The 60,948-nt window shown below is 38.3% G+C and overlaps 2 protein-coding genes, 1 long non-coding RNA gene and 3 pseudogenes across 9 annotated transcripts; 1 reads left to right on the plus strand and 5 right to left on the minus strand.

Moving 5' to 3' along the window:
* Positions 1-9,882: 9,882 nt before the first annotated feature.
* Positions 9,883-10,426, minus strand: LOC112176127. Its single transcript, XR_002926811.2, has 3 exons — positions 10,371-10,426; positions 10,053-10,121; positions 9,883-9,955 (listed from the first exon to the last, which is right to left on the minus strand). It is a non-coding gene; the product is annotated as an uncharacterized LOC112176127 (long non-coding RNA).
* Positions 10,427-15,653: 5,227 nt separating this feature from the next.
* Positions 15,654-18,699, plus strand: LOC112180102 (annotated as a pseudogene).
* Positions 18,700-28,508: 9,809 nt separating this feature from the next.
* LOC112179351 lies at positions 28,509-31,264 on the minus strand (annotated as a pseudogene).
* Positions 31,265-32,920: 1,656 nt separating this feature from the next.
* Positions 32,921-42,426, minus strand: LOC112180545. Of its 6 annotated transcripts, none has more exons than XM_040510188.1 (14): positions 42,139-42,426; positions 40,319-40,443; positions 38,260-38,720; positions 37,526-38,158; positions 37,153-37,437; positions 36,369-37,068; positions 36,209-36,278; positions 35,676-36,124; positions 35,376-35,591; positions 35,185-35,277; positions 34,990-35,103; positions 34,337-34,633; positions 33,712-34,233; positions 32,921-33,218 (listed from the first exon to the last, which is right to left on the minus strand). In XM_040510188.1, exons 8-13 carry the CDS (start codon positions 36,096-36,098, stop codon positions 33,973-33,975), a joined length of 1,404 nt encoding a protein of 467 aa, XP_040366122.1. In that variant the 5' UTR covers positions 36,099-36,124; positions 36,209-36,278; positions 36,369-37,068; positions 37,153-37,437; positions 37,526-38,158; positions 38,260-38,720; positions 40,319-40,443; positions 42,139-42,426; the 3' UTR covers positions 32,921-33,218; positions 33,712-33,972. The 6 variants fall into 6 exon arrangements, with proteins under 6 accessions (XP_040366122.1, XP_024174869.1, XP_040366124.1 ...); XM_024319101.2 differs by having other exon boundaries at positions 33,712-34,230; positions 38,260-39,929; XM_040510190.1 differs by having other exon boundaries at positions 32,921-33,125; positions 38,260-39,929.
* Positions 42,427-50,265: 7,839 nt separating this feature from the next.
* LOC112179112 lies at positions 50,266-53,145 on the minus strand (annotated as a pseudogene).
* Positions 53,146-54,630: 1,485 nt separating this feature from the next.
* On the minus strand, positions 54,631-60,695 carry LOC112175801 (flavonoid 3'-monooxygenase CYP75B137). 2 transcript variants are annotated; one of them, XM_040510390.1, is made up of 3 exons: positions 59,426-60,695; positions 56,873-57,501; positions 54,631-55,345 (listed from the first exon to the last, which is right to left on the minus strand). In XM_040510390.1, exons 1-2 carry the CDS (start codon positions 60,344-60,346, stop codon positions 56,881-56,883), a joined length of 1,542 nt encoding a protein of 513 aa, XP_040366324.1. In that variant the 5' UTR covers positions 60,347-60,695; the 3' UTR covers positions 54,631-55,345; positions 56,873-56,880. The 2 variants fall into 2 exon arrangements, with proteins under 2 accessions (XP_040366324.1, XP_024169319.1); XM_024313551.2 differs by lacking the exon at positions 54,631-55,345 and having other exon boundaries at positions 56,652-57,501.
* Positions 60,696-60,948: the final 253 nt, after the last annotated feature.

Below are 60,948 nucleotides of genomic sequence, written 5' to 3' on the forward strand. Positions count from 1 at the left end.
AGATACTAAATCTTAGCCAACTCTTCAATTAAGCATAAACAGAACAAACTCAGAATCAAAACTCTGAAATTACATAATCAAATTCAATCACCCAAAAAAACCCCAATTCAGTAACCCTAACCGTAAAAGCTAATCAAACTCAACACAATAAAACTCAATTCTCAATTTCCGAAACCCAGAGTCAATAACATGAATCAAAAGAGAAAACAAAAACCCCAACAAAAACGAAAAAAACATAGAAATCTGGGAAACAATACCTTCGATACAAAACGCTTTCTCTCCACTGAATATCAGATAAGTGGACAAGAATAAAGTTGGAGGAAACTTCATTGGTGTTTTTAATTCTTTCACGTCACTGCTCCTAGTTACCATTCTCTCCTCCCTCTGAAAATTTGATTCCCAATTAAGGCACACAATAGTCCTCAAACTATATTCCAAATCATAGTGCGTATGAACGAATATCATATACAAGCCGGAAATATATGTGAGTAGTAAAATCATTATAACATTCCAATACAGTCTAAGTTGATCGATATTAACATCTGCAAAGGTATGATTACCATATGCTGTAGCTCCTTGCGGCATTGCTCCAGCTCATTCTTTTTCATATCAATCTGATTCTCCAATTCAATGTTCTTTAGTGGAAGCTGATGCTTTTCTCTCTGCCATAGCTAGTCAATCATGAAAAATACAAATTAATCTTAAAGTTTCATGTACACATGTGATTGCTCCAACCAACCAAATTACCAAGTAAAAGAAAACAAAGTACAGCAAACCTTTCTTTCTTCTGCCAACATTAGCTCTGGTTCATAAGTGTCCTTCTTTCCCTCTGTGCTAGTTGTCTCATTCTGAAAGAGAGGCTACATTAGCTCCTAGCATGTCAACAAAACAAGTTCTGAACACTAGAGAAATAAACAACCAAAAAGTTATTCTGCAAAGGCAGAGATGCTAATTAATCAAGACAAGTATCAGAACCAAGGAGCAAATAGTAACGACTCCGACGAATGCCTATGCACCCAATGATCAAGACAGTGTTTTCTGAAGCTCAACCTCTTTCTCAAGATACTTCTTTTCAGGTTCAGATTTCAAAAAGCCTTATTGTATCCCAGGAATGCTTGTCAAAGTAGCCATGTACATTATTGCAAAACTTCCTATTTAAACAACACATAGCATGAAAAGATAAAACATTTCCAATTTCACAACTTCATGACCCAGAAATTTTTACCCTTTCTTCAGGAACAGAATCAGAAATATCAACCTTAAAAAATAGAGACTCACCCATATTAAAAACACCAATGAAGTTTCCTCTAACTGTTTCCTACAACCGCAACGGTCGCAAAAGAGATACAAAACAGATACATAACTAAAGATACAATCTTCAAAATCTACGATATGGGATCCAAAACCAATACATCAAACAATTCAATACTTTACCAAAACAGATACAAGTCTACAAATGCAACTCAATTTCAAATTTTCAAGTCCAAAGTCAAAATAGAAAGGCAAAAAGTGACTGATGCAATTCGAACCCAGAAATCCAAAAGGACAAAACAGATCACATATCCAATTTTCATCTCATATCAGTCATATGTATAGTGTATAGCAAAAGAAACAGATCAATTCAAACCCAGAAATCGAAGCAAGAAAGATGGCAGCAACTTACCAAGCTTGAAGTTTCCAAAATCGAGTCGAAAACTGAAATTGAAGCTGCTTCACCTAGTAGAGTTCGAGCCAAACCCAGACTTGAAGATTGAAAATTGAATACCCAGAAGCAGAAATTAAGAGGAAGCCATAAATCGATTAAAGAGTAAAGACCCAGAAGCAGAAATTAAGAGAAACAGAAACCCAGACTCACCGCGCACCGTCAGTCGATCACGGCGTCACCGTCGAAGAAAGAAAAGGCGTCGTGTGGCCGTGCCGGAGAGAGACACAGAGAGAGAGAGAGAGAGGAGAGCGGGGCTGCGGGAGAGAGAGAGGCGAGCTTTAGAACCATGCTGGCACTTGGTGCTCGAAGTCGCACCAATCGAGGAGGATAAACTCCTTGGAGGCAGGTTGGACAAGTCGGGGTTCGGGCCTCGAAGCAATGATGTGGTGGAGTTGGAAGAGAAGCACCGGCAGAGGCGATGGCGCCGGTGAGGGGACGGAGGCAGTAGTTCAATGAGGGAGAGACAGTAGCCATGGAAAGAGAGCAGGAGAGGGAGGAGAGCACTAGGGTTTCAGAGAAGAGCGAGAGAGAAAGAGCTGAACGCAGAGAACGAGCTCAGGTTGGAGAATGAGCTCAGGTCGTGGACGCAAAAGAGGCAGTCAGAGACTTAGAGTGAGAGTCTATCGATTAGGGTTCGAAAGTTTTTAGATAAAGTGACTAAGTGTTGGGGGGAATTAAAATTTTAGACCCCGCGTTTCTCAAACTTTTAAACTTAGTCCCTCCTCGTTTTTGTAAATTTTTCGTACGAAACTTTTCTCATCGGTTTCTTTGGTGACTGATGTCCATAATAACAATAGAAATCGGTTTCTTCACAAACTGATGTTAACATGATTTTTAACATCAGGTGTAATCCTGACCGATTTAATAGTGGTGATGTCTAATGACATTGTTCTAGTAGTGAGAGTAGTGTACGAAGTTCTGGTAGAGATGTAGATGATTCCTTAGTACGAATGATCAATCTGATAGTTGCATATTCAACAGGTAGCCCATTTAAGATCAAACTCACTATTTCATCATCGGGAATAAGAATTCCAGCTATAAAGAGTTGGTCCCGAACAGTTTTAAAGCGTTCCATATACTTGTCAATACTATCATTACCTTTTTAGATTTTCTGCATGGAGGTCTTTAGCCCAAAAGCTTTGAACTTTGAAAGTTTAGCATATCTATCTTCAAGGGAATACCAAACTTCGTTTGAGGATTTACTCCCATCAATGAATGAAAGAGCTGAAGATGACAAAGTACCAGCTAGTAGAGCCATTAGAGCAGAGTCATGCTTCCTCCAGTCCTTATACTCTTGTGTAAGCTCAGGGGTAATTCCAGCCTCTTGTGCAACTTTGTATCGTGAAGGACAAGGGATAGACCCATCAATATGTCCTATTAGATCACACCCTACCAACATTGACTCGAGCATAAATCGCCAAGGTACGTAATTAATGTCATCTAGCTGAAAAGTGATGATATTGGAGAAGTTGGAAAGGAGATAACTGTCTAACTGATTGCTATTCATGATCCTTGTAGTACCAGATTCTTCTTCACAAGAAACCAAATGTAGAATCACCTAACTACTTCTGAACCTAACTGTACCAGACACTTTAGCTCTTCCAATACAATAGCAAAAATCACCCAAATATTACTGAACCTAGTGACACCAAACACTATCCATTCTGCAGAGTCTTCTCCTAGCAACAACAACTAATTCTTTACCAACTTTCAATTTTGGACAATAACCATTCGAAATAGTAGAAATGGCAAAGAATTGAATTCCATATAGTAGAAAGAACTCCAACCACCCATTGAAAACAATATTGCCAACGGAATAGCTTCATGACTTTCACTTACGTTCAAATGTAGTCAAAAGTTCAACTATACTGTAATTATTTGTCCAAGAAATCACTATTCAGAGAACAAGGCTTCACAACACTTGTGTAGAACATATGCTTTAAACTACCAACAAATTCAGACCACCATTTCATCACTCTTCTTGAATACAGTACTTTACCAATATACTTCTATCAAATTTCTTTGTCAACAATCAATCAAGCATAGACATCATACTTCGATCAACAACCAATTCGAGAACCCCCAAATCACAATAGTAAGAAGCTCTAAACTAAAATCCCTAAATGATTAGGATTTGTAAACATATCAAGATTTCAACTTATCACTAAGGGAAAATTTTGGTAAGTGAACCTGAACTATGGACCACTACGAATTTTAGTACATAAAATTCTAAAACATAAACTTTGGTACATCAAATTAAAAGCCCGACTCAATATACATACACGACGTCATTGACGGCGTTAGTTTGTCATATTTTGAGGGGTAAAACGGTCTCTCTGTCTCTCTCTTCCCCTTCCTCACTTTACTTTGTCATTTTGCCTCTTAAACCCAAGCCCCTCTGCTCATAACCGCAGCCGCCGTCGCCGACGCCTCTGCCCCAACCTCACCACCGGTCTCGACCACACCGACTTTGGCCTCTTCTTCCTGACCTGGTCTCGCCCCTTTCTCGTCCTCCCTCTGTCTCCTCTATCCTTCTCTCTCTCTCTCCTCTCTTCAGAACTCCATCGGCAGGCCCTCCCCTCTCTATTCGGATCGATTCCCACCAAAACAAACATGGTTCTCTTTCCCGAGACAAATCGAGACAACACAATGGGACTCTTACCAATAACTTATCCATCACCAACAATCAATTTCATTCAATATCCCATTCAACACTACTTGAACAATTTCTCAAGCTAGACACAAAACAAGAAACAATTCCTTCTAGAACTTTGAATTTACCTTCAACAAGTCAGATTTGCAGTCTAGGTTTGGACTCCCTCGAAGCAGTTTTCTGAAAACTAGAAGGAGAACTCGGTGATGAACTGGTATCTAAGCCTCACTGTGCACAACCTAGAAATCTTCAAAGTTTAACTTCCACTCAAGGTCAGGCATCGTCCAGGGAATCAGTCGAACCAGAAACTAAGCCCAGACTCGTCGGAGAAGTCGCCAACGTAGAAACAGCATCGAACCCGAGCTAACCCAGAAACCAAGTCGACAAAACTCCATCAATTTTGAAAACCAATTAGCCTAACACGTAGAGAATGGCATGAAGATGAGTTTCCATACCAGATGCAGCTTAATCGGCCGCCGGAAATTGCAGAGGTTGCCGGTGAAGCTTCGGGCTCCTCGTCGTCGGGTTTCCTTTTCCGTTCAATGCATGGACGATCCAAGGATAGTAGGCTATTGGCGACGGCGAGACGAAGAAGATGGTGGTCGTCCATCGTTTATTGGTAGTCGGATGGTGGCGCGCCGGCCGGGTTGGGTCTCGGAGGCGTCTCGAGTCACAGGCCATGGAGGGTGAGAAAAGAAGGAGGGCTTGAATTGAGGCCGGGCTGGACTCAGTGAGAGCCTGGGCACAGTGAAGATCGGCCCTCGAGTCGGCTGAAGCGGTTGTGGATGTTGAGGTGAGGGGCTGTAATCGGAGGTGGTGAAAGGCGGTGTAGAAGCCATTTCGAGAGAGAGAGAAAGAGAGAGAGAGAGAGAGAGAGAGTCAGAGAGGAAACCATTGACAAATGAAAAATCTATTCTGCCCTTCATTATATGTGTAATGGCACGACGTCTGACGGAGTCATTGACGTCGTGTACGTATATTGGGTCGGGCTTCATATTTGATGTACCAAAGTTTATGTTTTGGAAATTTATGTACTGAAATTCGTAGTGGGCCTTACTTCGGGTACTATTCATGATTTTTTCCCTATCACTAATGCAACTACTTTGAGCTTCAGAAATTGATTACGAACACAATTCATATAAATAAATCCAAAGCTTCGATGAAGGAAAACAACCTTGAATTTCAACAATTTGAACTTGAATCAACTTGATGAAGATTTCACTTATTTGAACCCAATGGCTTGAACACTGCAACTTGACGAAGAAGGATGCTGAAGAACTAAGCTAGAAAACGCTTCAATTCTTGAGAGAAACTAGGTCACCGATCGACCTAGCTCTTGATACCACGATAGAATTGTAAGGAAGATTGAAGAAGATGATGAAAAACCTAGAAAAGATAGAGAGCTTCCTATATTGATACAGAAAAATAGAACCTTGCACACGATATATCAGACTTGTTTTTCTACTTTATACTTCTACATTTACTTAATACTAGTAACTTTACCTTTTTACCCTTAACAGTATATATTCTCAACACGCCCCCGCACGTGTGGCGAATTTTCAAGCCATACACGTGGACAACTTTGGGTGACGTGGAGCCCGTGTGGCTAGGGCTGGGTTAGGTTCGGTACCGGAGCCACAAGCCCAAAACCACTTACCGTATCGGACTAGTTTGGTACATAAAATGGACAACCATCATGGGCCACAGAAGTCGGTATACCGAGGGACTCCGTTGGCATCGGTTGGTTGGGCTTCCAACCGAGTTTATGTTTGGGCCAGAATCTCCTATGACCAAACTATAATTTTAAAAGGCCCAAACCTGCTTTGTACCTGAAAAACATGAAAGTCAACAAGATCATCCTCTACCACACAAAGCTTCAATTTCAAGCTATAGCTTTCATTTGATACCAAAACCACTTTTAAAGCAACAACAATTTAACACTCACCACATCAACATCAAAACCTCATTCTTTCTCCCCTTTCTCCCATTTCTTCTTATCAACCAAATTGAATTAACACCAAATCAGATAGCACACAGTTCAACAACAAAAACCAAAAATGAACGCACTAGAATCAAACATAGAAACAAAAAATTCTCCAAAAACCCAATAGACCCAGATCTACGAATCACACAAACCAAACAAAAGCATTGAAATTGGAAGCAAAACAAAATAAGCAAACAGCAGCGCACCCATAAAATGGGGGTCGTACTCACCAGCAATAGGAAATCTGAGAATGAATCGAATGGATTTGATATGAAATGAAATCGAATAGTTCGATTGAAGGAGACGCTGTCCAGGTTTTAGCTCAGGCGATGCAGCGATGCGCTCGAACTCCTCGAGGAGAGGATGAGAGAGTTTGAGAGAGGGTCAGAGCCTTAGATGGTTGGGCTCGGTTCGACAAAGAGAGAGAGACTAAGGGATTCTAATCCCTTTAGGATTTGTAAAGTTTAAGTTTAATATAACGGTTGTTATTTAATATCAAATAAATTATTGAAAATCAACGGCTCTGATTGATAAATATAAATAAAATTTAAAATAAATAAATATTATATCATATATTGGTACGGTACGGTATACCGTATTTCTCTAAAAATCAGTACCAATACCATACCATTTACTCCCTCTCGGTTCAGTAATACCGTACCAATACTTCGGCTACTGAAATTGTCGGTCACCGATCGATTTGGTTCGGGACTGATGCGGTTGGTTGGTTTGTCTCGGCTGAAATTGTCAGCCCTACATGTGGCCGTGAAGCATGCACACGTGGATACCCCGTTCTGATACCATGATAAAGTAATCTGATCATGGTAAAACCAAAAACGAACAGAGAAAGAAGAAGAAGAACAGAGGAAGAAGACGAAGAAGATGAAGCAGAAAACAAAGAGATCAGTAGATATTTCTCTGCTTTGTTACAGAGGCTAAAATGCTAAACACCTTATGGTAACACTGATCCTATTTATACTGACTTAGAGCTAATTGTAATCGTGACCATCAGCATTTGACTTATGCTCTCTCAACAGTCACCACCAAGCATGTGATTTCTAATATATTTTTCTTCCAGGCTTCTAGCAGGTATTTAAATATCAATATGAACGTAACCAACCCGTCATCCAAATCATACAATACAATATTCAAATAGAAAATAAGTCCAATTAGACATTTTTTTTGTTTAAATATTCATCGCATTGTTATTAGACAACTAAAACTCTGTTGGATGAGATTGGTATGATTCGATTACCACGTGAATGATTATTTGTAAAATAATTGATGCTTAATGATGACCTAAAATATGGATAGCTAACTTACAAGCGGGGAGTAACAGCATCTTTCATTCATTAAACTGAGCATATATATGTTCGCTCTTGATGAAGCTCACTCTCCATTTATATATGGCGTTCTATTAGATCCATTATTAGTATCCACCAACACACAGAATTACAGAGATGGCAACACGATGTCCTATTCTATCTTATAAAGTTAATGTTCTAAAGATTGTTGGACCGTGGCAGGTGTCTTACCATATTCTTATTTTAATTTAATTTTATTATATAAGTGATACAACAAGTGTCTAATTAAAATAAAAAATATACTGCCGGTGAGTTGTGACATGTTGGTAAATTATAATTTCAACATTATAAAAGTCATGGTTTAATTTTCACTAACATATGTAAAGGTGGGGTGGGCTAAAAGTTTTTTTTAATAAAAAAATATATATACTTAGTAGTATAATCAAATGTTAAATATGGGAAAAAAGTTAAACATATAATGTACTTGTAAATAAATAAAAAGATGTTTCTTAAGTATTTGACCGCAAAATATATGTATTATGAGTTTATATATATATATATATATATATATATATATATATATATATATATATCCGCCTCTATAAGCCGTTGACCATAGCCTCTAGCTTAGGCAGCCGCCAAGGTAAATTTTTAGAACATTGTATAATTCCTTTTTTTATAAAGATGATCAAAGGATTTCACTTCTACTCCCATGGTGACTCGAACTAAGGACTTTGTATAATTTATTAGCTCTATACCTATTTTCCGGGATATTTAACATTGTCCAATATAGTTAATAACAAATTATATAGTTAATCTACACTCCTATCTAACCCAAAGCACAAGCTAGTATTCCATAAACACTACACCAATTTTTCAATCAGACGACAGTTTTTCACTGTCGTCTGATTATAGACTTTGATGTTGTCTATCTCAATGCCGTCTGATACATGGATCAGACAATACCAAAAAACTGTCGTCTGATAAAGTTTACTACAACAGCGACTACTATGCTGTCTGTTGTCTGAACACCAAGAAAAACAACAGCGGCTTATATACTTACTGTTGTCTGAATGTTGTGCCACACAACAGGGGCTTATATGCTTGCTGTTGTCTGAAGGCTATGCCAGACAACAGGGGCTTATATGCTTTCTGTTGTCTGAAGGCTATGCCAGACAACAGGGGCTTATATGCTTGCTGTTGTCTGAAGGCTTAATCAGACAATATGTACTTGCAAATCCCATTGTCCATCCATTACTGATACTATAGATTTCTCCAAAAAACTGTTGTTTGTTGTTTTGCTGGACAATGACTTTCTCATTCTTTTAGTCCTTATCGTATTATAGTTAGATGGCTCATACAACAGTTTTTGTTAGGCATTTTGTGATGATCAATTATTAGACAATAGTTTTTAGCTGGATTGAACGGTATGATAGACATTCAAAATGACATCACATCCAAAACACATTCATTTATGTTAAAATCCAATACATTCATCCATATATCCTACAAAGTCATTACATCAACTGAACTAGTTTTCTAACAAAATTTAGTAAAATGTTGAAACCAACCAAGTCTTGAAGAACACACTTTATGATGACAATGAAGATGCTAGCAGAAGTTGCATCAACAACAACCTTTACTTTCGCTGTTGAGTGAGCTTAGTAGAGAATCCACTGGCACAAAGTCTTGTAACTGCTAATATGATATACTACCAGGTTCACACTACATTACTACATTCAGAAAATAGATTTCTATTACACCAGATGCAAAACTAATTAAGCACATTCCGAACCAATTGGGACTTGAAGAGTTTATATTCCGAGTTTATGTTGTTCTTTCAAAGCTACCACCAACCTGCATATGCAGCCATTCGGCTTGCGAGCCCTGCACATACTCCCTTGGTGTGTGTGGTCCAAATAACAACGCAGCTACATCAAATTGCTGTGCACCAGGAAAAACACCTTTAAGGTAAGAAAATTTTACAGCATATAGAACGTAAAAATATTCACAGTAACAAGATTACTCAACATGTCACGTCCACCAAATAAGACTAGAAGGTTCGAGCATATAGAGATGGGTAAATGCCAAGGTGTTAATAGAAAGGAAAGCATTTTTGAGAATTATAGTGCGAACCAACATGGTCATGATCTAGATTTCCAGACAGAAAATGGTTTCAAACTTCACAAGTCAGTGGCCTCTATGTAAGTATTAAGGTGCAGTAAACTTACATCTTCTGAAGGAAACACTTCAATGGCGGGATTCATGTTCACCCTTGAATTGACTGCTTCAAGGTTCAACGAAAGGAACTAAAGAATCCAAATTAACAGAGAGATTCAGGTTTAACAGTTTAAAGCAAAACCATGTACCAGTTAGCAATAGACAGAGCCTGATGGGGATAGATACCTCGACTTGGCGCTGCAGTGACTGGATGTAATTAATAATCTCATCAACAACAAGTGCTTTCCCAATAACCTTCTCAGAAAAAAAAAGTACACTAGGATATGTAAGGAAACATACTAAGTGAAACAAAATTAAACTCAGAATACAGAGCCCTAGATAATTTACTGAGATGTTTTTAGAGTTGTCTAGTAATCAGAAGTAGTACCAAAGATACCAAATTCATCTTCAATTCCCTATACTTCATTCTGTAGGAAATACTACCTACATGTGCTAAGTAATTTGACTGACCTAAAACCAAGTAGAGGTAACGTACATAAATACCTTATTACATCCAGGAACCAAATCCTGAAGAATTTTCATCCTCTGGCTGATCTTTTCTGATAATAAAAAGTCAAAGCATGCCATCATCTTCAATAAAACATAGTGCCCAAGAGAAAAATTCAGTCAAACACACCATCACTTCAGTCAAACATAATAACCAAAAGAAACAAACCATGCATTCCCATTTAAGGCGTATAATGTGATCTCATGTTGAACTTCATTAAAGTTCTTTCAAACTGATCTCATTTCATTGGAAACTAAATTTCAAATATAGTGGTCCAAGTTCTAGCTAACAGATAGTTTATGCAGCTTCTTGATTTACTGTATATCAATTCCATAATATGAAGTGATCGACAATTGCAAACCTGAGATAGTTGGGCTTATACTCCCAACTATCTCAGGTTTGCATAAGCAATTCCAGAAAGACTAAAAGCCAATTAAAATGCATATCCACACATACTGATATAGATTTTTTTTTTTTTTTTTTTTTATCAATTCAAAGTTCTTGTTCTGCACAAATCAAATAGTTTAGTTTGGACTTGGCTAGAGAATAAAGTAAAAAAACTATTAATGTGAGGTCTAGTCCTCAACTACGACCACGAAACCGACATGTATAACCTTCATCAACACCAGAAAGCAAATCAAAAGTATAAATCAAACATACCTCTCAGTAAAACTCGTGGTCTTTAACTCTATGGTGTGGAAAACTGGAATATAAATTTGAGGTGGGTAATCTGTCCGGATTAAGTAAATGCAATTACACAAAAGTAACAGTATGGCTTAAAGCATTTGCAAAAGACATACAAGATTTTAGCTTGACAAAAACAGTATTCATTGTAGGAACTATACTAGTATAGTACCACCAAAAACAGTATTCCATTTTCAGTATTCCATTGTTACTGAAATGCATGCCATCTGCTAAGAATTACTATTTGAGGTTTGCAGCTGGCAAGTACGAATTGTCTTCAAACTGTCAAAGAACATGCACTTATTAGGATCCATGAAACAGATTGAGAATCTGTGATCACCGAATAAAGAATTTGAGTTAAGAGCCTTTATGTACAACAACATAATATGAAGCCAGAGCACAAATAAGTGAACTCACAAGCTTTGAGGAGTTCCGCAATACAGTTGCAAGCTAGGAATGACTACTTACGAGGGCCTTAATCTTCTTGAAAGATGCAACAACAGATATTGGCACTATATCAGAATGAATAATAAACAGTTAATAGTGATGAAAACTCAACCCACTGAATTCCAATGCAAAATCAATATACATCCTTGCATATAAAACTGGTTTGCAGCACCACAAACAAATTAGGTATTTCTGCAGGGGCAAATCTTGCCCTTTAACTTGAAAGGTAAGCATCATATTAAGTATATTACAGAGCCCACAAACACTGAATCTAACTCTCTCACACACATTTAAAACCATAACAGTTCTCAAAGGAAAGAAACAATACAAACAGATTAGTAATTACCAAATCCTTCAGGGTCTTTGTTTATGAACCTCATAAGATGATCAGTAGTAGCTAAGTTCAGATCACTGAAATAATACTCCACCTGCAAATGTTAGGAGAACAAAAAGAATATCAGGTAAGGTAAAGAGTAGGGAAAGTTGAGATTACAACTATTATATTAGATACTAGTATAGTACCACCAAAAACAGTATTCCATTTTTAGATTTTCTCAAACACATTATAGGAGTCAAACCCTGCATACATTCTGGAACACATGTTATCGAATTCCATATGGACCAACTTCATCCCCATTTCAATTCATCCAATGTCAAATTAAGTTTGTAGCCAACTTACTTTTAGACACATATATGAACACTATAACATAGCATATAATCTGCTATAATAGAAAAATCAAGTAGGGTATACCTTTAGAAGTAGGGAGCTCCTTGCCTTCTTTAGTAAAAAACTCCATCAACGACACCAATGGTTTCCCCTTGAACTCCTGAACTGTCACCTTCCTCTTATGCGAAAGCTGCCCCATCCATACACACACAGTACAAGAATGCTTACTGATTAATGCAAAACAGGGATTCGTGCATTAGTTCATTATTGAAGCAAAATTATTGATTTAATTACAATCATATGACCTATTACTGCAGACACTAGGGGATTATTCCAGCTCAATGAATGTACCACTTGAACAAGCACCATACCACTTGAATGTACCACCAAATAAGATTGAGTTAAAAAAAAAAACATGATGCTTAACCTTTCGAACTTGAAAGAATTTTTTTTTCTTAGAGAGGTAGAGTGATTATGCTCTATGCCCCAAACTTCAAAGTGTCTTTGGGTAAATTTCCAAACTCGAAAACAACCAGTTGGAATTACAGAAGCCTTAATGGCACTCAACAACAAAAACTTAAACGAAAAACGAATTTCAATTCAAACCAAGACCCCATAACATGCAATGAAAGAGATCCCAGTCCCCAGATATTACCACATACAAAGTTCAAAACTAAGCAAATCCTGTCACGAAAAAAAAAATCACCAAAAATTACAGAAATTACTACAAACAATATATATTTGCCTCAGTTAACAATAATTCCAATACATAGTCCAGTACAGATCATAAAAAAAGGCAACTTCAACCAGAAAATATGGATTTCCTTGCGACCAATTTTACTTCACAAACATATAAACAGAGCAAAGAGGATTAATTTATCTAGTTGATAAAACCATTCCACTCAAATACCTATATCTCTAACCCCAGCACAAACAAAACTAAAAGAAGAAGAACACAACACCAAAAAACACAAATTTCCGAACCTGCAATCCCTACTCTCCAAACCAAACTCATATCTATTACTCCTCTTCTTCCTCTACCATTTGAACACACCACTGAACCACATTTGGAAAAAAAAAATTATATTGCTATTACAATACTTAAAGGCCTCGACAGATAGCCAACTCTTCAATTAAGCATAAACAGAACAAACTCAGAATCAAAACTCTGAAATTACAGAATCAAATTCAATCACCCAAAAAAAACCCCAATTCAGTGACCCTAACCGTAAAAGCTAATCAAACTCAACACAATAAAACTCAATTCCCAATTTCCGAAACCCAGAGTCAATAACATGAATCAAAAGAGAAAACAAAAACCCCAACAAAAACGAAAAAAACATAGAAATCTGGGAAACAATACCTTCATCAATAGGTCCGTAATAAATATGCAAAATCTGAAAGAAAAAAAAAAAGGGGGTGGGGTGGGGGTAAGATAGCTCTTCTGCTTCAGATGGACTCAACTTCATCAATAGGCTAAAAAGGCTAATTACACCTACTGTTATAAAACAGATATGTAAATGTTAATGATACAGCAGCCAAAATTTCATTCTTTCTTTAATATATCAAATGGGTTTATCAAAAGCTAAGCATATAACTAAAAAATATGCAAAATTTGAATGACAGCAACCAAAGTTTCAATCTTTCTTCTAAAGTTTATCAAAAGCTTCAGACTTTAATAACACAAATGGATATTCAGCAATACCCAGAGAGTAAAATCAAACAAAGTTGAGTACCTAAAGTTCAGAGGGAGCAGGGTGAATGAGTCGGAGCAGATCGAGCTTGGGCAACCCAAAAAAAAAACACATCTAACACTTCGCACTTCAAGCCTATTTGCCTGAAATCTCTTAACAACCTACTGGGACATGATAGCGAACAAGATTTCAGGATTCACACTAATGTTTCTTCTCTTTTCTCATGGTTTCCCCATCATCTATACAATCCCTGACGAACTCCGGCGGGTTCCAGACCATGAAGCTGTTGTTGATGGAGGTTAAGTTTGAGAGGATCTGCCTTCAAACTGCTTAGTAGAGACGAGTTCGTGGTCTGAGAGCGGGCTGAGGGTGGGGCTGATCGAGAGAGACGGGTTCGTGGTCTGAGAGCGGGCTGAGGACGGGGCTGAGAGAGAAGGGTTCGTAGTCTGAGAGTGGGCTGAGGGAGGGGCTGAGGGCTGGGCTGAGAGCGGGACTGAGGGATGACAGTGAGAGAGAGTGATTTTCAGCTGGAGGCGGATTGGGTGTTTTGCTCGATGGAATGGAGAGGGAACGAGTTGAAAGAGTGGGATGACAGTGAGAGAGAGTGATTTTCAGCTGGAGGCGGACTGGGTCTTTTGCTCGATGGAATGGAGAGGGAACGAGTTGAAAGAGTATAAGTGTTAAAAGTATAAGTCAAACCCTAACTAAAGTAAGCTATTCATTGTATCCAAAAAAAAAAAAATCTAAAACTCAGACGACATCAAATAAAGTGCATTGTCTGAAACTCATGTAACAACAGACAAATTAAAAACCATTGTCTGAACCACTTAAATCAAACAACATCTTTCAGTAGTCATTGACTTACAAGATATCAGACAACAGACACCTAATAACAGTTGTGTGACTGAAAATAATCAGACAACAGCAAAAATCAACCATTGTATAAATGAACCTTGGACAACATCACATAATAACTGTTGTCTGAATTAATTCATTCAGACAACATCAAAAAAATAAACCATTGTCTGAAATGCTATTGCACAAGAGCCAAGAAAAAACTGTTGTCTAATTCGAAAGCTCAGACGACACAATATTTCTTGCTGTCGTCTGATTAAATCAGACGACAGTTAAAATGTTTGCTGTCGTCTGATATGTGTTGTCTGATTCCGAAATTGGTGTAGTGAAAGTAATAAAGCTTATTTTAATTTTTGAATATTGGTTAGTTGAAGTGTTTTGAGACTCAAGTTTGGTTGCTTTTTGTTTGATCGAGGTGATAGTCTGTAGCATTGAGCCCGGTCTATCCAAGCCCTGCCTAAACTAACTAGGCAAATTGAGCATCGCCCTCCTAGCTAGGCAGCCTCAAAGGGAAATACCGGAAATTTTAGAACAATGTATGTAGTTTTAAGTGTATTTAGCTCTATACATATTTTCTGGGATAGTTAACATTCTCCAATATGATTAATCTACACTATTAGGCTATGATACTATGTTAGAATTTAGCTCATCGGTCTATACTCACACAATAAAATACAATCACTGCAGTGATAGCTGTGGTAATAGCAAATGAAGAGATGCAAAGAGAATAAAGGAGTCGTGCTCACACTCTAGCAACGACATATTTTCCTAAATCCCTTGACAACTAATTTGTGAAACGTAGGACATCTCCTTAAGCCAACAATAAAAATAGTCAGAGCCATACATATAGCATATAATCTGACCATATAAAATCTACTATAGTAGAACATTGCAACTACAATGAAACAGTCAGTTTTTGGAGGCGACTACAATCAAAGTTAAGAGTGTAATTTTATCCGTATATATAAACCCAGTGCGCATTGCCACGAAAAGTATCTGATTTTTCCCCATCCTCAATTCAAATCACAAGCACCATTCTCTCGCCATGGAATCAAAATCCTCTCACGCTTCCTTGTTCTCATTAGAAACCAGTACCGGAAACATATTGCCCAAAATAAAAGAAACCAATACCGGAAACAACGAAACTTGGCGAGTGTTCTTCACTCTCTGCCCTATTTTCGCTTTCCTCTGGTTCGCATGGCTGTACATCCAGAAATCGCGGATCGGCAGCGGAAGCTCGCCCCCTCTGCCGCCGGGTCCACGTGGCCTCCCACTCGTCGGAAACCTTCTCTCCCTCGACCCAGATCTCCACTCCTACTTCACCAGCCTGGCCCACAAATACGGCCCAATCTACAAGCTCCGGCTTGGCACCAAGCTCTGCATCGTAGTCACCTCCCCTTCCGCCGCTCGCGTGGTGCTCAAAGACCTTGACGTCACCTTCGCCAACCGCGACGTTGGGGCCGCATTGTACGGCGGGTCCGACATAGTCTGCTCCTCGTACGGGCCGGAGCTGCGGATGTTGAGAAAAGTGTGCGTGCAAAATTTGTTTACCAAGACCAAGTTGGATTCGGTCCGCGAGCTCCGTGGGAAGCAGGTCCGAAAATCCGTGGGTCAATTACACAGTCGGATCGGGTCGCCGGTCAACCTGGGTGAGCAAATGTTTTCGACCATGCTCGACGTGAGCACTAATGTGCTATGGGGCGGCACGGTAGAGGAGGGGGCCGGATTTGGGACTGCGTTTCGGAAAGTGATGTCGGAGTTGTGGGAGCTTTTAGCAAGGTTAAATATTTCGGACCTTTATCCGGGTTTGGCCCGGTTCGATTTGCAAGGTGTGGCAAAGAAGATGAAGGGTTTGGAGGTGAAGTTTGATGGGATCTTTGAGGCAGTGATTGATCAACGGCTGAGGATGGAGAAACAGGGAGCGAAAGAGGAGAGTAACGATTTTTTGACTTTTCTGTTACGGGTGAAGGATGATGGAGATGCCGAGACACCTTTTACCATGACCAACCTCAAAGCCTTACTCATGGTAAGTAACCTTATAAATCTTCAGAACATGATTTTCTACTTTTGTGTTTCTTGAGTATATCTCATTTCAATTTGTTGTTTATGGTACGGTTAAAAACACTTAGTATACTACTTACTTGTTAGAACAAAGGCCACACTAAGCTCTTTACGTTCAAGAGTTCTAGGTTGACCAATATAATAATGCATGTGGTCCGTTAATTTTTCGATCTCCTAGATTTAATGAGGTTTATTTGCACATGCATGGTTTCATGAATGGATCTATCCCATGCTCCTACTATTTCGATTGATTTCAAAAGAGGCTAAATAAAATATGCTCCTGTTCTACATATGTTCAGAGGGCATTTTCCTAAATTTCAATTTTTGAAAAATACGAGGATAGGATATCAACGAAAACAAAGTAACAGACGTAAGAAATCAATAATGATAGATCAAATTTAGAGCAATGTACACTTTGTTAAGACGATTTGCAAATGTACCTCATTGACTAGCTAATGACGTAGGTGATGGATTTCTTTGTATGTAATCGTACTATAAAGGAAGTTATCAGTCGAGTTTATTGTCTATATTCAGTTCAGCTACTTTGAGTTAGAGATTGGTCAATACCAATCTGAAGCTCCCACAAGGCCTAAGCTGCGTCACATGTGGAGGTACTAGACGACAGAGCTAGCTAATGATGTATTTTGCCTAATAAATACATAAATATCCCCACTCACCGTTTAGAAATGTAGCTCATTAACTAGCCAAGTGCTGTCCTCAAATTTATGATGCTTTTGAAAATGATGTTTGAATTTTCTTCATCGTTCAGTTCAATGAAAAGCAAATCCCATATTGAAACGATATTGGCACCATGTACGTAGTACGTATAACTTCTAACAAATGAGAAATTTAATTTGCTGTTCATCTTTTTCTTGTGTTTTCGATACAAATGCTGATTCCTCAATCAACATGGATCGGATATTTTCTAGATGAAGGTCACGGAAATGTCTGTTTGCTATGAAGCTCAAGCATTAACTCCCTTTTATTTATTTATTTTTTCTGTTAACCAATTGGCTGATACGTTAATGTGTTATTGTGTAATCTTACTGTGGACAGAATATGATTGTGGCTGGGACAGACACATCCTCCAACACAATTGAGTTTGCAATGGCTGAAATTATGAACAAACCTGGAGTGTTAGAAAAAGCACAGCAAGAACTGGAAGCTGTAGTTGGTAAACACAGAATCGTTGAGGAGTCTCATATTCACAAACTGCCGTACTTGACTGCAGTGATGAAAGAGACTCTGCGCTTGCACCCGGTCGTGCCTCTATTATTCCCACACTGCCCAGGTGAGACATGCACTGTGGGAGGCTATACCATTCCAAAAGGGTCTAGGATTTTTATTAATGTTTGGGCTATACATAGAGACCCTTCTAGTTGGGAAAACCCATTGGAGTTTGATCCAACTAGATTCTTGGATAGTAAATGGGATTACAGTGGGAGTGACTTCCAGTACTTTCCTTTTGGTTCTGGGAGAAGAATATGTATAGGAATACCAATAGCTGAGAGGATGGTGATGCACCTGCTAGCTACACTGCTGCGCGCATTCTTTTGATTGGAAACTGCCACAGGGAGAGAGGTTGGATCTTTCGGAGAAGTTTGGTATTGTACTGAAGAAGAAGATACCTTTGGTTGCCATCCCAACTCCAAGGTTATTGGATCCAGCACTTTACGAATCGCCGACAAGGTAGTTATCAAGCGGAGGTTCTTCAGCCCACCCAAGGGGATGCTGATCACCTGCCTTCAGTTAACAGCACGTGAATCGCGCGCTAATAGATTGGGGTCAAACTAAAAAACACAGGGGAATGATACTGTTGTATAAGAGAACTTCTATATATATCCATGTGTATTTCCACTACAAGAAAAAATGCATTTTGCAAGCAATTTATTCCTTATAAAAAATAAAAAAACTAGAAATTCATTGCATTAATCCGAATGCAAAGAATATTTCTTGCAAAGATGCCCTTGCAAAAGAGTAAATACAAAGACCTAAAAGTTCCTTGCATTTGAGTTCACAAATGATCACAAATGCAAGGAATTCAGCAACCAAGGTTAACTATATTGTCCTTGTACATTATTCCTTGCATATAGTATTAAAAAATAATACTAAAAAATAAAGGCTGAATAATATCATTCCAAACTTTCTTTTTTTATTCCTTGATTGCATGAATTAAAAACAGTTAGTTCAAGTGTACATCAAAATTTGAGGCTACACTAATATAGAACTAGATTAGCAAAATTAAGATACACAAGCACATATACAGACAATAGACCAAAAATCTGCATTTGCTAACTGGATCCCAACTATCTGCTCCTAAGATCCTCTCAAAAATCTTTCTATTTGAGCCTTCAAGTGGCTATTTCCTTGCTTCAATCTGACAGTATTGGAAGAAACCCAGTTCATTAGAGTTTGGAGCTTACGTACCTTAGAATTGCTAACTATATTAAAACAATGCAAGCCGTAAAGCATATACTCCAACTTGATGATCACATAATCTAATTAAGAAAGATTGTTAGTCACATGAAAGGAGTCAATTGCACCTAAACTAACAAATCATCAAACACTGAAATCCAATCATGTAAATCAAGTTAAGTGGCTTCTTGAAGGAATATCTATAGAGGTACTTTATAGATATATTCAAGCCAAAATATGAAATACAATTACAATGTTTCATTAATTTATGCACAGCCAGAGTACCTTGGTATACAATTTAAGGAACCAACACATCATCCTACCATATATACCATAGCAAACTCAATTAATTACAATACAACAACTAATCTCAAAACAATTAATGTAAAAGTGCATCAATAGCAACCGCAGATTTATGTAAAGTAGAGAACCAAGTTAATCTATCTATTGTCCAATAATATGTTCTATCAATTCAATTAAGGCTTATGTCATATTTGTGACCATAGTTCATTGATGGGCATGTCCAAATTATCAAGGGAACTAGTAGTCGAATCCTACCTATGTTTATACACACCTATGTACAGATTGGCTTTGGGATGCACCAAGTTGGATACCCAATGTGACATAAATCATGTTCATTTTGTAACAGCCATACGATAAACAAAAGATAACTTCACTGTGCAAATTTTCTTTTCTTTTTTACAGGGTGTTCTGGAATTAGTGCTAGATAACTGCCTTGCACTAGCAAAAGACAAATTTGGGTGCTGCTTAGTGCAAAGCAGTGTGTATTACATACATATACCTATGACTTAAGTTTGATTGCTTACCTAACTACATCAGACGATATAGTCCAACACGCACATATATAGCAGCAGCTGCGGTGGATAATTTGTTCATTATGCAAAGATTGAACCCTGAAAATGTTGGATATTAGTGGAAGTGTAAATATGAAAAACTAGTTTTGGGTAGGGAGATATGATGCATGAATGATACTCAATATCGGAGGTGTACAGCATAAGGGCATGTACAGAGCTCCTAGAGAGAGATATGTAGGAGACTCTCAAAATACCTGATAAAGGAATTCACTCTTATGTTACTTCTATAAGATAATCTTCTACACACATTACTCAACTAGACTAGCCTACTTATAGAGGTCTACACTAGACAATTCCATAAGTATGACAATTAATTAATACAACGGATATAAGTATTAGACGTTACAATAACCTTAAACCTTCCTAGCTCCCATGACCTATGAAGTCTATCACTAACTCTCACCATTATTCTCATCATAATTCTCACCATTATTTTCAACATAATTCTAAATTAATATTATTTCCAACAGAAAATGACAAGTAAGAAGAGAAAATATTCAAAGTTGATGATGAAGGTGACAAGCTTGCAGTCTGGACTAAGAGTAATCTACTTATATAAGATTCAAAATACTGTGTGTGTTTTCCTGATGTCATCTTAAGCAAAAAAAAAAAAAACAATTATACGAAGTCTCAACAAAAATAGAAAGTCTGGTAACCTGTAAAAACAGAGGAAGAGAAAATCAGATACCAGTCAACCAAATGTACTCCAAACCAACACTTCTCAACAAAGACACAATTCAAAAAAAATTAAGAACTAAATTTAGTGTAAAAAAGAAACTGAATCCTAAAAAAGGCGATACCTTTCCAAAATGAGGCAATGTAAAATGGCAAGAATGAGAGATGTTTCAGAGTCAATCTCAGATTGGGATTTGCAACCCAAAATTTCTACCACATATTTGGTATCTTTCATGAACCAAAAACTAACTCAAACCCCATAAAATGAACTCAATCTTTAATTAAAAGTTAGTAGCAAAATGCTGGCTAGTGTAATATTTAAGTTCAAATGCAAAACTAGGAAGAGAGAGACACTTTCTAATACACCATACCATAACTCATATAGGTGGCCTAGGTCACTGGAGTGAACTATCATGTCAATATAGTGATCATGATTGAACAAGAATAGAAAAGAATCGGTGTACTGCCAAAACCATAACCCTTAGATCAGCCAATGCTCTTATCAGTAATAACAAAGGCCTCAAGAATTTGGTTAAGCAATCGCATATACAAGCATTTGCTTCAAGAGGAAACAAAAGTTGCAGATAAGTGGTATAGCTAGGCTTAATAGTTGGAACTCTGCCAACAAGAAATCAAAGAAACACATATAACCCTAAAATCAAATGTCATAAACTGATAGACTTAACTTGGAAGAACAAGGGAAATTAACAATGAAAACTTAAAGAAACTGCATAATACTTCATTAGTTCCCAAAAGAGGATAACAATACAAAATATATAGTAGGATTACAAGATCAGCTCATGATCTGGATGGCTATTGCCAGCTGTCACGAATAGTTGCTGGATCTTGTAATGGGCTATTCCACTATTACAAAGTATTGGGCCAAAATAGTAAAGATTAGAAAGCAATTGAGGATGGAACCTATCAAGTCCCTCCCCCTTGAGAACAGGCCTGACCTCAAGCACTAAATTCTAGGAAACGATGTTTGATGGTCTAAGCGTCCTCCCATGTGGCGTCTTTAGCCAGTAGACGTATCAATTTCATCAACCGTTGTGTGATGTTACGTTTGTTCTTGAGCATGACAGCCATATCAAGGATTGATTTAGGGCGCCATAGCAACTCATTATGTTCATCAAAGTCAGGGAGAGAAGTAGTGAGGTGGGTACCTTCACCTAGGTGCTGCTTTAGGAGGGATACATGAAAAATAGGATGGATGCGGCATAGAGGGGGTAGCTCGAGTTTACCTTGCCAATGCCAGCCTTAATCAAAAAAGGTCCATAGGAGCAAGGAGAGAGCTTGTGGGAGGGCCGTTTCACCAAGGACTGCTGCCGGTATGGGTGTAACTTTAAAAACACCAAATCACCAACATTGAATTCTCATTCAGTATGGTGAATATCAGTAGCCTGTTTCATTATATTTTGTGCGACCAACATGTGAGTTTTGAGCAATTGAATGAGAGTATCTCTGCCTTGTAGAGCTCAATCTAAAGTAATTTTGGCAAGATCCCTCTAGGGGGTTAAGCATAGCGGGCCAATACTTGCGACCCAAAATTAAGTCTACTTGGATTTAGGTCATAGCTTCGACCATTCCGAAATCCATGAGGAAAACGAGCCCTTATTGGAATCAAGTAGCGGAGATTGAATAGGAAACTTCAATCAATAATCCTTCTATCGCAAGGAACAGTAGAAACCCTAGGTATAAATGTCAGGTTTCAAGGACGAAAAACAACAACAACTCAATCAACTAATCGCACAGATTATCAAAGTCTCTCCGGAGCAAACCTACCTTCAATCTAGTTGAAAACCAGTGAAGCAAGGGTAACGCCCTCGCAACCCAGCAAAGCTAAAGATATGCTTTAGCAAACCCGTGCTTTCTCCTACTTCCCAGTGATTGCTCTGCTCAATCTACAATATTGAGTATCGACTCGGTGATGCAAGGGATCACAACAAAAGCCCTTATCCTTAAGGCAAGAAGTCCTTTTCCGAAAGGCATAGAAAAGAAACTGGTGACGAGGTTAGTGCTCTCCTCGTCCACATCGTTTGAGAAGAAGTTAAGTCAAGGGACTTCCCGACGACTGCACCCTACGGTGCTAGCACTTCTACGCACGCTCAAAAGAGACTGTTTGCAACCAGACTGGTTTTGGAGGCAAACAAAAGCATCAACGATTGTAAAAGAGGTGGCCATGGAGGTTGAAGTGATTGTGGGAGGAACTCATCAATAGAATTTGAGGGAAGCTTGGGAACACACATGAGCTCAAGTCTTGGAGCTAGAATAATGGGAAGAACGAGCTTAGAGGGTAAAGAAGGGAAAAATTTGCAAATTTGGTGCTCCATGGATGCTTGAAAATTTGGTGCATCAACTACCATAGTGGTGAATTCATCAAGAGCATCAGATGTATGAGTTCTCACTTCTTTTTCAAAAATAATTTCATCCTTTAGTTCTTCATTATCTTGCTTGTCAGCGCACAACTCCATAGGAACTTTAGCAGAACAAGGAAGGTCGGTGCTCTTAGTAACTTTATGATCGATAGTTTGGTTGGCTCAAAATATTCATCTTCCTCATTGAGCTAAAAATCAAATCTTTCTTCAGGTTTAGTAGGAAGCATTATGTCCTCTTCCTCCCAATCATTACCAAGCCGAAAAGTTTGAAGTTCAATTTCCAATAACATATGTGCAAGATTTGAATGCCTTTCTTCAAGCTTTGATTGATCATGTTTAAGCATTTCAACCTCTTGATCAAATTTTTCCAATCTCTTCAATAGTTCAACCACCGGGATCTTCTTGCATATAGATTGGAGCTTAATAGGATGATGGGAAATTGCCAAATGGATACAACCACTGTGCAGTTTCATAATATGAATTTTTAGACCATGAGTAGTTAGAATGATCTCCCCATCCTAGGTTGCAATTATATGGTTCTTGTTTTAGCCATGAAGGAATATCCCATGAATAAGAATTGTTTTCTGGCATTGAATATGTGTTGCAGTGGTACACTTGCTCGGAATAAAACCCAGATAAGTCCATGAAAATGTACTTTTGTAGCTTGCATGAAAACTGTTATGTTTGTTTAGCAGATTGAGCATTGTTCGGTATTTCTCAAGTATCTTTTAGCTCATAGCTCAGAATGATGAACTACTTACTGTGTTGGAAACTAGACTTGCGTAGCTTTCTGATGATATGCAATAAGGTTGTTAAAACTTCCAGAAAGATGTCCAGAATCTACATCAAAAGACAAGTATAGAACATGAAAAGATAAAAAAGAAATTTACGTCAGCAAATTCAAAATTGAAAATCACAAAAAATAGAGAAACAAAATAACAAATAAAAATAAATGTTAATCAAGTTAGAATCAAAATAAATCGTCGATCCCTGGCAACGGCGCCAAAAAATTGTGAAATTTTAATTAAAACTCGCAAGCGCACGAATCGTCGTTATTAAAGTGTGCAAGTATGGGATCGTTCCAACTGAGGATTGATAACCAATTTAAATCCTAACCTAATTAATCCAAACACAAAAACACATAAACAATCAAACTAAAGAAGATATGGTTTTGAGGTTTTGGACTAAACAGATAATGTGAAAATTAAAGAAAGAAACAAACAAAGTTTTTAACTTGAAAAGAAAAGATGATAAAACCTAGGGTTTCAAAATTAACCACTAACAATCCTATTTATGATTCAATGCAATTAACAGATTCTTTTGTTTCTCTAGATGATATTTCCCATACCTAGCTAAGTCCTTCTCAGACGCTCTAGACCGTAGTTTTCCTTACGTGCATGATGTTCTCCTTCTTGGGTAAAGATCTTATACCCTAGCTATGTAGTCTATTCTTCTCAAGTATAAATTTAACATGCAAGGATTCATTATGCTTTAGAAAACAAGGGAACCAAGCAAACCATTAGTCTTTCTCAAGTAATAATGTAATTTTCCACACTTAGTCACAAGAAGCTAATCAAATTATATTGCATCTCTACATCAAATTTGTCTTCCAATTACTAAATGCAAAGCCCTAAAGTGATCAATCAAAGAACTTAAACATAAAGCATAAATTCAAATAGTGACTAAGAATTCATCATAAAGAAACTATAAATCCATCAATATAATATCAAAATACATAAACAATCATGCTAAGGCATCATATTAACCCTAGAAAAGGTTTAGCAAAATATATTAAAACAAAACATAGCAAAAACATAAAAAGAATGGGAAGAGAAAAGAAAGGGGAGATGGATGAGTCGTCTCCGCTCCTTAGACGTCTTCAATGTGCTCCCGGGACGTCCTTTCATGTGAAATTTGTTCTCCCTTTTATAGGGAAGATTTCTGCTAATCTTTGGCTTCAAGTTTCCTTGTTAGACTTGGGATCAGATTCCTTTCTTTATTTGGAATGGGAAAGCTGTTACGTCCCGGATCTCAAGTTACCGTTTTACTAGTCTTTCGGACGGTAAACAAGAGTTATTTTTATTTTCAGCTCCGTTTCAACCGTTTAGGTGGCCCTAAAAGTTGACCTTTTGTTCAGATCAAAATTTGAGAAAAATTTCTTTATGAAGGTCGTAGAGGATGTTAAACTGAACGTGTGCATATACGGTTCGTAAAAACCAGAGTTCGTATGCGAAAGTTATAAACAAAATAATAAAGTTACTATTAGAGGTAAGTGGTATAAAATTTGAAAAGTTACTATAGGTATACGATAGCTTTCCATTTCTCTCTCTCTCTCTCTCTCTCTCTCTCTCTCTCTCTCTCTCTCTCTCTCTCTCTCTCTCTCTCTCTCTCTCCGGCATATCTCCGCCACCAGGCCACCTGGGAGCAAGCTGCGACCACCGTTCAACTCCTCCCTCTATCCTCGACTCTTCTGTGGTGGTAAAGCACGGTGTTGTGGCCGGAAAACGACGAACCAAGCTGTGGAAATTACTGTCGCCGAGAGAGGTCAACGCTGGTTTCTCTCATTTCCGACCACTACAGACGACCAAACCACATCCATTAGAAGTGCCTTGAGCCACTCTTCATGCTCTCTAAACCTCTTGCAGCGATTTGCAGCGTGGAGGAATAAAACATAATTGGAAAATTTCACTATACTTCCGGTTGCTTAATTGTTTGGCCACTTAGAGGTATTTTCTGACTTTGCTTCAGTTGAGAAAGTTGTTGGAAATGTTGAAACGATGTAGTACATGAAATTTGGTAACCATTGGTGGTGGTGGCTGGCGGCGCGTGAACCCCACATGCCGCCACTGTGGACGGCGCGTAGGACGGTGATTTAGCTTCCATTATTATCTAGTTAAATCCTATAATTGTTGTGGAGCTTGTATATGTGATTTTGGTGAAAATTTGGAGAAGTTTTGGTTTGATTATGAATTTTCTGAAATCTAGAATTTTGGTTATCGATTTACGTGAATCCGACCGTCAGATTTCTCTCGAATTTGCCTTAGAATTTGCAAATCAATGTATAGATGTTATTGGTGAAGTTTGGATGAAACCCAATGTGGATTGAAGAAGTTGAGTTCAAATGAGACGTTTAGAATTTTGATTTCTATTTATCATAAATTAAGTCTCGGTTCTTGAGAAACAATTATTTATTATATTGATTGTTCAGGACAACGGATATGCGAGTTTGAGGAAGGAATAGTTGGACGACTGTCGTAGCCGCAAACTGTGAGTGGACATTTATTTTAAATTAATTGTGCATGCGGTAGATTATTATTATTTTCCGATTGAGATTTAATTTATGATTTGAATTATTGAGTTTTTATGATTTTATGAGCATTATTTCTTGAGATTTATTTATACTCTATAAATTACGAGATTATTAGTGGATTTCCTTCCTGAGGGCTTTCAGTAGATTTTCAAGCTATTTATTTTGGAGTTATGAGAAGTATTGAGAAGTGATTTTCGGAAATTGATTGATTGAGAAAATATTATGAAAATTAAGAATTTTCGAGTATTTGAGTATGAGTGATTTATCGAGATTTCTTGATTTATTTAATTAATATCAAGTTTCTTTCCGAAAGCAATTATTTGAAAGAGGTTGATTCCAGTTAATTGAGGAGGTAAATAAGTTAGCGCATGCATGCATTACCTGGTCGGCAATCCCCTCCAGGTAATAGTTTGGTCGGCTGTCCCCTCCAGACAATATTCTGGTCGGCAGTCCCCTCCAGAATATTCTGATCGGCAGTCCATTCCGATGAGTCATCTAGTCGGCAGTTCTCTCTAGGTGGCATGAGATAGTTAGTCGGCAATTCCCTCTAAGTTCTCTAACTATAAATGGTTAGTCTATAGTCCCCTCTAACCATTACCTTCTCGTCCGGTCGGCAGTCCCCTCTGATGCATCCTTGGTCGGCAGTCCCCTCCAGGTGGCATAAGATGACTAGTCGACAGTTCCCTCTAGTCATCACCTATTTTTGAGATATGAGGTTTTAAAGAAACTTTGAGACGGCTTTTGAAAGGTTTTATAACACGTGTTTGAGATTTCAGTAAAGAGAATGATTAAGAGTATTTTTAAGATTTTACTACATACGAGGTTTTTAAGAGAATAAATTGGAAAAGCATTAAGTTTCACTTGTTCATTTGAAATTACTTATTTTTCTGTCCACTCACTCTTAACGGTTTTTAAATGCTTTTCCCCTGGGCCCTTCAGTTTCAAATGCCCTGTTTGCAGGCTAGGTTAGCTCGAGGTCGGGCGTACAGGGAGCTAAGGCATAGCTGTCATTGCTTCCTTCTTGTAGAATGTATCGATCATTTATGTCTCTATAACATCTTCTAGTATACCTTATGCATTAGATTGCTCTGATAATCATGCGATTAATATTCTTAAGTGGAGATTGTTTGTAAAATGGGAGATGTTGTGATTTAGGGAGTACAGTGCCTCCAAAAGAATAAGGGTGGTTTATTTTAGATGTGTAAATGTCTTTCTACAGGTTTTGGGTAGTCTACTTTTAGAGGAAGTTCTCCCAAATTTTTTGTAGAATTTCTTCTAAGGTGGGCCCCGCAGGACCACTTCGGATTTCATGGTGAAATTTGGAGCGGGTCCTGTCAAAAACCTTGAAATATCTTCAGTAAAAGTATGAATAAGTTCATCGTTGAATCCTCATCTGAATTAACTTGAAACATTAGGATTGATGATCTTGTGCCACGGAACTCGCGTTCTCCATGAATGGTTGTAAATTCCCGAGCAGATTTTCTGTGCTAACCTATCTTCACTCAAATAATCATAAATGACTCTAGAAGTATTGAAATCGAGATCCGTAAAATTCTACAGAAAGTAGACATTTGTAGCTTTCTAAGATTAAGGTACATTATCTTATTCGATCTGGTACTTTATTAGTAATTCAGAGAATTTCTATATTCTGCACAGGCAGATTCCCAATCTCAGATTGCACATTGCCTTTTAATCCTACTTAGCTCATTTTGGCTTCTTTTCTTTTTTGGGCGGATTCCCAGTCTCAGATTTCACATTGCCTTTTAATCCAGAATAACGGTGCCAAATTTGTTGCAGTGTTCTCTTGTTCTCTTGCTGTGGAAGAAAACTTAGTTTCTTTTGTTATCTTGGCACTGTTATTCTGGACTATGTTGTTAGATTTATAGTTCGACCAACAAAACTCATTGGATATATATGGCAAAAGTATACTAGGTAAGAATAATACTTATTGAGCTTGAATTAGACATAGCAAACTCCCAGCAAAGGAGGAAGTGGTTTGCAATCACACACATCTTTTAATCTTATTCACAATCTTTATAATGGATCTCAACTCCTAAAAGAAGACTACAATGCAGCATAAATTATGATTAATTTGACTGTCCTCAAGGATAAACACGAGTATCTCATCGAACCTTTGTGTAACTAACAGAGACTTTGATATCACAAAGCACCTTGTCGGCTATCATAGAGTGCTGGATCTGATAACCTTGGAGTTGGGATGGCAACCAAAGATATCTTCTTCTTCAATACAATACCAAACTTCTCCGAAAGATCCAACTTCTCTCCCCGTGGCAGTTTCCAATCAAAAGAATGCAGCACTGTAGCAAGCGAATGCATCACCATTCTGTCAGCCAATGCTATACCTGCACATATTCTTCTCCCAGACCCAAAAGGAAAATACTTGAAGTCACTCCCATTGTAATCCCATTTACTATCCAAGAATCTAGTTGGATCAAACTCCAATGGGTTTTCCCAACTAGAAGGGTCTCTATGTATAGCCCAAACATTAAAAAAAAAACCCTAGACCCTTGTGGAATGGTATAACCTCCAACAGTGCATGTCTCACTTGGGCAATGTGGGACTAATAGAGGCAGGGCTGGGTGCAAACGCAGTGTTTCTTTCATCACAGCATATAAGTACGGTAGCTTGTGAATGTGAGACTCTTCTACAATGCTGTTTTTGCCAACTACAGCATCTAATTCTTGCTGGACTTTTTGTAACACTTCTGGTTTGTTCATAACTTCCGACATTGCAAATTCAATTGTGTTGGAGGATGTGTACGTCCCGCCCACAACCATATCCTGCACACAACTAGATTGAAACAACAATGTTAAAGCGGCTAATTGTATCATATGAAATCAGATGCAATCATGCAAAAAGAAAAAGAGATGCTTGAGGCCACTGAAACACAGGGCAGCCATGGTTAGGTTAATTTGTTGTTAGGTACTTTGGTTATCAGTTACAAGCATGAGCATTAACAATTAGTTTTCTCAGCTCATTCCTAAAATGCAACCCCACCATATGCAAGTTTTAATGGAAACCTTCAGAAAGATTGTATGTTCATTTACATTACGAACCATTCTTCCAAATCACAAATACATAACCACGGCTGGAAGAGGGGACGAGGGGTAACATCATATTGAAGATTAGTCTCCAACAACCATGCCATGAAGAAACATGAGAACAATATGTACCAGTATATTGCTCCCGGAATATAATTGCATACTTACTTTTGTACAACAGTTATTCTAAACACCAATTTATATTGATTTTGCGGCTTTAGAGTAGGGCCGGTTTCAGAATCTCAACCCTATGCCCAAGCCGAAAGGGCAACATTAGTAGTCTCATCACTTATTTTTGATTTCTTACTTCCTTTTTTGAGATATTATGAGGATGATCATTTGGAAGAATTCACGAGTGCAAAATTAGGTTTTTCATAGACAATTAGTATTTGGCTTTTTGTGTCTCGTGATAATTTGAATTTTTTTATATTAAAAAAATTCTGAATCATGCATCATGTGCTATAAATCCAAAAAAAATTGATTTATTTATTTTTGGTACAAACAAAATCTTGGAGAAGCATGGACCTCCATATCTCTTGCGCAGAATATGTTGAAAGCAATCAAGAATCATCAACAACTCCACATAATCTCCCAAAAATAGAAAAACAAAAAAGTTACTATTTTAAGGTGAAAGTTAAAAACGGCGTACCATAAACAAGGCTTTGAGGTGAGTCATAGTAAACGGCGTCTTGGAATCTCCCTCCTCTTTTAACCGCAGTAAAAAAGTCAAAAAATCTTTACTCTCCTCTTTCGCGCCTTCCTTCTCCATCCTCAGCCGTTGATCTATCACTCTCTCGAATATCGCATCAATCCTCTTCCCTAAACCCTCCATCTGCTTGAACACCCCTTGCAAGTCAAACCGGGCCAAACCCGGATAGAAGTCCGAAACGTTCGGCTTCGCCAGTAGCTCCGTCCCCTCCGATACCACTTGCCGGAACTCCGCCCCGAGACCGGAGGCCTCGTCCTGCACCGTCCCGCCCCACAGCATGTTTGTGATCACGTTCAGCACGTTCAGGAACATCTGCTCGCCTACGTCCACCGGAGACCCGACCCGACTGTAGAATAACCCGACCGTTGGCCTGACCTGGTTCCCCCGCAGCTCGTGAACCGAGTCGAGCGTGGTGTTGCTGAGCATCTTGAGCACGCAGACCTTCCGCAGCATCCGCCACTCCGGGCCGTACGGGGTCCACACGATGTCGGATCCGCCGTACGAGGAGGCCAGGCCCGCGGCGGGGACGTCGCGGTTGGCGAAGATGACGTCATGGTCCTTGAGGACCTCGCGGGCGACGGAGGGGGAGGTGATGACGATGCCGAGCTTGGAGCCGAGGCGGAGCTTGTAGATTGGGCCGTAAGCGTGGGCCAGGCCCGCGAAGTAAGAGTGGAGCTCCGGGTCCAGAGAGAAAAGGTTCCCGACCAATGGGAGCCCGCGTGGACCTGGCGGCAGCCGCGCGTTAGAGTCTGATCTCTTGCAGTAGAGCCACGAGCACCAAAGGATAACGAGGGAGAGCGCGAGGACCACGCTCCAAGGTCCGCTCACTCCGCTGCTTCCGGCATCGGATTCCGATGAGGATAAGGAAGCGTAATAGGAATCGGATTCCATGACTAGATCGAAAGTGCTGGACGATTAGGACTGGAGTAGACAATTTAAGCTAATGTGAGAGTCAGTGAGAGGGCCTCGATCACATTAATTTTATTAGCATTAATGTGAGCAGTCATCTTAGATTCTTTGTGGCTATGGGATCAATATAGTTGTGTTAAGTATGGCGCTTAGCAGAAGACGATAGTAAATTGGATCCTGTTGTTTCTTAAGGGATGAATTTTATACCAGACGTCAAGGATCTAACTTGGAAGAATGATCACTTAGGATAGCAATTAATGCAGGCAGCATATTGTGGCAACGAGGTAGTGCATCGGGTCTCATTTTTTCTCGCGGACTTAGAAATGATATATTGTAGAACGATGTATCTTGTTGGTTATTTAGAATAAGGACATCTCCATGTTGAGCAGGCAAGGAAAAAATTGTCATTTCAACATAAAAATAAAAAATGGTTAAATATTGTTTACTTCTTGAACTTTCAGGGAAAAAACAGTTCAGTCCTTCTCTTTTTAATTTCACACGTTTACTCACTCATCTCTCAATTTTGGACCAATAGGTCCATTCCATTACTCTCCGTTCAAAAACTCCATTAAATTGTTGACGTGGCAGTCATTCTGCAGCAAAATATCTATTATACCCTCACTTCCTTTTTTTTTTTCCTTAATTTATTAATTTTTCTCTTTTTTCTTTAATTTTTAATTGTTCTCTTTTTTATTTTCTTTTCTCTCTTTTTTATCTTCTGCTTACCCATTTCCCTTCCTTCATTCTCTCTCTTCTCATCCACCTCCATCTTCATCATGAGCTCCATTGTTCAAAGCCTCCAGAAGAGAATGCTCGCAAACCAGGGCGCCCTACCCGTCTCCCAGGGCTCCGGCCTCGACCAGGCTTCGGCTCTCCGACGAAGGCTCTCGTCCCTCTCCCTCAAGTTCCAGCCCATCTCCTCCCCGGACACCACCTAGGCCCTGTAACGGTCCAAGTCGGTCTCCGCCATGGGCGAGTACGCCGCCATTAAGAGATGGTGGGACTGGGGCTGAACTTGGGTCATCTCCAGAAAGCCCATCTTCGCTCAGGATCTGGAGATGAACGAAGAGGTGACAAGATTCTCGATTCCGACAACATAGGCAGCTGGCGATAAGTCTTCTTCAAGGTCTAGGCCGAGCTTCGGAAGATCATGAGCTCCGACAACCTCACCACTCCTCCTCAAACTTATAGGCTGCTGACGAAAAGGATTCGGAAGCCCAAAACACCACAGCCTCCGTAATTCCAATTTGGAATTGGAATCATACAAATAGGTCCTCTGAATCTTCACCCGAAAATCCATTTCTTGATCTAAATCGTTGTTTCACTACACCAAAACTGGTCTTTTACGGCCCACCATGTGCGCCGTAAAAGCCTATTTTCGGCGCACAAAAGCACGCTGTAAAAGCTCGCGCCGTAAAAGACATATCACATTTACAGCACGCATTTGTGCGCCATAAATGTTCATCGAAGCACGCCATAAAAGTGTTCCAAGCGATTCTTTGATCTCAAATCTGACATATAGATGTGCCGTAAATGCTCAACAAAGCGCGCCGTAAAAGACTTTATGTAGAACTCATTTACGGCACACATGGTATGCCATAAAAGAATGCCCATAGAGTTATTTACGATGCGTATGGCACGCCGTGAAAGACTCTGCACTCCATTGTTGACATTTCTTGTTTGCAGGAAATTTTATATTGCTGCTTATTTGCCAAATATGGCAGTATATTCAATGTAGCTACTCAACTAACAATAATTCACTTCAAAACCATATGAAAGATAGAGATTGTCAGAGATCAAGCAAATATGAATTAACTTATATGATATATCAAATATATATTCCATCAATTGAAATAGGGTGTCTGTACAAACTTGGCTCCATGCCATATGCAACTAAACTACAAAACAATTGCATTTGCATGTCCCTACAAACTTGAGTTTAAAAGTAACATATTACAGTTCAAAAATATATTGCAGGGTAATTGCAAGCTTTCAAGCACCATTAGCCAACTGCAAAAATGCATGTCCCAATCAGTTCAACCAAGTTACCAACAATAGCAACATAAGGCAATAATCCGCATACACCTCAAAATTTGGCAGTACCTGCTAGTGAAGCAATTAGGAGAATATATATGTTACACATTGGTTGCATGATTTTCTTCTTCTTTAAACTAGAGTTAAATAAGATACTAGCAAAGGATCAAAACAAATTCTAAATCACTAAAAGCATAGTACAATACTGGAAATAAGAAATAAGAAATAAGATGAGTTCATGTAGTTCTCTAAATCTGTCCAACAATTGGTATTCAAAAGAAATTCCTATCTTCATGAACTACTTGAACTAAAGTTTTTGAAAATATTTATAATTTGAACTTGGAACCAATGAAAGTGCTATTTAGTATTCACCCTACTATAATGGGATAGTCCTCATAAAACAACCTTAATTCTACAACTATAACTAAATTATAAGCAAATCCAGATAGTTGCAATATAAGAACAAACCAGAATAGAGAATCTAGGTGGATGTTATTTAATCACCAAAAACAAATAACACTACTCAAAACAATAAGAGGTGATTAGTGTTAGAATATGTTACCTAAAAGTTTATAAACTAAACTTGTTTGATGTACTTGATAGGCCATGCAACTGTACTTCCTTGAGCCATACTCAGTGTTCCAAACTCCCAAGTTGGTCGATATAAAGCTATATCCTCAAAAACATCAAGCACCCAAACTTTCCAGCATTCATGACCAAGGGGCACATGATGGACTTTTACATTTGGATCTTTTGACTCTAGTTTTGCAATTGCAACAACTTGTTCTTCCATCTCAAACCAACTTAACAATTCGATTCTATTCTAATCATCCTTTGTAACTTTGGTCCTTTTACCTTCCTTGTCTTTGCTTTGCGACCCATCACCAGCAGAATGTTGAATACTTGAAGTTTTCTTTTGGTTGCTCTGCTTGCTTTGTGGCCTCCCACTTTCATAACCTCGAACACTAGTAATATTGTGTTTGCTTTGTATTCCAACACTGCTATGATGTTGAACACTTGGATTTTCATTTTGCGTTCGTAGTGCAAACTTATTAGCAGAATGCTGAACACTGTTACTAACCTGCTATTATAACAGCAAAGAAATCAATAACTTGGTTGACTTATTGACCCAAAGTAAATAATTACAAATAAATAAAAAAGTTCATATATGTATTTTAAAGACTTACATGGTTATTCCTTTCTTTCTCTGATCTTGCTAAAAGAGTGGCAACCACTTCTTTCAATCGTTCAATCTCTTGTGATTGAGAAAGCATATTTTGTGCTTGATTGAACACTTGTTTCTCTAAGTTAGCAACTTTGCTTCCAACTTTGGTTTGATATTCTAACTTTGAAGGGACTGCTCCAAATCTTAAACCTCTTACCCGTCCTCGTGGATCAGGACCTAGAACTTGTGCTACAGCATCATCTTTCAAAGAAGGTGTTTGTGAGGGTTCTTGCTCTACCCTTTTCTGCTTCACTTGTTTCTGTAGATATCATATGTCAACTAGATTGTCAAGTAGCTAGTTTTGTGGCATAGATATATATTTCTTATTGAAGTATTTGGTTAAAGAAATAAAAATATCATTGGCATTCCATTAAAAAAATAATCCAAACTAGCAAAGCAAGCAAATTGAAAACATACACAGAATGGAACCAAATTTACTTCTAGTCAGAGAATTAATGGAGATGAAGATATTATTCTTGCAAGAATGATAATTACAAGTCAAAGCAGACTTACACCAACCCTTCTGGTAGCTCTTCACCAAAATCCAAACTAAATCCATAACTCATTATGAAAAAAAAGTACCAAAAGAGGAGCCATAAAGAAGAGTATATTGACCACTATTTCCGGATCCTCAACTACTTCCTCTGAACCCTTCTTCTTCTTTGCTTCATAAGCATGTATCCATATATCAGACCTTGATATCGCATCGGGATTTTCACTTTGTTCCCTCTACAAATCAACAAGTAAAAATGATCTTTATGTTATCAAATGAACAAAATCATATGTCATTAATAACCACATTATTCTTACCAATTCTTCTTCAAGCCGCGCGAAACTTTTCCTACTTGTTCTGTGTGGTAAAGTTCTTCTTGCCCGCATTCTCTTGAATTTTTCACACTTCTCCTATGATAAACATGTGGTCAAAACATTTTCTGAAATCTGATATATTGCAAGACAAATTTAGACTTGTATATATATTATAAAATATGTCTAAAACATACCTTAAATCCTGCACTAGTTCTGTTTTTAATAAAAGCTAACCACTCATCCATGGATTCTATGTTGTTAGGCTTGAGAAGGGCAGCAGCACGTTGTAAACCAACAACTTTGGCTTGCTCTTCCACTTGTTTTATCACTAACGATCTATGATCTCGCCAAAGCTTCATCATTTTTCGAAAAATATGCTTCTTGTAGAATTCATCAACAATGAAACTTGTCTACAAAAGCAAATAAGTGAATACAAAGGTGAACATAAAAAGCTCGTTGCAACATGTTCCTATATATGAGTTTAGAAAACTTACTGTGATGTCTATCCAAATCTGATCTTTGAAAGTAGCAGATAGATCTTTCCAAGTTGCAGCAGTCATTGGTATTAGCTCTCTTGCTGAGGCTCCAATGAAAGAGGAGAAGAGAGCTGCATTTTGTCTAATAGGCTGGCCTCTTTCATTGAATTCAACTAGAATAGGACTTTTTTTTTTTTTTTTTTTGCCAATATCCAATAATTTGGCTTTACCCCGAGGTGGAATTTTTTTCTTTTCTGGGTTTGATGTAGCTTGGCCTTCTAGAATATCATCTTCTGCAGGGGTTGAATTTGAACTTCCATTAGAGATTCTCAAAGATTCATTCCTTTCTTCCCTGGCTGCAACAACAGCAGCTGCTCTTGCAGCTTTTTCCTGCTTTTTGGCTCTCTTTCCACCTAGTTTTGAAGTCTCTCCTCCATCCATACTTTATAAGATCAGCAGAATATGTTCTATGAAACACAAAAAAAACCATGATAAATGTACTAACATGTAAACCAATCTTATCCAAAACCAGAAACCAAACTAGATCTTACCCTTAGATTGCTGTGCTGATAGATTATATCAATGCTTCAGTTGAATTTGAGTTATTCAGTCACCGTCACTCTGTTCAGCCAACAAACAAGCAATTAAAACTATAACTATAATTAATAGTACACACACACGTATATTATTGTATGCAATTCCTACAATTACCGAATTGATTTCCTCATTATTATATCTATCACATTCTTCATCCTCAACGTCAAGGTATAGCTGTGATACATCTACTGGCATGTAAGCACTTTCATCAACACTATCATTCTCAAAAAAGCCTCTTGGCGGTGCTCTGAGTACAACATGCCAATTCGATGTGTCACTCTATCTTGAATAAAAAACCTGTTTCGCTTGGGAAGCAAAAATAAATGGATCTCTATCAAACTGATGCTGCCCCTTGTGGAAGTTCACTAATGTAAAACCATCTTCCAATTTGATACTGGTCCCTATGTTAGCCCAATAACAATCAAATAAGGGGACCTGAAATTGACGATAGTCTAGCAGAACTATATCTCTTATAACACCATAGTAGGAGACTCTGTCCATCTTTTGTAAATTATCATTTGCACTTGCTCGACACATAGTGTCTGCTTCAACAAAAACACCACTATTTTGTGTGCTCTTCTCACTGTCCTCAGTCTGAAATCAATTTCCATTGATAATGAAGCTTGTATGTGATACCACATCTGCTTTTGGCCGACAAGCAATCCATTTCACCGTTTCTGACATATCTCTAGAATCACCAAATTTAACCTTATCAGCTAACCATTCACTAAAAGTACTAAGATGTCTCTGTTCAAGAAGGTTTTCATCTTGTTCAAGACGTGTATCAGAACACTTTAGTTCTTCCCTGTGTAGTCTGATAGGAAATAAATGTATAAGAAAACTGGACAAGTACAATCTAAAGTAAACTAGAACAAATAAATTTAGTAATCAAACTTACTCTCTCCATGGATCAACTTCTGAACTATTTGTCCACACAAATCGATGAGCAATCTCTAGCATGGAAGAACTGAACACTTTTAGCTTCCCCTCACCAAGTGGTCGCCCTTCTAGTATTGTTTCATGCTCAAAATCCTCATTGCGTCTAGTTTGAACACCTATTTCAGCTGCTCCTTTAATGTATCCACTACAAAAACGTGTCATCTCTTCAGCCAAATACTTTTCTGCAATGCATCCTTCAGGGTTTAATCGATTTTTGACATATCCTTTTAGGTCCTTCATAAACCTAAAAGGGAAAAAAAAATCTGCATTAGTATTGATACTTTACAGGAGAGATAACCAATTGTAGTTAATGAAATGCAATGTAAGCTCACCTTTCGAAGGGGTACATCCAACGATAATGTACAGGGCCACCAATTATAGCTTCTTGTGCAAGGTGAATCGGTAGGTGAACCATAATGTCAAATAAAGATGGAGGAAAAAACCTTTCAAACATACACATAGTTTCTGCAATTTCTTCATCAAGAACACCTATAGTTTTCTTCTCAATCTCTCTCTGACACAACTGATGGAAAAAAGAACACATGCGAAAAATTGCAATTCTTAGTCCTTTAGGCAGAAGTCCTTTTAAAGCTACTGCAAGAATCTGTTGTATCAAAACGTGGCAATCGTGTGACTTCAAACCCATGATCTTGTTGTCTTGTAAAGAGACACGATTTGCAAGATTGGAACAATACCCATCTGGCAATCTTAACTTGGCTAACCTCTTACAAAATATCTTCTTCTCCTTCTTTGAAAGCACGTAAGGTGCTGCATCACTTTTAGTGTTGCTGGAACCATTTTCTTTTGGGTGCAATTTCTTTTTAATACCCATCACTTTTAAATCTTTCCGACAATTCAAGTTATCCTTTGTCTTTCCCTTCATGTTAAGTAAAGTGCCAATGATGCTCTCACATATATTTTTTTTCAATGTGCATCACATCTAAATTGTGTAGCAATAACAAAGTCTGCAACATAGAGAATGTATATATTAAATTACTGCAATCAATGTTACAAGGTTTCAGCAAACTCTAATGAAACTAAATAATAATAAATAAATAAAACGTACCTCCCAATATGGTAACTCAAAAAACACTGATTTCTTCTTCCATCTCTTCGAAGGCTTTAAAGGATCCTCACTGTCATCATCACCATCATCATCTGAATTATCGTAGGAATCATCCTCCATTTGATTGACTGAACTTTTTATACCTTCAGTTCTTCTCCTTTTTCTATTGTTACTGCTGCCAACCTTTTTTTTCTTTTTTCTTGTGCAACACTCAGCCTCCTTACCCTAATTATTGTTAATATTCTTCACCACTTGAAATACCTCTGAACCAGTTAGTTTTCTAGGCCTCACTCTATGTTCCTCAGTTCCATTAAACCAAGTTTTGTTATGCCGATATGGATGATCATGTGCAAGAAATCTCCTATGGCACATATGTGCATGCTTTCTTCCATTTGGCAGCCATTGAGAGGATGTTTGAACACCACATACTGGACACACTTTCTTTCCCTTTGTGGAATATCCTGACAAATTCCCGTAAGCAGGAAAATCGTTTATTGTCCACATCATTATAGCTTTCAAGTTGAAGGTAGACTTGGTGAATGCATCATATGCAGTAACCCCATTGACCCATAACTCTTTTAAATCTTCGATAAGGGGTTCCAAGTACACATCAATGTCATTTCCCGGTTGCTTAGGACCGGGGATTAGTAATGTCAACATTAAATGTTCCTTGGACATTCATAACGATTGAGGGAGGTTATATGCAACCAAGATCACAGGCCAACAACTATATCGGGAACTAAGATCACCAAACAGATTAAATCCGTTGGATGAAAGACCAAGTCTAAGATTACTAGGATCTTCTGCAAATGAAGGCCACTTGCTATCAATCTGCTTCCATGCAAGTGAGTCAACTAGATGACGCATCTTGCCATCTTGACTTTTATGAGTGTGATGCCATGTAAGCTGTTCTGCCTTTTCAGAATCCTTAAACATTCTCCTAAATCTAGGGAATATAGGAAAATATCTCAAGACCTTTGCAGGGACTCCTTTCTCAATCTTTTGGGTGCGCTTATTTACTTTCCACCGAGAGGCACCACATTTAGGACAAGTCTCTGTGTGCTCTAGACTCTTTCTAAATAAACAACAATCATTAACACACGCATGAATCTTCTCATACCCTAGATCAAATGCTTTGAGTAATTTTTTTTGTTGAATATAGAGAACTAGGAAGTATGTTATCTGGAGGTAGAAGACTACGAACCATCTCTAGAAGTTCATCGTAGCCACTATCAGATAAACTATTCCTTGCCTTAAACTTGTAAAACATTATTGTTGCTGACATCTTTGAGGAATGATAACCTGTGTATAAAGGAAGTTCTGCTTCGGAAACTAAATTTGCAACATTAGGCTCTATTGGTTCAGGGGCAGGTTCCATAAATTCATCATCTAAATATGCATCTCTGTACATTCTATATGTCTCTAAATTCTCCATGTTATCCACCATTTCTTGTTGTACAGAAGTGTTCGGCTCATCCCTATGAAAAGTACAGTTACTATAACTTTCATATAACCCATTTGAGACCAAGTGATCTAAAACTTCATTAGGTGGATGGGACCAGATATTTATATAGCCACTACAAGGGCATTGGATCCTCTTCGGGTACCCCTTACTTGCATGAATACTAGTAACAAACTTTCGCGCTCCATCATAAAAGGCCCTAGGATTGCTAAGACAAAAAAATAATCAAATGTTTATCAGATGGAATTTCGGTTTATATCATTAGAATATAAGGGTTCCTGGTTTAGATATAACCTATTTTTACAGTGTGCCCATTCTGTATCCATTATGTTTCACCTTCGTTTTCCTTGGGCTACGTTCTAACTTGTATTCAGACAGCAAAATTTTTACAATTTAAACACTATAACTGTACTTATCGAGATACTACTAACCATTAAAAGTAATAAAAAAAACAGAAATAAAAACAAAATAACCAACTAAACACAGAGCTTCACATATGCATTTCTTTATATTTCATTGTTTCAATATGTGCTTGCCTTAGTTAAAGGAACTTTGAAATCAAATGACAAGGACGAGGGGGAGAGAGAGAGATCTTACTGCTAAATGCATTTCATGAAAAGCAGATCATTTAATACTTCATTGCATACAAAGCTGCTCTGCTACCAACTCTAGCTAGTACTGAACTGTCAATGTTGATATCTCCAAGGGTTGAAAAAGTGTAGCTGGATAATATGAAAACTATATCAGAAATCATATAAAAATGCAGCAATTATGAAAAAAAAAAGGCTAGATAGAAGTAATACAACAGAGACATCCAGAAGGCAACATATAACAAATTTTCATAAAAATAATAACTCGTCGGATCAAATTTGCAAGCTTTCAATTGTAAAAGTATACTAATAGCTAGGTTTCAAGATTCAATTCTTTTTTCACCTAGTCCCATTATAGTTAAAAAGGAGAGAAATAAAAAAGACAGAGTGTAAGAAGTAGAAACTGGACATAACGCATAGCTGATTGAGATTCCAGATATAGCGCATCATTAGACTATCAATTTAATTTCTTATACACAATGAAAAGAAACCTACAATCATGGAGTTCTTGGTTAGAGTTTGACCTGCCCAAAATTACCAAGTGAATAGGAATGATCACTATGTTGATCATGAGAAGTACTATTGAATGACTATGAATATGCCAAATTGGGACCAAGCAACAGATGTTGACCACGTGCTAATGATTAGTTATCATAATTGAACCATATATATATATATATATATATATATATATATATATGATGTACTCGTTTCCAGTTTGAACCATATACATCCATGATGACAATATTAGATTAAACGTAACAACCTTGACCAAATCATTATTTTGCTAAATGTTTAACAATGTAGCAATTAAAAAAAAAAGTGGCTACAAAGAAGTAATACTGCATATACGTCTAGAGGACAAACATATAACAAATTTTCAGGGAGAAATATCCAACTCGAGCTAACACCCACACTCCTATAACACTCAGCTGAATTAGATACAATTAGCCACTGCTTTTCAGTGAGATAAATCCAAATGAAGAAACTTCTACTCTAAAATCCCAGAAGAGTTTCACCTCAAAACCAGCAACTTGTTGCTTGAAATCAAGCAAATATTGAAATTTGAAATCCAGTTGGAATCAGATCCTTAGACCACATATATGGAAGCAAAGAAACTCAATTCAATCTCAAATTGTTACCCAAAAGCAGAAATTTAAATTTAAATGCACACAGGCCACATCCCAAAGCACCTAAAAAACTACAGAAAGAGCTAACTAACTAGCAACAACCTGCAAGTGAAGCAATTAGCGCTGACCTTTTTAAAAAGTGGAGCAATAATCAACACCAGTCTCTGCCTCAACTCAAAACCCCTTGACCAAAACCCCTAAGTTGCTCAACAACCATAGTCCTTTATACCCACATCTCAAAAACATCACAGAACACCAACCATCAACACACATCATAAGAAAGAAGAAAAGGCCCCAGAGTAAATTTGAAAAAGGTTCAAGGTTTCACAAGCATTGCCATCACTTAGCAGATAAAGCAAAGTCCCTTTATACATTGCCTAACTTCTACCAATGAGAAAGCACTTTTTCACAAAATGGGTCATCCCCCATTTTCAAAATCCATAGGCCTCTCTCTCTCCCCATAATTTTTCAAAGCAAATCCAATTCCAACGACCAAATGAACTCAGAAACTAATTCAATACACTGATCAATCAAACCAAAAGTTTCAGATTTTACAAATCAATCAAACACCTATCTTAGATTATGAAATACCCAACTATAAATCCAACACTTTAGACACACCCAGTTCAATTTTGATATAAAAACCCAAGCAAATATACCAAAATCTATATGAATCCACAATATCACATGGCCATACCTGAATATATGATTAGAAATCACAATCTAAGACACCCATCTTTGTCCTCGACCAAACACACAACGCCAGGTCACGAAATCTAACCGGTTGCCCAAGAGCAGAACTCGGGGAAGAGTTCAGATTTTTGCAGCAGCTTGAGAACTGGGTGATTAGACGATGTTTAAGATTTTTGCCATTAGGTAAGTGATTAGAAGAGGTTTGAGGCTCTGCGAACTGAGTAAGGCTTTCTTAGAAGAGAAAACTGAGGAAAGAAAGAAAATTTTGGGAAAGTCGAGAAATGAGGAAAGAGAAAATTGAGAGGGAAGTCAGAATTTTTAGGGAAAATTTCACGCCTTAAGAATCCTTTTTTACGGCATGCTTCTTGTACGAGCCGTAAATGACTTTTTTGATAGCAATTTTTACGGCATGCACAATATGTGTGCCGTAAAAGCATGATACAATTATGGCGTGCGCCTTCCGCGGGCCATAAAAGACTAATTGATAAAGACTTTAATGGCGCTCCTATAAAGCACGCCATAAAAGACTAAACGAGAAAGGTTATTTACGGCACGCAAAATATGCACGCCATAAAAGAGAAAAAATTACAGCGTGCAATAATGCACGCCATAAATTTTACGCCGTAAATGCCTGGAATTCTTGTAGTAATTTGATTCTTTTGTGGTTGATTTGGGGATTTAGGGTTTCAATTCTGGTTCTTTTGGATTGGGTCTCGATTTGAGTTTGGGGTAATGGTGTTTCTCGGAGAGCCTGCAGCACTAGTGGAGGAGAAATTGGTCTGCAGAAGTGGAAATCAAAAGCGCTACTGTTGAAGCCAAAGTTTCTAGCTCTCTTGCTGAGGAATAGAAGAAAGGAGAGAAGGGGAAAAAAAAGATGAAGAGAGAGCTGGAAGATTGGGCGATCTGATATTCTGAGGAAGATTGAGAAACAGAAAGATGGAGAAAGAGCTGGAAGAAGAAGAAGAAAAGGTAAACAACACCAAAAAAAAAAAAAGGTATGAGAGGGTATAATAGACATTTTGTTGTGAAAGAGATGCCACGTCAGCCACTTAACGACAATTTAACCTGCAAGTTAACATACTGGACTTATTGGTCCAAAATTGAGAGATGAGGGAGTAAACGTGTGAAATTAGAAAGGGAGGGACTGAACTGTTTTTTTCCTGAAAGTTCAGGGAGTAAACAGTATTTAACCCAATAAAAAATGAAGGAATATAACTTGAGAAATAAGTTGGGTAAAATTCAAAAGTGTGGTTTTTCATAGCTAATAAGTTAGCTTAATCAGTAAAAAATAAAAAATTATTAAAAATAAAAACACCAAGTTTAATCAAAAGTCTAATGTGTCTACACTAATTTTCATGTTGAAATGATTTTCAAACGCATAGATGTCATTTTCGTTGAGCATTTTAGAGTTAGTGACAGTGTCACTGATTGAATCATTGCTTAGGTACTGATAGATGACGGAGTTTCAAGTTAGGAATGAGCAGTACTCTTTTCTCGCATAAGTTTGTTTCATAGAGTTTAAAGGATGAAGGTTGGCTTCTTGTTTAGGGTGTAATCTATTTTGAAGTTTTAATAATGAAATAATATGGACTAAATAGTACTTGTTACTCCTCATATTTTTCTCTTAAAAACAGTTTAGTCCAAATTTTTAAAATTAAACAGTTTAGTCCTTATTCTCTCTAATTCTCACACAGCATGTCCTAAAATGACTATTATACCCTCACTTTATTTATTTTTTTTTCTCTCTTTTTTATTTTTAAATTTTCTGCCTCTCTCTCTCTCTCTCAAATCTCGAAATACAAAGGGTTCAGTTTTCTTCCAAATCAAGATCAAGAACCAGAGAGCTTTACATACACAAACTCAATACAAAAATCCAAAGCGGAGAACCAAAAACCCATCAATCATTGTCCAAAATTTCTCATACCCAGTAAACGAAAATGAGTGTTCTTGAATACCTAGGTGGCATTAACGTCCCGGAGCTTCAGGTCTAGAACAACGCCGCGTCACCTTTGACGACAATGAAGGCTCTAAATTCTCCAATGTCTCCGTTAAACCCTCCTGGTCTTTGGAATCCAATTGCAGCAAAGAGAATCTGAGCCCCGTTATGAAAACCTCTCTTTTCACGGTGTCTACGATGTCGTTTAAGCCACTGAACGAAAATTCACTGCGGCTATCGGTGGCGCCGAAGAAGATGGGGTTTGAGGTTGCAGAAGAGAAAGGTCGAGACCTGGGGAAGATCGATTCGGAGATTGAGGAAATCAAGAAGGAGATAAGCCGATTGAATTCGAGGCTGGAATTGCAGGAACTAGAAAAGGCTCAGAAGAGAAGCGCGGTAGAGTTGTGGAGGCAAATTTCATGGAGCTTTCATAGCAAAGTGTGAAGAATTCTGATGGGTTGAGAAAGATTGAGGAGTCTTTGAATTTGAGCGCCAAGCCGAAGGTTAATCGGAGAGGTATAAGTTTGGGGCCGTCGGAGATTATCGCTAGTGCCGGGTTCTGGTGACCAAGCAAGCTTGAGATAACCCTTGTTCAGAAAATACAGGATCGCCGGAAATCTTGCTTGTTGAAGCTTCAGAACGTTGATGGACTGAGGGTTACTAAAGACCCTGGAAAAAGCACGAGTCTTAGCCTAAAATCGAGGAAGACCGCGTCGAGAGAGAGAGAACCATAAAAAAAAAAAACAAAAGCAAAACAAAAAGGAAGTGAGGGGTATAATAGTCATTTTAGGACCTGTTGTGTGAGAATTAGAGAGAATAAAGACTAAATTGTTTAATTTTAAAAATTTGAACTAAACTGTTTTTAATGGAAAACTATGAGGAGTAACAAGTATTTAGTCCAAATAATATTAATAACAATAAAAAAGGTCATTGAATTTTTCCAGCTCTATCCTGTTGTGTTCCTTTGTATATATGCTCTCAAAGGTGCTCCAGTTCCAACAGCACCAACGGGAACTACAAGGCTGCAGGCTAAATATCCTTAGTGCATAACTGCATATCTGATATCTCAGGAGTATGGGGATTTCGTAACATATCCTTCCCACCAGTCGCTTACAAATGAAATGAAATGATCAATATCATCTTAGACAAGAACACAATGTCATAATGCTCATACATACCAACATAATAAACTGGAGATGCTGTCCTAAGAAACCATATATATGCTTGTAGTGCAAAGCCAAATTCGTAGTCTTTCTTTAAGGACGAATGATGACATTCAATATTGGTGCTTCTGTATTTTAGCTTGAATACTATTACAGCACTTTAGAAACATTGGCATGCATGCATATGCCAGCGATATAAGATAATTGGGATTCCATTGGCAACTGCAATCATACACCAATTATTAATATTAGAAACTTGATTATTGAAAATTGCCTAGCTGATGAAATCTGACATTGGCATGCATGCATATGCCAGCGATATAAGATAATTGGGATTCCATTGGCAACTGCAATCATACACCAGTTATTAATATTTTACTAGCAAATCTTTATTAATAATTGAATGTTCTTTATACTTCACTACTGCCTGTGCATAAGATTCGTGCATTGATCGAATGGCATTACTTCTGTGTAAGACTACCCACCAAATATGCCACCAGACACGCACAGATAAAAACTAAAAAATTATTTCTTAATTAATGTAGTTGAAAGAAAAAAAATTGTATTATGTTGAAGGATGTCGACATAATGTGTGGCTGTGTGTCTATACAAACTAGGGTTTAGAGTTGTAATAGGAAAGTGTTGTAGGTATTCAATTGTATTCGGATTCTATTACCTATTGTGTACCTTGTAACTCCCTATATAAAGGGCTCATATTATCAATAATAAACACAATTACAATTCTCCTACAACACGTTATCAGCACGAGTTCTAACCCTAGCCCAAAAGAAAAAAAGAAAAACCCTAAAATTGCTGCAGCCCCTAACCCTAGCCGAAAACACCAAAAACTACCTCCTGCCGCAGCCTCCAACCTCCCTACAGCCCTCCCTACTGCAACCTACTGCTGCCCTTGCCGCGCACCAGCCCACCGGCCTACCTACAAGCCCGAGCTGCCCAGCTTGCCTGCAGCCCTAGCCGCAAGCTCTCCAGCCTCCCTACAGCCCCACCGCGCAACTGCCCCCTGCAGCCCGCGCATCAGCCCGCCAAGCTACAGCAGCCCGCGCACTACCTCGCCTACGCTGCCTGTAACCCGCGCCCCCCTGCAACCCACGCTGCCATTGCTCCCCGCGATGCAGTCTACAGCCCGTGCTAGCCTCCTACGCTCCTGCTGCTGCCCGTTGCTGCCTACCAGCTTTCCTGCGTGCTGCTGCCTACATACCTGCTTCTCTGCACGCTGCCTCCCGGTGCCACCTCTTGCTGCTGCTGCCCCGCGTGCCTGCTGCTACTGCCACTTGTTGTTGCTGCCCCAAAACACGCCTGCTCCAACACGCGCGTGTCCTCAAGCCAAGAACCATCACGTAAGATTTTGTGAATTAAAGTTGCTGCTTTCATGTATTTTAAATTTCTTTTATTTCCTACAGAATTTTTGAAATATATGAATATATGAACATGTGTGGTTTTTAGTATTTAACAAAGCGGAATTGTGGGCATTCACTCTTAACGAACTAAGAGTGTCCGTATGAACTAAGAGTATTCATAATTAAACAAACTAAGAGCGTTCGTATGAACTAAGAGTGTTCATAATGCTTGGACTAAGAGCGTCCACAAGCATCAAATTGTGACCATATTAAAACATCATTGTTTGGTCTAATCCAAAAGAGATTCTTGGAAATTGATTTCTTGGTAGCATAGCTCAGAAATCTTATTGTTTTAGTTTTCGTGGAAGTTTAACTCCGAAACTAATATATCTTCTCTTCTTATTTTCAAGATGTCGAATGAACCTAGACTCTATTTTCCCATGCTTGACTCAACAGGCTTGGATTACCACAGTTGGGTAACCGATGTTGAGAACCATCAAAGGGAATATTACCCATAATCCAGGCACCTAACCCGGATCTTGTGTTCGTGTGAACATCTACAAAGCATGCTCAAGCAGTTATCTTGATGCGACGCCATATGAACAAGGCACTCAGATTGGAGTATATGTCGATCAAGGATGCAAGAGAGCTATGGGTAGCGCTACAAGAGCGTTTTGGCAATGTCCAAGATTCCCTCCTCCCTGACTTGAAGGTTCAATGAAACAATCTGCGCTCTGCTGATTTCAAGTCTGTTGCTGAATATAATTCAGAAGCTCTTCGCATACAATCCATGTTAAGGTTTTGTGGACAACCTGTCACAGAGCAAGAGCTAATTGAGAAAACTCTCTCCACCTTCCCCGTTTCAGCCATTGTGGTATCAAAGTAATACCGTACTGAAGTCAATGCTGGACGGATCACATGGTTTCATCAGCTTATCAATGTTATATCTGTAGCTGAGAAACATGATAACATACTCATGAGGAATTATAATTCAGGGCCCATTGGAACTAAGAGCGTTCATGAGGTGAATTATAATGCACCCAAAGGAAGGCGCAAGGAGCCGTACCCTAAGAAAGGGGGACATGAGGGACGTATAGGCCCATATAACTGCCCTAACCAGGAAGGAAACCGCAAGTTTGGTGTGGAAACATGTGGTGGTAATGTCACACGTAGGAGAGGGGGTCGTGGTATCCCTAGCCGTAATGGTGGCGTCATGGGTCGTGGTGGTGGCACCAACCCTCCTAGGGAACGCCCACAACATGCACCTCAATTAAAGGGAGGCAACAACAATGATGTGTGTCATCGATGTGGATCAATTAAGCATTGGTTCAAGCAATGCAAGGCAAGCGAGCAACTAGCTGCAAGATAAAGGGCATACAAGGACCTGAGGGAGCAAGAAGTGTACCTTGCAGAAGAAGAAGAAGATGGTGGAGATGTCAATCTCACCATAGAGGACTTCAAAGCTGAAGATGAAGTGCACAAGGATGCAACAGACTTTGATTAGATTAGTTCTTTTATTTTTCCAAGAACTTTTGTAATGGCAATATGCCTTAGTCAATAAATGACAATTGTATTAACTCTTTCTTATGTGGCGGACCCAATAAAATGTGATGTCTAGGAAAGTCATTGAGGTTATTGGTACTTAAGAGAGCCTCGCTCCAACAACATCTCTCTCTACTTTCCTGGTCATATTTGATTGGAGTTACCAAACGGATAGAGTGACTACAATATGTCTTAGTTTGATTTTATTTTGGATTAGATTTTGGAAACTTTGATGTAATCATTGGCTATTAATAAAGTAATTCTTTTACTTAATGTCTTGGACATACCTTAATTCAAACTTTTTTTTATAAGAGCCAATGGTTTTCATGTGGAAACACATTATGAGAATGGATAGAGTTCATTTGCATCACCTCTAATAACTACGGACATAAACGAGTATTAGATAAACTTATGTGTCGCTCTAGTGGGTTGTATGCAACCACTATTAGAGTTATTGAATCCAACCATGTCGTGAGAGACGACTTATGGGATTCTGACACATATAGGATTTGGCATGATGATCCGTGTATTAAAGACTTTACACGGACATCCATTTTCAAAACGAAGAAAAGTAAGAACCAAGAATTCGTTCGAGGAGCTGCACATGTGCCTCATGGCGCCATGATTGTGCAAAGACCAGCCACACATGGCCTGCGCCGCCTACCCCATGCGGCAAATACATGGCATTGACGCCATAAACCCTTATTCAACTCCTCTTTTTACTTCTCAAGTCCGTTGTGACATTGTGGCTTAACCAAAACCTTCATTGGTTGATTTTAAGGCCCATGTTTCGTTTTGTAAAGCCTGTTATTTAGGATTGAGATCATCCTATGCAAAGGAGATTGAGGAAATAATTCCATTCTCACAAAGAATCTAAGGGAATTCTGTGGATTTGATCAACCAACTTGCGGACCGTATAGATGTTTTATGGTGTTGGTTGATACGCAAACACGATGGTCCCGTGTTGTGCCATTATCTACTCATAATGCTGCTTATACTACACTCTTAGCACATAACATATGGCTACAGGCTCACTACCCAGATCATCTCATTCAGTCAATTTGACTTGATAATGCTAGAGAGTTTACATCGAAATCACAAAATAATAACTTGTATTTAGCCCAATTTATATATATATATATATATATATATATATTAAAAAATAAAAAAGATAGATATCCAAGGATTTTCAACCATACAAAGCCCATTTTCTAGTTGGCCTTGAGTTGCTCTCAATGCTCGGTTGAAATTGATTGATCTGCATAGGCAGATTTGCCGATTAGCTTTTTTTCTTCTACTTTGCTCCAAAACATGATAGTGAAGTAAATGACTAGAAAATATCAAGAAATAACTAAGAATATACGGAGAAATTTGGTATAAATAATTTATAATTATGCTCATATCACTAAATATTGTAGCTTGTGATATATCATAGTGAGGAAGAAGCTAGCAGCTAGAGTCACAGTCTATCCCAAATGGAGTAACCAAAATGTGAGGATCATTTCGAGAACTGACCAAACGTACACTAGTCCAAAGTTAACCCAATAGCTTGATTAATGGGATACCACCTTTGTACGTGATTCCAATTACTATGGTAGTAACTAAATACAACGAAGACTTGACAACGTGTTAATAGTGTGGGAATTAGAAACACACTACATGCACTTATTTCAAGCCAAGCTCCTATCATATCTCAAAGGATCTTTTGCTGACATGCCGGATGTGAGGAAGTGCTGGCTTGGAGACACAACATAGAATTCCCTGAGACTTATTGTTCTTCGGGGTTCTTTGGGCCTAGTCTCACTTACATACAAAAAGAGACAAGTATTTTGGGTTCCACAATCATGATTTTGTTTCCGTACAATCCCGATCAAAAATTGCCCGACGCTTGTTAAATCGAGCGACAACTTTTGCCTAGTTAGGCCAAATTAAGGCTTCATACTTCTTCTAGCCCTTATGTTGGCCTAGGCAAGGGTTGTCCAAGCTAGGATATTGATCTACCAATGTTATATTCATAAAATTTGGTCAGTCAATTATTGACTAAGTAAACAATTGACTAGGTAAACGATATTGTTGAATGACAAAAAGTTGATAAAGCAAATTAGCTTGAGAGAACAAACAAAAGGTCATCAATCATTTTTTTTTTATGGTAATTTTGATTGTAAGAGAAATTTTTGATTGACATCACCACCTAGGTGAACAAGCTAGACCTTGTAATTTTACCTAACAGAATAAGTACTAGTTCACATGTACCATCAAAAGCGCGCATTCTTGATAAGATAGCTAGCTAACCTAGCTTGTAGGCATCTTACTGATAAAGTTCTGAATCCAATAACCTTGGAGTTGGGATGGCAACCATAGGTACCTTCTTCTTCATCACAAGGCCAAACTTCTCGGAAACATCTAACTTCGTCTCTCCTTGTGGTAGTTTCCAGTCAAAAGAATGCAACAGTGATGCAAGTAAATGCATGACAAGCCTCTCTGCCGTTGCTATCCCCGGACATATTCTTTTTCCACTCCCAAATGGAAAATAGTTGAAGTCACTTCCAGTGTAGTCATACTTACCATTCAAGAACCTCTCTGGATTAAACTCTAATGGGTTTTTCCAGTTAGAAGAGTCTCTATGGATATCCCACACATTAACAAAAATCCTAGACCCCTTTGGAATGGTATAACCTCCCACAGTGCATGTTTCACTTGGACAATGTGGAATTAATACAGGCAGGGCTGGGTGCAAGCGCAGAGTTTCTTTCATCACAGCATCCAGGTATGGTAGTTTGTGAATATGAGACTCTTGTACAATACTGTCTTTCCCAACTACAACGTCTAATTCTTTCAGGGCTTTCTGTAACACCACTGGTTTGTTCATAATTTCAGCCATTGCAAACTCAATTGTGGTGGCGGATGTGTCAGTACTACCCACAACCATATCCTGTCCAAATCAGTAGGAAATTAATAATCTAAGAATATAATGTATAATATATAATGGATAACAACGACAATTATAAATATTTGAAAAACAGAAAAGAAAATATTGACCAGAACGTGGGAGGTATGTACCAGACGTGTGAGCTTCACTTTAACATATTTTTTTTATTTTGTATTTTTTTTTTTTTTTTGTAGTTTGAAGAGGAAAAGAGATTGAGTAGTTTTTTTTTTTTTTTTTTTTGAGGAGAGATTGAGTAGTTTTATTCAGACTTCAGAGTTTCAAACTTCCAAATTTGATATATATATCATATATGAATCTTTTTTTCTTTTTAATAGATGGATCTCTTTCTTTTCTCAAATTAAAGTTGACTTTGTCTACTAAGATGAGATGACCAATTGCTTCAAAATTTGGAGGACTTGGTCCAAAACTCCAAATACAAAATTTTAGAACCATCCAAAGAAATTATTTTCTCAAACATTAACTCCGCATACAAAAATATGTCAAAGAAAATAAAGCCAATTGATGAGACTAGTAGAAAATTACATTAATATTTGCTACGATAAATGGTAGCAGTGGTTTGGTGTCAAAGGGTTAACCTCACTGACTTGATATTTTCTAAGAAAAATTGTCAAATAATATAATTAAATAAACAAAAATAAAACACGCAAAAACTACTATGCCATTCAAATTACCAACTGAACCATGAAAGGGTACGTCCTAGATACGTCCTAGATAATTTCGTTCTCTCAATATTTTCCTACTTAAAAAAAAAATTATAATATTTTTTCTTATGCGCATAAGACGGACATGAGGCTAGTTCATGTACATGAAACCACACAAAAAATATATATAGAAATGCTAGTGTGGAATTTAATAACGTACCAAGAGCATGGCTTTGAGATGTGTCATGGTCAGAGGAGTTTTGCCGTCTCCTCCTTCATCTATAGATCGCAATAGAAATGTCAAGAAATCATTGCTCTCTTTCGCGCCTTCTTTCTGCATCGTCAACCTTTGATTGATAACTTTCTCAAAAATCCTATCAAACCTAAGCTCCACATCCTTCATCTGCTTCGCTATCCCCTGCAAATCAAACCGGGCCAAACCCGGATAAAGTTCCGAAATATTGGGTTTCCCAGAAAGCTCCGCGATGTCCCGCATTGCTTCCCTAAAGGCCTAAACTCGGCCAAAACCCCAGCCCCGACCCCCTCCTCCTCCATGGTGCCACCCCATAACATGTTGGTGGTAAGATTGAGAATGGCCACGAAAATTTGCTCACCAACGTCGACGGGGGACCCGACCCGACTATAGAAGTAACCCACAGCTTTTCGGACTTGCTTGTGGCGCAGTTCTTGAACCGAGTCCAAGGCGGTGTTGCTAAGCATCTTGAGCGCGCACACTTTCCTCATCATTCGCCACTCCGGCCCGTAAGGGGCAAAAACTATATCTGCCCCGCCGTAGAGTGCGACGTCCCCAGCTGCAACATTGACGCCGCGATTGGCGAACGTGGCGTCATGGTCCTTGAGGACCTCTCGAGCGATGGAAGGGGAGGCTATTACGACGCAGAGCCTGGTACCCAGTCGGAGCTTAAAGATTGGGCCGTACGTCTTGGCTAGGCCAGCAAAGTAGGAGTGGAGCTCTGAGTCAAGGGACAGAAGGTTACCAACCAGTGGGAAGCCACGGGGACCAGGAGGCAACGGCGGCGACATTCTGCTACTCTTGGATTCTCTCATGCAACTCCATACGTAAAAAAATGCAGCAAAAATTGCCGTGAGAGTGAAGAACACTCCCCAACTCCCGCTCTTGGTTTCCGACCACAGTGAGGATAAGGAACTGGATTCCATGAAGAATTCACAAGAGAGAGACATTTTGCTTCCAACTGCAATGCTGCTCGTGCGTCGTGATACAGTAGTGGGGAACATCCTTTAATTTATAAAGAGATAATAGTTTCATACCCAATGCTCAAGACAAAAGGCATCTAGCAAGACCGGTTAAGCCGGCTAGCTAATCTCCTAAGTATCTTTTCACGCATATTATTAGTTCTATATATATTATAACCATCGCTGAGCAGACTGCCGGTGGTAAGCCGGAGGAAGGTGAGGATGCGTTAGTGTGCGTCACTTCTTCGGTGTCAACGATATGGTCCTTTTCCAGATATTATTAACTTATATCGATCCCTAATAGCTCAATAATTGATCTAGTAGATTAATAACTATAAACCATTACACCAATAATTTATATATCCCTAGTAGCTCAATAATTGATCTAGTACATACACGAGGATTTGTTATTTCGTTTTTGGTGAATCCCGGTAGATTGACAAAAGTTTTTTTTTTTTTAAGGAAAAATTCTACAAATGGTCACTCAATTATGACTCATTCGACACTTTGGTCACTTAAGTTTCAAATATATCACTTTGGTCACTCAACTATTACACTGTTAATCACTTTAGTCACCCAAGAGTATTTTTTTAATGAAAAAAATTAGGAAGCTTCTATTCATACCTCCAAAGTTGGCATTTGGACCTCCCAACTTAATAGACCTCCAACTTACTTTTATAGATAACAAATTTGCTATCTATACCTCCCTAATTTTCCCACAATGCCCATCGTCCAATAAAATCAATAAAAACTTCTTTCTTTTACGTTCTATTCATACCTCCAAAATCAGTAGTCGAACCTCATTCAATTTTTGAAGATTTCACAATCCTATTTTACACTTCATACAATTAAAAAAAAAATCTCTAGTTGGTAATCAATACAGTATTTTTCATTAAATTAATTGAATATAGAAGCACGTTGGTGTACTGCTATCTGAGATGTTTAGATATTACTCCCAATTCTCAAAATTTTTAATTAAACTGAGTTTTTGGATACAAAGTTTTCATCACTTAATTATGATTTACATACAGATGCTCGTACTGAAAGTGGTCATGGTGTTCCAAAGTCAGTCCAACATAATGCTGCTTAACTTGGAGAGAGACACATATTCACTAATTGTTTCGAGTTGGAAAAAAAGCGCATGCAGCAATATAATAGGCAATGCATAGCTTAGAATTTTGCGAATTGTTTCATCGAAACATACTATTTGTAAAGGTAAGAAGATACTTTTTTTTTTTTTCTGTGAGCTGTGACCTGTTGGTTATTTAGGATAACCAATATCGTGAATGTCACAGTTTTAGACCTCACTGACATCATGGGAGGGAAGGAGTGGGGTGGGGTTAAAAAAAATTATAACAGAAATTTTTTTTTTCCCTTTTTTGTGTTCTTATTGGTAATTTGGCATGAGTTGACAAAGTCACCAATAATTTGGAAAAAAAGAGAGGTACAAATACTAATTTTGGAGGTATGAATAGAATCTCCCAAAAAATTAACAAAGTGACTAAAGTGATTGACAGTGTAATAGTTGAGTGACCAAAGTGATATATTTGAAACTTGAGTGACTAAAGTGTCGAATGAGTCATAGTTGAGCGACCATTTGTGAAATTCTCCCTTTTTTTTTATCAAGGGAAAACAGTATATTCATCACAAGTCAGAATAAGTCCTTCTGCTGTCATTTAAGGGCATAGACAGACAAGAAGATAGTGGTAATACCCACAAATGGTACATAAAAATAGACATACTCATTATACATTCAAATACGTAGAGGTAGCGGAGACCCTCCTTTGGTACTACTCTAGAGGCGCTAGAGAGACATAGAGTGCACATCAGTGCTTAACTTCCTAAAACAAGGAAATTATTGTAATTAGAAAAACTAAAAACATAAGAATGGGTCTAGGAAAAAGCACCCCAGTCCAATTAACCAAGCCCAAAAGGGCAATCCCAAAAGAAAGACCCAACGCATGGCCAACTGGAATGGCTGAGACAAGCCCAGCCGCCATCTCCACAGTGAACAGTTTTCCGGGCAGCTCTGCCAGATCCCTCCACCACCATCCATGCCTCCAGTCCGTCGCGCCCTGCCGCGCAGTCTCCACACCGTAATAGGAGGATTCGGCACCAAACCCAGCATCCCACTAAGCTCGCCAAACTTGGAGAAAGCAATCACCACACACCTCCCGCTAGATCTTCCACCGCGAGTTCAGCAAAACCCCACGCCGATGCGCCCGTCTCTGCACAGAGCACCAAACACCTAGAGATCTCACCTAGAACTTGTCATCGAGTCAAAACCTCTCTCTGGAACTCCTCGAGCACATAGCATTCAATCACCCGTCCGGTAACAGCCCATTAGCGGCGAGGCGAACCAGCACCGGCCTTGAGCGCCGCCGAATGAGAAGAAATTCTCAAACCCTAGACACAAAGTCGTCCAAAAAAATTAAAAAAAATAAAATCAGTCAAGGATGAACCATAATTTGTCAGAGAGTCAGCTACCAGATTTTCCTAATATGTGATAAACGAACTCCATTTGAGATATATGAAAAAGAAAATTGTCATAACTTTAAGCTACCAAGGAATCATGTGGATAGTGAGAGAAAGTAAAAACAAGTGCTAGATCAACTTCTAACCAAATATGCTTCCAGTATCCCAAACAAACTCTGACCCCACTTATAGTAGAAGTTTTTTTTTTTTTTTTTGGAGAATGTAGCAGAAGTCTTGGAAGCACAACCGGAAATGAAAAAGCTTCTGATCCCGACCCTTACGCAACCTGATTGAGAAAATTATCCAACATTTCAACCCTCTAAAACCATCGTCGGCATTCTCCTTCATGAGTCATCCATTAGGAAAGGTGATTGCTATTGCGTGTCACTTAGGCCAGGAACAAAGAATAAGATTGGAAATGCATGCGATCCTGATGGATGTGAAAGAAACTGACACAGTTCTTAATTTTGCCCGATTACAGCAGTAATTTGCAAGTCAAGCTTGGTGACAAAGAGTTCTATTTGTACTGGGAAGAGGACATCTTGGGCACTCTCCATGACTGAGCTATTAGGTATTATATTTTGAAGGAATATGCTGTTTAGCAGTAATGTTCTGAGACCAAGGATTTGTTGTCACCCACCCTTATATTGGGACAAGCTAGTGTACTGGTGGGTATGAGATATCCTCATTTACAACTATTTGAACAAAAATTTACAATTATTTAAACCAAAATTACAACATTGAGAACAAAAGTTACCATATTCATTTACACTATTTACATATAGTTAAACAAAAATTACAACATTGACAACGAATTTGTTCAAAAACTTGTAAAAATGTCGTAAGAGGTGTAATTACCATTATTAGAACTAAGATTACAACATTGAAAACGAATTTGTTCAAAAATTTGTAAAATGTCGTAAGATGTGTAATTACCATTATTAGAACTAAGATTACACAAAATAAGACTCAAATTACAACTTTGACAACAAAATTTGTTCTCACTTTTATAAATGTGGGTATGAGATACCCACCACTACACTAGAATATCCCCCTTATATTTATTGAGTTCTCAAGTTTTAAATATAATCTTGTAAGTGTATGATAGGCAAGTTGTTTTGTAAGAACAACATAACTCATCGGATATATGGCAAAAGTATACTATTTAAGAACAATACTTGAGCTTGAATTAGACATAGCAAACTCCGAGCAACGGAGGAAGCGGTTTACGTTCATAGACAAAAAAAGTCTTATCTTTTGATCTTATTCACAATCTTTATATATAATGGATCTCTACTCCCAAAAGAAGATTACAATGCAACATAAATTATGATTAATTTGACTATGTTCTCTAGGATAAATACGAGTATCTCATCGAACCTTTGTGTGCCTAACAGAAGTTGATATCAGAGAGCATTAGTTCATGATATTTTCACCTAATGATTATCAACAACGCACCTTGTCGGCTACTCATAGAGTGCTGGATCTGACAACCTTGGAGTTGGGATGGCAACCAAAGGTATCTTCTTCTTCAATACAATACCAAACTTCTCCGAAAGATCCAACTTCTCTCCCTGTGGCAGTTTCCAATCAAAAGAATGCAGCAGTGTAGCAAGAGAATGCATCACCATCCTCTCAGCCATTGCTATCCCTGCACATATTCTTCTCCCAGACCCAAAAGGAAAATACTTGAAGTCACTCCCACTGTAATCCCATTTACTATCCAAGAATCTAGCTGGATCAAACTCCAATGGGTTTTCCCAACTAGAAGGGTCTCTATGTATAGCCCAAACATTAACAAAAATCCTAGACCCCTTTGGAATGGTATAGCCTCCCACAGTGCATGTCTCACTTGGGCAATGTGGGACTAATAGAGGCAGAACTGGGTGCAAGCGCAGTGTTTCTTTCATCACTGCATATAAGTACGGTAGCTTGTGAATGTGAGACTCTTCTACAATGCAGTTTTTGCCAACTACAGCTTCTAATTCTTGCTGGACTTTTTGTAACACTTCTGGTTTGTTCATAACTTCCGACATTGCAAATTCAATTGTGTTGGAGGATGTGTCCGTCCCGCCCACAACCATATCCTGTACACAACAAGATTGAAACAACAATGTTAAAGTGGTGATCGATTCATATGAAATCAGATGCCAAAATTAAGAAAAAGATGGATGCTTGAGGCCACTGAAACAAAGGGCAGCCATGGTTAGGTTAATTTGTTGTTAGGTACTTAGGTTATCAGTTACAAGCATGAGCATTAACAATAAGCTTTTTCAGCTCACTTCCAAAATGCAACCTACCATATGCAAACTTTAGAGAAAACCTTCAGAAAAGTTGTATGTTAATTTATATTACGAACCATTCTTCCAAACCACAAATACATAATTACTTCTACTAATACTTTTTTTATTAAGAAGCTTAATGAGGAGTAACAGCATATTGAAGATTAGACTGCAACCATGCCATGAAGAAACATCAGAACAATATGTGCCGCCATATTGCTCTCGAAATATAATTGCATACTTATTCTTGTACAATAGTTACTTATTCTAGTCCCATCAATTGTTTTTTATTCTTCACTTTCTCAATTTTTCGAGATATTATGAGGATAATTATAATTTAGGGTCGGAAAATTCACATGAATAGAAATTAAATTTATTAATTTTCTTAAACAAATAACATTTAGCTTTGTGTTTCGTGATAATTTGAAAATTGAATAAAAAATCTAAATCATGTACCATGTGCTATCAAATCTCCAACAAAAAAACAAAATTTTGGAGAATCTTGAGCATCTTATGTCCAAGGTTTTAAATTTCTCCGAAACTGCTGAAATTTCTGTAATTTTAAAGTACTGAAACGAAATTCATATGTTATATCATTTCCGTCAGAAGTTTCCCGAAATTTTTCGAAATTTTCCGTACATTTCCACGAAATTCTTAATTTCCGAAATATCTACACACACAATATATATTTACAAATTCACACCGAAATTTTGTCCGAAATTTCTCTAAAATTTCTGTTAAATTTTTATGTCACCTACAATAAATTTTTGCTTCATACTTTTATAGAGAAAATATGAAATTTTGATTTTTTTTTTTTTTTTGCAATCATGTTGAATACAACAAAAAAAACCTTTTTGTTTTTATCTGCTACAAAGTTGAATGCTCTAACCATAACATGATTTCCTTTTTGCTTTGTCTCAAATATTGTATGCTTCATACACTGTGACATCATATTAGGTAATTCCACAATATCCGATATATGGATTGCATGTGGAAAGGGAACAACACGTATACATATAATAACCATGTGATGAGGTACGAAAATCATTTCCAAAATTCATGTACTTGGGAGCAGTATTGTATGATACTAAATGAAAGCAGTTCAACCAGCTAGATCGAAGCACATCATAGTAGCTTTTATATTCCTTTTGTTGTACTTAATCATCTTCATTCAAAGGGGTTTTGGTTTTACGTGCCCCGCCCCACCCTTTTGTAATTTTCTAATTATTAAAAAAAGTAAATCATATTTACATTATCAATATACAACATATTATCAATACACATAGATAAAAATACTAGTTTAGCAACCTACTACAATACTAGTTAATTACTCGTCCATATAAAATATCATAATTATATTATAAATGTATAATTTTAGAGATGTTACATTGTAAATAGGTTTATTATAGGTTAGTTTAGTCTATGTAAAAGTTTCTTTCAAAAATATCATCTTATAAATGTAATTAATTTGATTTCTTTATTTTTAACCGAAATTTCCACCGAAATCGAAACTTTCTCCGAAATTTCCTTAAATTTGAAGTACCGAAATCAAAACCAAAACCGAAATTTGAAACCTTACTTATGTCCCTCTCATGTCCAGAATATGTTGAAACTTGAAGATGATAACACGTACTCTACGTTAAGTACAAAACTACGTTATCACAATCCCCCACAAATAGAATAAACAAAAAGGTTCATAATCTTCAGGTGAAAGTTAAAAACGACGTACCATAAGCAAGGCTTTGAGGTGGGTCATAGTAAACGGCGTCTTGGAATCTCCCTCCTCTTTTAACCGCAGTAAAAAAGTCAAAAAATCTTTACTCCCCTCCTCCTTCGCGCCTTCCCTCTCCATCCTCAGCCGTTGATCTATCACTCTCTCGAATATCGCGTCGAACCTCTTCCCTAAGCCCTCCATCTGCTTGAACACGCCTTGCAAGTCAAACCGGGCCAAACCCGGATAAAAGTCCGAAACGTTCGGCTTCGCCAGCAGCTCCGTCATCTCCCCCACCACTTGCCGGAACTCCGCCCCGAGCCCGGACCCATCGTCCTGCACCGTCCGGCCCCACAGCATGTTCGTGATCACGTTCATCACCGTCAGGAACATCTGCTCGCCCACGTCCACCGGCGACCCCACCCGACCGTAGAAGAACCCGACCGTTCGCCGGACCTGGTTCCGCCGCAGCTCGTGGACCGAGTCGAGCGTGGTGTTGCTGAGCATCTTGAGCACGCAGACCTTCCGCAGCATCCGCCACTCCGGGCCGTAGGGGGTCCACACGATGTCTGATCCTCCGTAGGAGGCGGCCCGGCCGGCGGCGGGGACGTCGCGGTTGGCGAAGGTGACGTCATGGTCCTTGAGGACCTCGCGGGCGACGGAGGGGGAGGTGACGACGATGCAGAGCTTGGTGCCGAGGCGGAGCTTGTAGATTGGGCCGTAGGTGTGGGCCAGGCCCGCGAAGTAGGAGTGGAGCTCCGGGTCCAGAGAGAGAAGGTTCCCGACTAATGGAAGAGGGAGTGGACCCGGCGGCAGCGGCGAGTTAGAGTCTGAACTCTTGAAGTAGAGCCACGCGTACCAAAGGACAGCGAGGGAGAGCGTGATCACCACGCTCCAAGGTCCGCTGCTTCCGGAATCGGATTCCGACCAGAATTGCATGACTAAAAAGTGAACTAGGGAGGGGGGACGTCTGGAGTAGACAAATTAATGTGCTATGAGAGAGTGGTTGATTCGTTGTGTGGCTATGGGATCTATCTATCTAGTTGGGTTAAGTTTGGGGTTTAGCTTCTTGCGGCGTTGGTTGGTTTGGCCGGCAGAAGAAAACGATCGTGAATCGCATACTATTGTTTCTTATGGGATGAAATAGATACCGGACGTCGAGGTTGTAACTGGGAGCTAGTTAAGTTGAGGGCTCAGGATAGCTGCAGATTTGCAAGCTTGTTAATTATGTACTCATTCTGTAGCATTTAGTGGCAACCAGTACTGCATAGGTCCTATTTTTTCTTGCGAGCTTACAAAGAATATATTGTAGGATTCCTTTGTGATTTTGTTGGTTATTTAAAATAACCGATAGCGTAAACGTTACAGGTTCAAATCTCACTAATATTATAAGATGAGTGAGGGGAGGAAAAAATTATTATTTCTACCAAAAACAATTAGGGAATTTTTATTATTTTTAGCTAACCAAGTTTATTCAGTTAAATAAAAAAACAAAACACTTAATTCTACCCAAAAACTTAATATTGTGACACAAGCTTTTT

Source organism: Rosa chinensis, chromosome 7 (assembly GCF_002994745.2).
Source record: "Rosa chinensis cultivar Old Blush chromosome 7, RchiOBHm-V2, whole genome shotgun sequence".
Classification (NCBI taxonomy): domain Eukaryota; kingdom Viridiplantae; phylum Streptophyta; class Magnoliopsida; order Rosales; family Rosaceae; genus Rosa; species Rosa chinensis.

Coding starts and splice junctions, on each gene's coding strand:
- LOC112180545 (XM_040510191.1), bottom strand. CDS start 36,098: ATGGATGGAGGAGAGACTTCAAAACTAGGTGGAAAGAGAGCCAAAAAG. Junction 35,278..35,375: donor GAACTAGTGCAGGATTTAAG/GTATGTTTTAGA, acceptor TGTTTATCATAG/GAGAAGTGTGAAAAATTCAA. Junction 35,104..35,184: donor CGCGGCTTGAAGAAGAATTG/GTAAGAATAATG, acceptor GTTGATTTGTAG/AGGGAACAAAGTGAAAATCC.
- LOC112175801 (XM_040510390.1), bottom strand. CDS start 60,346: ATGCAATTCTGGTCGGAATCCGATTCCGGAAGCAGCGGACCTTGGAGC. Junction 57,502..59,425: donor ACCTCAAAGCCTTGCTTATG/GTACGTCGTTTT, acceptor TGTTGTGTACAG/GATATGGTTGTGGGCGGGAC.